Source organism: Nothobranchius furzeri, chromosome 19 (genome assembly GCF_043380555.1).
Source record: "Nothobranchius furzeri strain GRZ-AD chromosome 19, NfurGRZ-RIMD1, whole genome shotgun sequence".
NCBI classification, from domain to species: domain Eukaryota; kingdom Metazoa; phylum Chordata; class Actinopteri; order Cyprinodontiformes; family Nothobranchiidae; genus Nothobranchius; species Nothobranchius furzeri.
This window is the reverse complement of record NC_091759.1, coordinates 4045152-4106099: the sequence shown is the minus strand read 5'-3', so window position 1 is coordinate 4106099 and position 60948 is coordinate 4045152. Positions and strand designations below refer to the sequence as shown.

General features: G+C 41.8%; 5 protein-coding genes and 3 non-coding genes across 13 annotated transcripts; all 8 read right to left on the bottom strand.

Moving 5' to 3' along the window:
- Nucleotides 1-619: 619 nt before the first annotated feature.
- Nucleotides 620-6683, bottom strand: s100u (S100 calcium binding protein U). Of its 2 annotated transcripts, none has more exons than XM_015973697.3 (3): nt 6625-6683; nt 2528-2658; nt 620-1235 (listed from the first exon to the last, which is right to left on the bottom strand). In XM_015973697.3, the coding sequence occupies exons 2-3, from the start codon at nt 2645-2647 to the stop codon at nt 702-704; spliced, it is 654 nt and encodes a 217-aa protein (XP_015829183.3). In that variant the 5' UTR covers nt 2648-2658; nt 6625-6683; the 3' UTR covers nt 620-701. The 2 variants fall into 2 exon arrangements, with proteins under 2 accessions (XP_015829183.3, XP_015829182.3); XM_015973696.3 differs by lacking the exon at nt 6625-6683 and adding an exon at nt 6347-6414.
- Nucleotides 6684-8807: 2124 nt separating this feature from the next.
- s100a11 (S100 calcium binding protein A11) lies at nt 8808-10420 on the bottom strand. The gene is made up of 3 exons (XM_015973698.3): nt 10260-10420; nt 10049-10188; nt 8808-9071 (listed from the first exon to the last, which is right to left on the bottom strand). Exons 2-3 carry the CDS (start codon nt 10175-10177, stop codon nt 8937-8939), a joined length of 264 nt encoding a protein of 87 aa, XP_015829184.1. The 5' UTR covers nt 10178-10188; nt 10260-10420; the 3' UTR covers nt 8808-8936.
- Nucleotides 10421-13812: 3392 nt separating this feature from the next.
- On the bottom strand, nt 13813-24194 carry pbxip1a (pre-B-cell leukemia homeobox interacting protein 1a). 5 transcript variants are annotated; one of them, XM_015973701.3, is made up of 11 exons: nt 23979-24194; nt 23105-23224; nt 22142-22226; nt 21959-22026; nt 21609-21780; nt 21150-21533; nt 17548-17757; nt 15892-15926; nt 15653-15748; nt 15063-15243; nt 13813-14976 (listed from the first exon to the last, which is right to left on the bottom strand). In XM_015973701.3, exons 2-11 carry the CDS (start codon nt 23174-23176, stop codon nt 14045-14047), a joined length of 2235 nt encoding a protein of 744 aa, XP_015829187.3. In that variant the 5' UTR covers nt 23177-23224; nt 23979-24194; the 3' UTR covers nt 13813-14044. The 5 variants fall into 5 exon arrangements, with proteins under 5 accessions (XP_015829187.3, XP_015829188.3, XP_015829185.3 ...); XM_015973702.3 differs by having other exon boundaries at nt 21150-21515; XM_015973699.3 differs by having other exon boundaries at nt 21150-21780.
- A 5695-nt stretch (nt 24195-29889) lies between these two features.
- trnav-cac (transfer RNA valine (anticodon CAC)) lies at nt 29890-29962 on the bottom strand. Its single transcript has one exon. It is a non-coding gene; the product is annotated as a tRNA-Val (tRNA).
- A 5481-nt stretch (nt 29963-35443) lies between these two features.
- On the bottom strand, nt 35444-35516 carry trnav-cac (transfer RNA valine (anticodon CAC)). Its single transcript has one exon. It is a non-coding gene; the product is annotated as a tRNA-Val (tRNA).
- A 3179-nt stretch (nt 35517-38695) lies between these two features.
- Nucleotides 38696-42279, bottom strand: rplp1 (ribosomal protein lateral stalk subunit P1). The gene is made up of 4 exons (XM_015973704.3): nt 42065-42279; nt 41355-41429; nt 38909-39020; nt 38696-38823 (listed from the first exon to the last, which is right to left on the bottom strand). Exons 1-4 carry the CDS (start codon nt 42134-42136, stop codon nt 38738-38740), a joined length of 345 nt encoding a protein of 114 aa, XP_015829190.1. The 5' UTR covers nt 42137-42279; the 3' UTR covers nt 38696-38737.
- Nucleotides 42280-46394: 4115 nt separating this feature from the next.
- Nucleotides 46395-57388, bottom strand: clptm1l (CLPTM1 like). The gene is made up of 18 exons (XM_015973705.3): nt 57179-57388; nt 56458-56661; nt 56288-56382; nt 56020-56209; nt 54153-54352; nt 53989-54067; nt 53758-53875; nt 53590-53684; nt 53220-53304; nt 52224-52327; nt 51484-51549; nt 49388-49438; nt 49223-49305; nt 49102-49136; nt 48915-48970; nt 48775-48819; nt 47249-47364; nt 46395-47167 (listed from the first exon to the last, which is right to left on the bottom strand). The coding sequence occupies exons 2-18, from the start codon at nt 56620-56622 to the stop codon at nt 47083-47085; spliced, it is 1668 nt and encodes a 555-aa protein (XP_015829191.1). The 5' UTR covers nt 56623-56661; nt 57179-57388; the 3' UTR covers nt 46395-47082.
- A 209-nt stretch (nt 57389-57597) lies between these two features.
- On the bottom strand, nt 57598-57669 carry trnah-gug (transfer RNA histidin (anticodon GUG)). Its single transcript has one exon. It is a non-coding gene; the product is annotated as a tRNA-His (tRNA).
- Nucleotides 57670-60948: the final 3279 nt, after the last annotated feature.

Genomic DNA, 60948 nt, shown 5'->3' with positions numbered 1-60948 from the left:
TCATTAGGATGAAAACCTTTGCTTGAAGTGACTAGAAAAGGCCAATTAGATGAGCAAGATTCAACGGTAAACAAGTTTAATTTTGCCTAATAAACTTCCAAATTCCCGTAAGTAATCAAGGGCTGTGGGAAACACCCAAAAAAAAGGAGAGAGAGAAAGGGAAGTGGTGTGTTAAGATACTTCAGTCAAGTTTGGAGGGAGCTTTTCACGGCTGCGCGCTGTCATAGTGAATGCTCACGATGAGGTAAATGTGCTAAATAGTGAGATGCACATGCTGTACATATTAACATAGTGGTAAGTAGCGGCCCAACACTGCGGTCTTGTACATATTTATATAGGAGGAATAGTGCTTTTTTCCATAACTGACTGTAGTGTTAAAAATATTACATTTTAATATATATTTATATATATATAAAATAGTGGCTTTCCAACATATTTTGGCGTCATTCTTGTGTTGTATTTTTTAACCCTCCCACTGTCCTAATGGGTGTGACCCCACGAGGAAAGTTGACCATTGAGCAGGGTTGATGGTTTATCCCTTGAGGTCCACGTGGCAGGGGAGAGGCGGTGCTCACTCCTCACCCAGGCCGGCCACGTGGACCCAAGCGATAAACCATCAACCCTGCTCAATGGTCAACTTTCCTCGTGGGGTCACACCCATTAGGACAGTGGGAGGGTTAAATGAAGGATTGGATTGTCCCTTATGATGTTGCCTCCTCTGTTTTTTCCACTGCTTCTTCCTCGGGACTAGCAGGAGATTCCTCTGCAGCTTCGTCCACCTTTTCCGTTTTTTCCACCTTCTCTGGTTCTTTCTCTGCCACTTTTACCTCTGCTGCTGGTGCCACCACAGCCGGCGCTGCCACCGCCGCCACCTCAGCTTTTGCCACTGCTTCCACCTTAACTGCGTCTGGTTTCGTCTCCCCCTCCGCCTTGGCTTCAGCCTTTACTTCCACCTTTGCGTCTGCTTTCGCCTCTTGCTTAGGCTCCGGCTTGGTCTCCTCCTTGGCCTCTGCGTTTTCCTTGGGTTGCCCCCCTGTGTTATTGGGGGCACTCTGCGCAGCCTGTGCGGTGGCCGCTTTCTGTTCCGGCTCCTCATTTTCGAGATTGCGCTGTTCGCTCAGTGAGCACGCCAGGTAGCCGACGAGCTTCATGTACTCCTCGAAGCCAACCCTGCCGTCGTTGTTGGAGTCTAGTCCCTGGCTCATGTTCTTGACGGCCTCCTTGCTGTCTGCTCCCTGGGAAACAGATATTAACACAAAGATTATGAGTAACTTAATCTCACACATACACAGCACTACGCACAAGTTAAAAATACCTTCTCATTTTTTAGGGATTTTACTTCTACACTCTAAGACAGGGAATGTTGAATTTTTTTAACCAAGTTACATCAACTAGTTCCACTAAACCTAGTTGCTGAAACTTAAAGAGTAATATACATTTACCTTTAATGAAACGACATATAAAAATCATATATTACTGTTTTCATTTAAGCAACTAGGTTTAGTGTAACCAGTTGACACAACTTGAAATTCAACTTTTTATTTTTTACAGTGGACCAGGATACCATATTGTGCAGTTTGAGCTTAAAATGTAAGAAAAATGAAAAGAAGACCCCAAATATTTATATTTTTCTAAAATTTGTCAAAAGAAATGGGATTATATTTCGTCTTGTCAGAGTTTGCTGGTAACAAAGAGTCAAATTAAAACTGTCTGTCCATTTAAATTAGAGCAGATTCATACTAGAATAATATATAGGCAATATGTAGAAATAAAATATGTCAAATTAGGTCGATTTCAATTGATTTCATAGTCATTTTATAATTACGTAGCAAAAATTACTATCAGTTTTGCATTCCTTGATTATTTTGGCAGAAATGAGAAATTCCTGCAGGAAGTGCCCTCTGGCTGCACCGGAGGCACTGGAATTGGTCGCAAATAACCACAGAATTCCATGTAAATAATTATGAAATGGAAAACTGTCGAAATGTAAAGATTTAGGTTAAAAATATTGCAAAAAATGTTGCACCAATTGCAGATGCTACTGTTTGGGCTTGGCTGTGTGCAGTCTAGCCATTAGCTTATCAATCTTGAAGGTTGTTCGGGAAGCAAGCCACAGATACGATAACTCACTATTACTATAATACTTATGAGTAATACTTTTTAAAATACTATTGAAGAACAAACAAAAACATTTAAATAAAAAATGTTCCACAGAGATTGCAGATGTTATTGTTTGGGCTTGGCTGCATGCAGACTAGCTGTTAGCTTATCAATCCAAAGGTAAGAAAGTAATAACTCATTACTATTACTGCTTAAGGGTAATAATTACTACAATATTATCAAAAACAAACTAAAAATGATTTTTTTAAATCTATTAACTCCAAAGTAACAAATATGTGAAAAGTTGGATGAATTCTCCTGAACTCCATGAAAGACCTTCAGAATATCTGAGGAAATGTTGCACAAGCTGCTTGGAACCAAAGTATAAAGTAACGTGCAACTTCTGCACCATCGAGCTCGTTCTAACCGAGAGGATGTTTCCGAGCTGGGACTTGACGAGGTTCTGGAAGTCTTTTTGTCCAAGATTCTCTTTCCCTTTGGAGGACTTGATGAAGACCTTCACCACCGTCTGAATGGCAGCTTCCATGACTCCACTCTCTGGGGGAAAGGAGGGAGGGCAGGGTACAGAGATTAGATGGACAGACGAGTCTGATTTAACACATTTTGTGATAACAAACACGCGTGGAGGAAAACAAAACCATGGGTCTGCGTTTCAGCTGCTGACTCCGGAGCTGCCATGAGGGAGGGACGGTGACGTGAGACAGTCAGAAAGGCCGAGAGGGAGTCAGACTGAGAGACGAGCCGTGATGCACTATGGAAGCTCTGATCTTTGATAGGTCACCTGATCTGATGAAGTTACTGAGGGGTCTGGGATTCAGATTACCTCAGGGATTACCTAGTCCCTGTCTGCCCTTCTCTTCTCTTCTTGTCTCACTTTTGCTCTCCTGCCAGCTCCACTCCTCCTTCCCGTACCTGCCTCTGTCATTCTAGGTACCCTCTTATTTTTCTTTCTCCATCAAGCCTTCACGCTGGGGTACACACACACAACCAACAGCATGATAAACATGCTGCTCTGCTAAACCTTCACAAATATTTATTTACCTGATGTTGACAGCGAGACAAAGAGGAATTTAGGGGACGTGCCTGATGCTGAGATAAACTACAGTAAACTGTAACCAGGAGGTAAGTGACACGTTTGCAGGAATTCCGTTCATTGCTGCCAGTGGGGATCACTTAGACAGGAATTTACAGGCTTACTATGAGCTTTTGCCCCCCCCCCCCCCCCCCCCCACACACACACACACGTACGTTAAAGCCTCTCATCACCAGCTGGTCGGTTTCAGTATTCAAATTCAAACCGTCGAGTCTTGTCTAAACACGGATGCACGCTCACTCCAGAGAGCATCTAAACATCATGGCGTTAAACCGAATCCTTCACATACAATATATATGGCTAATGGTGCCTGTTAGGGTCATTATGCATATAGGATGACAGTGAGCTCAGGCAGCTCAGCTCCATTAAACTCTAACATTTCACTCAGGCCTTTTCAGACCATTCAGGCGACCCTAAAGCCTCATAAGAGGACGTCGGCTCAGACTTTGGATTCAAAGTTTATTTTAAAATTTGAGTAACATTTTTTATGTTCATGAGGCCCTGATAATAACAATAGCATTATTACTATTATTACTATTATGAGCTGCATGGTGGCGCAGTTGTTAGCACTGTTGCCTCCCAGCACGAAACTCGGCTGCGGCCTTTCTGCGTGGAGTTACGTGTTCTCCCCATGCATGCGTGGGTTTCCTCCGGGTACTCCGGTTTCCCCCACAGATCACAACATGCCCTATAGGCAGTGGCGGAGCTTGATATGTGCAATATGTGCGGCCGAACAGGGCGGCAGTCTGCAGGGGGCGGCATTTAATTTCCTTTTTTTTTTTTTCTTCTAAAAAAATGTTTTTTAAGCATCAACCAATACATAAACAAAACATAGAAATTGCATGTTCTTAATAATAGTGATGATAATAATACTATTTCTGTAATAAAAGCACAACAAAGTGTAACCCATATCAACTACTCCCTGTCACATGACCCACGTCAGCTGATGTGAGGTCCCTCTCCTGATTGGCTCCTTCCACGTCGCGGCAACAATGAAAGCTGGCTGTGGGGGAATACTTCCGGGCTAAAAACAAAGCGTTTTTCTCCCCTCAATTCATTTATACTTTCATTTTACCTCAGCGGTAAGTGTTCTTAACATCTACCAATAACACCCTTTTACTTGTCAGTGACCAGTCGATCGTTTTCGCTATAAAAAATGACCCTGTTCGGCGGAGTTCCCACCGCGAGCAGAACTCCGGTTCAAAAACGCTGTTTTTGAAACACTTTTATTTACTTAAGCACTTTAATGGGCTTAACTTAAAACCAAGAGCAATCGAATGATTATTGTTATGTGTTGCCTTGAATTCGGCTATGTTGTCTGTCAGACAGTTGCTTTCCTTTATTGTTGTTTTTGTATTTGTTTGTAGCAAACGCTACTGGAATGTATAGATTAAGCTACGTAGCCAAGATGATTAATAATTGACCTGTTGTACATTCGTGATATGTTTACCGGTAAACTGAATCGAACTTGATGTGCTAATGAACGTTTCTCTGGCCTACAGGTCAGGTTTTTTTTCCCCATGTTGAACTGATCTTCTTCATATTGAAGTGTCGAGCTGGTAGGACCATTCTTTCTTTTTGGAATCGGGAAATGAGCTATTATTTACCCCATGAAAAACGAAGCGGCAGCGGGCTGCTGGAGGTGCCCTGCTAGTAAGATCCTGTTTAAACTGAAAACTGCCATAAAATAAAAACTATAATAGCTAGAGCGTTCTTTTTTTAGCTGAAAGTTGAGACTTTCGCCTTTCAGCACATCTGTACTGTACAAGTCGATGATGCCATCATGTTGCGTTAAGTGTGTCTATTTCAGTAGAACTTTGACAAGTGGTGAGAAGGTGGCCAGGAGCTGGATGTTGTATTCAGTCAGCAAACGTTGTTATATATAATACACTCCACGCAATTTGAAACAAAGTTGTAGGTGTAATGTTTTTTCTTGTGTGTGTGTGTGTGTGTGTGTGTGTGGGGGGGGGGGGGTGTCACAGGGGGATCTCGCACAGGGCGCCATTTAGGCCAGCTCCGCCTCTGCCTATAGGTTATAAATATAAGTCACTTTGGAGAAAAGCGTCTGCAAACTAAATAAACATAAACATACTGTTATTATTGGAGCTAATCCGGATGAGCTTTAGTGGAAGTTTAGGGGACTTGTTCCTGCAGCCTGCATGTGACACACCCTTTACGGCCTGAGTACACAAGGACCTCAACGGACACACACACACACACACACACACACACACACACACAGAGCTATTACTGCACATTCATTCGTTGTTTTAACACACACGTGCCTCTAATTTAGACAATTATTTGTTATTTGGCCCAGAAGCTCTCTCATCTACAAAAACAAGACATCAAACTATTATGACCAAGCAAAGCCCCCCTCCCCACATGCACACGCACACGCGCACACACACACACACACACACACACACACACACACACACACACACACACACACACACACACACACACACACACACACACACACACACACACACACACACACACACGCACCTGAGCCCAAAAAAAGAGGATTGCGTTTCCAAACGGGTGAATGTGATACAGCATGAGTAACGACAATACTACTGCTAGTTGGCATTAAATATTAACAGAGGAACAAGCCAGGCTGTGGCTATAAAATTGAAGTGAGCAGCTCTTCTGTAATGGTTTAAAAATTTTTGAACAAACTTAGGCGCGCGCCACCCTTCTCTTTAACGCAACGGGACACTTTAAAAGCCTCAAAAATCTCATTAAAGATGTTATTAAAGCTTTGAATAAGCCTAAAGCAACATGAGCTGCGTTTTTTGCGGGGTTCCTTATAAAAATATATATTTAAAAAACAGAAGCAGAAATGTGCAGAAAAATGCGCTTTTACGCACAAACCAGAAGGGAATGAGTCCGTAATTATCCTTAAACAGAAACAAATCTGGAGTTTTTCTTTCTTTTTTTTTAAGTGCAACAGGATTCCAAAAACCTCAGAGGAAGCTGAACTCGTCCTGCTCTCAGCCAGCGGCCAAGTTCCATGGAGACGCCTCTTGCGAGAGTTTATCGAAACGTGGCAAAAACCACGAACAAATCAGCTTCTTTCACGGTGGAGAAACTTCATATAAACCCAGAAAACCCGAATGCACTCACCGTTCACCGTCTGCGGGACTAGAGATGTGTACCAGATGTGCGCAAATGAGACTTTCTGGCCCCTTTCTCCGCCTTTCTACACCGCTCTGCGCCCTGCGGACTTGCCAAACTCGTACTGCAGAATCTCTTCCGTGATTTAGGTTTTTTTTTCTGTCCTTAAAACTTTTCCCCCTTCACAAGTCAAAGGGCGTGTACCTGGAAGAGTGGGAGGAAGAGCTATGGAAGAGCGCGACTATCCCGCGCGTAAAAAGGGAACAAAAGTTTCTCCAAATACTTACAGTTGTGTGCTTTTTTAATGTGAGTTATGTTGTGGCTGATGTACCAGCTGGTTCACGTCAGGAGTGATTTGCGGAGTTTCACCCCGCTCGGGAGCAGAAAACAGGGCGTGGGATGAGTTCATCCGAACCAGACTCATGCCTTTTCAAAAGGATTTGATTTCACCTATTACAAAGAAATGTTTGGTAAAATGGGTGGATTGTGCAAAATGTAGTAAAAAAGATAAACAGATCCTAATTTGGAGGATTTAAAAGAAAATAAACATATATTGTCCAGAAGTCTTAAATATTTTGGGTTGTGCGTAAAAAAAGATTTGTTGGGGATGATTTGAGGTGTGTTTCTATGAAAGTTACGAATAATAATAATATTATTATAAGATACCTCATGAATGGCCTCAATTTGGAGAAATAGATTTTACACCCTTTGGGATTGATGAGCTAACGGCTAGATTGAGTGAAACTCATTAGGCCTTTCCACCAGACGCATAAGCTCTACATAACATTGTAGACGTGTCATCTCCACAAGCTCATCAGCCTGTTTGACTTCCTGCATGGCCCGAACTACCAAACTTGATGGGTTCTGAAAATGCAAAAAAGAGATCTGACAATTTAGTGGAGCAGTGCGACACTAAGCTTCTGCAATGCGCCCAAAACGCACCACTTTGCAGTTGGTGGAATCACACCCATCGACTATGATGATGGCTGATTGCTGTGTTGAATGTGCGTTGATTCCCTTAAAGGACAGCACGCAATTCATATGTTCAGTGGAAAGGCTTGGTAAAACCAAACACCATACACCAATGCATCATAAATGCTACATCACACAGTTAATCACGTTGAAATACTACCTGCAGAAAAAGCTCTACCGGAGCCTCCGGGAGTCAAGTTCGGCAAAAAAAATGTATCTGGAAAAAAAAAGTACATTTATCATCATGGCTGATGGACTGGATGGATCATTGTGGTTAGAATAAATAAATAAATAAATAAATAAATAAATTATATATATATATAAACAACATGAGCTGCTTTTACTGAAATTTGATATCAGTCTTGTCCTTTGGAGACATTTGTGCTATAGCTAGCCCTTGCTAGCGTTAATTATTCTATGAATGATAATGTAAAGTGAATTAGTGACTATTTAAGGGTTTATAAAACACGATTTTCATTAACTTCTATGAAATTTAGGCAATTACAGCTTTTTTAGACCTGCAGAAAAACGTAGGTCTTGGCTGTGTTCTAACTAGTCATTAGCATATCAATCCTGATAGGTATGAATTATATTTTTGACACTTCAAAATGTCCAGAATATCTGTTTGAGTGTGAGCTGAGCTCAAATCCCTCCTGCAGCCAGAGAGGTATTCTGGAACAGACAGATTTGAATTTCATTCTTTTTTTTTCTGATTAACAAACAAACAAAATTACAGTACACACCCTTGACACAAACACATGCACGCACACACAACAAAAAACCAAAATCACACACAGCTGTTGCATCAGTTTGATTGCAAACTGTAGAAGGGAGGAATTCATTTGAGCAAATATTTCCAGAGACTATCTAACTTTTTGGATTTTGCCAGATTCTTTTCCAATCTTGTAGTAAATTCCTTTGACACTCCGCCTCTCCCTGCTGACGTTTCTTTGTTTTCGGAGCACCAGCATCCCTGCGCTTATCTAGAACCTCTCTCTGCCGCAAACCCCCTTCTGACTCATTCTCCCATCCCAATCTGCCGCCACAACACCAGATAAAGTTGGATGCAAAGGTCACACTCACTTATCAGTTTGGAATACCTGTGTAGTCGGGTTAACGGCACCCTTGGCGTTCGGGTTTCGCAAATTGAAACGACTAATAAAAGCTCACTTAACTCTGTCTAGACGCTACAGTTAATATCACTGAAAACACGTGCTTAAGAGGCAAAACCAATAAGGCCTCACAGACACAATGGGGTGGATTAGCTCCATTACACAGTCTGCTGAGGCCTCATTGATGGACAGTAAAGACCAGGCTGCTTAATGCTTGGATAGACCGCCTTGTACGAGCATTATTAAGCCCTATGGAACAAGATACAGGCTGGATGGAGAGGCAGAAGCAGTCCATATAGAATTACACGCTCTTCACTGAAGGCTTTAACACACTTCTGCTGCAGGAAATCATATAATGCTGTAAATGAATGACAAGAGAGCAAGAGTTTAAAACAAAAGAGCTTTTAATCCAGAGTTCCTCTCATTCAACCAATGGTTAACGAAGCCAGAGCGATAAAACCATCAGTTTTACAGCCTAAATGAGCTGATCTGATTGCTGAGTCGACGGGAAATCTCTACTGACAGAAGCCTCCCTGTTTGCACGCCAGTTTTCCAATCAGCTGCCAGAACTCGGAGAAAGTTAGCTCGCCGTCGTTGTTTTCGTCCAAGGAGCTCATCAGCTGGTCAATGGCTCCGGGATCCTTGGCGTTCTGAGTGAGGGAAGGAGGGAGGGTTACAGATTGGTTTTCTTTTTATTCCACATCTATTCCTAAAGAAATCCTGACTGAGGGAGTCATGAATCATCCCTGAAAATTAATGCACATGTTTTTGTTGCGTAAACTTTACATACTACAAATCTACCAAAGAGAAAAACACATGAATTAGTTAAAAATGCCCCTAAAACCATGTTTCCAATGTGCAAAATAGTTTTTGTGTTCTTTTCATGCAGAAAGGTTCCAAGTATTTTATTAGTTTGATAACAAACTTGTTGATGTAATTCTTTGATATTCAGGTCAACCTTTACTGTACATTTCAGCCTATAAATGTTGATAATTATTCACTGAATGTAACAGAATTAAATAAAAATATGAAAATGCTTGAAGAAGGAGGTTGACTATTGAATTTTACATAATTATCACCCTGCATCTTTGTAAAAACACGTTGTTTTGCTTCATTAAAGAGTAAAAGCTCTCAGGTCTTGAGTCTCTTGCAAACAGGGATGGTTCTAGGCGACATTAAACGGGGGCAGCTGCTATGCTAAAGAGGCACCTTTGAAAGAAAACACTACCAACATCGACTTTAAGTATTAACATTTTTAGTGAGTAATTATAACAATACAATAACAGCAATTCAGTTACAGCTTTTCATTTATTTTCAAAATAAAACAATTTTGTAAAAAAGTGAGTAATTTCTTTCAGTGACAACATGAAAATATTTGTCTGATCATCTCATTTCAATTCACGTGCTTTGGTTCCACATCTTGCATTAGGCTAAATTATCACAAAAATCCATACTCATTAATAATTAGGCTCTTCCCTTAGCAAGGGGGGCCAAAGGGGGTCCAGCACTTGCTGTCAGGGTGGCGCTAGCCCACCCTGGACCCTTTCTAGAAGCACCCCTGCTTGCAAAAGAGACTTTAAAATTAAAAATGTGTTTTTTTTATGAATGAAATAAGAAGAAGACAAACCTTGACAAAGTTGGGGAGCTGGGAGGTCACCAGCTTGTGGAACTCATCTTTGCTCAGTGTGCTGGAGGATCCATCCTTCCCAGCAAACTCCTTAAACTGGCCGACGATGGTGTTGATGGCAGCTTCCATGGTGACTTGTGCTGTGAATGTGCAACAAAGCTCAGCAGTCCTGAACACACTCTCTAATCAGACGCAGCAACCCTTTATTTACCTGTGTGTGAGTGTGTGTGTTTGGGCTGACGCGAGATGGAGCCTTCGACGAGCCTCGTGTCCCCCTCCAGCTCTGACCATCACCTCTAATATAAGTGCCTCGCCCTCCATTGCTTGTGCACACATCAGCGGAAAACCCTCAACCTGCCCTCATCACTGTCGGCTTTCCATAAAAAAATAAAAATAAAAAAACTGCTCACGCATACACAAAGCAGAAAACTGTCACTGATGACCTACAATGAGCAAACGTGTACTGATGACTGCACAAAAACTAACATTTGAGTGTGTGAGCAGAGCCGGGGGGCTTATTGACAGCATCAGGCGGGTCTAATCAGGCCACTGAATCGTGCATTTCTATGCAGTAATTAGTTTATACAAAACATGACTCAAATAATGGTATTGGAAACTAACACACACTCTGTTGTGTGCATCCCTCTTGCTGCAAATGTGTGTGTGGAACTAAAGTATAATGCTGTAGATTTACTAGAATGATTTAGTTTCTGCAGAGATGCTTCTAATCTTCTGGAATTTAGAGAATGAGTCTCTCTCTTTGGTTTCGTAATCAGCAACGTGTCGTCACTCAGCAGCGTGTCGAGCCCGAGTTGTCGGATCGCTGTGAGGTGTGTTCACGACTGCGTGCATATACGTGTGTGTGTGCGCTCTAAGGAATTCTTCAGGGTTAGAATATTTTAGCTCTGCATCACAGCTGTGATAAGATGCCATTCGTGCCGTTGTGTCCACTTCCTGTCCGGAGTGTGAGTCAGTAATCCGGTCACACTGTCACAATCCTGTCTGTGTTTTTTTTATTCATTAGTTTTATGATCTTTTTAGTACGGATGTTCGATATTATTGGTCCACTGTTAATATTGGCGTTAAAATTTGACGTTAGAAAATATCGGTATTGCTTTTCAGTCTTTTCATGACCCAACTTTTACATACCGTACACATTATGTATGTCAAACTCTTCAGCTACTTCTCCTCTCTCTCAAAATGCAATATGACGGATCAGTGGTAAGGACTTTGAGATATTTTAGTTTTTTTGCCAAGTGAACGTTGTCCTCACAGTACGTAGCTGCGTTTAGCTAGCAAGCTAAAAAAGGACAAAAGCATCTCCAACCAAGGTTTGCTTCTCTGATCTAAAGATATTTAAAAATGTTTTATCACCGTAGCTACATGACTAACTAATACACACATCTTAGCGTCACGCTTAGGGAGACGGAGATTCAGATGCCGTTCGAAACAAAATAAATATGGTACTTTTCCTGTTACTAACATAAAGTGAAGTTGGCATTGATAATAGGATATATGTAGCCTAGTGAACTAGACCAAATTCTTGCTTTGCAAAGAATGAAGAGCAGAAATAATACATTTATTTAGTCTGGCTTGCCAGGCTAGGATATATGTGATGTTGGAAACCTAAAATGGTTTTTATTTTTTATGAAAGTAGGGAACATATCAGTATTGGTTTACATCTGTATCAAAAATGAAATGTCAGACAATAGCTAGCTAGCTGCTTTTTAAGTTTTAGTCGTCTTTATTCGTTGTTTTTACGTTTTAAATCTTTGTTTAATGATCTTTGATCTCTGCTCAGGCTGGCTTTTTGCATGGCCTTTGGTTGATTCATCACCACCTTCTCTTCATTCAGATTTTTCGTACCAATTCTGCCAATTTCTTTTCCTCTTTTCTCAAATTTTTAATCACAATTTTTACATTTCCCATCCATCCATCCATCTTCTGAGCCCGCTTTTTCCCCCGGGGGGGGGGGGGGGGGGGGGCTGGTGCCTATCTCCAGCGGTCAACGAGCAATCAGGCGGGGTACACCCTGGACAGAGAGCCAGTCCATTGCAGGACAACACAGAGACACACAGGACAAACAAACATGCACACACACACTCACACCTAGGGACAATTTAGACAGACCACTTAACCTATCAGTCGTGTTTTTGGACTGCGGGAGGAAGCCGGAGTACCGGAGAGAACCCACGCATGCACAGGGAGAACATGCAAACTCCATGCAGAACGATCCCAGGCCGGGAATCGAACTCAGGACCTTCTCGCTGCAAGGCAACAGCTCTAACCACTGCGCCACTGCGCAGCCTTTTTACTTTTCCCATAGTTTTTAATCATCAGTTTTATTTTTTTTTGTTCTTGTGAAGCATCTCGTGACTTTTATCTTGAGAGGCGCTATATGTAAATGATAATTTCTTCTTAATGATCTTTTATTTTTTATTGTTTTGATTATGACGTGATTTCCTTGGGGAAGCGCTTTTTGTGGGGTGTGTTTTCAATAAACTCCACTTACTCTCCTAATTATTTCGTTAAACAATCCGACTGCTTCAATGACAACAAAGATTTCAAATCTTAGTCTAATAAAGGCTTTCTGAGAGTTTTATTAGGGCCCCGCCACATTTGACTCCATAACAACAGGTACAATTCAAATGGTGAAACTTTATTGAACTCAACATTCACTTCATAAAAACAGGACACAGGCGAGGCTGAGAAAATTAAATATCTTCACTTCCATTCACATGTAAGCCAACTCCTTTACATCTTAGCCCTAATGCTGTCTGAGGAAGACAGGAACACTTTCAGATTTTAAACTTCTACTTCAATTTGTAGACGGTGGATGAAAAACACTTTCCTTCAAACCCCTTTGGTCAAAAACTTAACAACATTCATCCTCTGCTCTTTAACTAGCAGGAAAACTTAAAGTGGTGTAAACATCTCCAGACTTCCCGTCCAATCCAAGGGATTAATTTGTAATAAAGGCACATAAGCAGCAGCTGAAATTTATGAAAACCATTTTGACATTCAGCTTGAAACGGATCAGGACCAAATCTGGGGCTCCTCCCATTAAAACAAAACAAACAAACAAACAAAAAACCACACGTCTAGCAGCAGCAGCAGAGGAGTGACAGAATAAATACAAATTGTGAATTTAAATCCACGTGAAGATGGAAACACTGAAACTTTGTGCTGTTCTCGTTTCACTTTAGGCCGACTTATTTGAATGAACTCAAAAGTCTACATCTAAATCACTCGCATGCGCGTCAGTAGTGATGAAAAACAAGAAGGGAACGGTTTGGGGTTGCAATCGCCACTTTGGGGAATCATACTCTACTTTTTACCCAGAATGCTTTGGGAATACAGAGTCTGGCAACCGTAAAAACCACAAAGAAACAATTTAAACATTCTGTTTATGGTTCTGACTTTGTGTTTTGAGCAGAAATAGAGCCGTCAGAGGTGAGTCAGAGGGTGAGAAGTAGTTTAGCGCTCTTAAACCGTCCGTCGTTTGTTTATTCAAATTTCAAAAAAGGCTAACAGAGAAACCGGTCTGACCAGATCAGATTACGATCACTACTCCTCCTCCTCCTCGACTGGAAAATCTATCGAATTAAAATTAGATTTGTAGCAAAATCAAGCTCCAGGACGTCTCATTTTTTATGCAGTGTTGCATTAACTCTATAGATGAATCCATATATTGTAGATTTGCAGGAATATCTAAATAAATTCTTCGTTTTTTAGTTTATATGTACAGACAGGAACATGCAGCGTTTACAGCACTAAGCACACGGCACATTGCTTCAGGAGGCATGACCAGACAGAGGTAGGTAACAACAGCTAAGCCCAAAATGACAAATCTAGCTTATAATTAGAGACGTTAGGGGCACGTGTAAGACCGCTCTGGACCAAAAGCTTCTATGGTTACGGCTCTGAAGAGGAGAAGGTGGGTCAGAATGTCCCGAAACCCCAGCCTGCTCGCTGCGTCAATCGCTTTGTCCACTTCTAAGCTGCAAACTTCCACAAGGCCTCCCGCTCAAACTCCTCCATCTCCTCCTCCAGAGAGTCCTCCCCCCCTCCTCTCTCCAACACGTCCACCATGTCTTCCAGGACGTCCGCCACATCCTCGGCGAAGTCCCCGAAGCGAACCCTATCGTGGATGAAGATGCCGTCCTCGAAGAAGTCCGCCGTCAGCTTGCGGATCTTGTCTTTGCTCTCGTTGGAGGAGCCTTCCAGCTTGCCCAGGTAGCCCTCCAACAGCAGCTCGAACTCGGACAGCTCCACCGGGTAGAGCCCCTCTCTGGCGGCGCAGCCCTCCACTGAGGTGCAGCCCAGCTGGCGGCCAACATTCCGGTGGAGCTTCTGCTCCTGGTCTTTCCAGAAGTCGTTGTGGCGCTGATGATGCTGGCGTTGATGAGGAGGAAGGTTTTTACCTGGTCGGCTGTGCCAGGGTTTCTCCTTCCTCCTCTCCTCCCGGTCCGTCCTGCGCTCCCCTTTCTTCCTCTCCCACTCATCCTGGTGTTTCCTCCAGGCTTCTTTGTGAGAGTTTTCCTTCTGGGGCTTCCACTCCTTCACCTTTTTCTCCTCTTTGTGCTTCTTCTCCTTCTTCCACTGCTCCTTATGTTTACCGTTGTTTCCTCTCCACTTTGACCCCTGGGACTTGGTCTTCTCCCACCTCTCCACCTGCTCGGAAAGTCTCCTCTGGATGCCCTCCAAGCTTTCCCGAACTCGCTTTCCGTCGCCTCCATCTTTGTTCATTCCGCCCAGTCGCTTCTTGCTCTCCTCCAGGAGAACTTTTTGTCGTTTGAGCTCTTTTTTCAGGTTTCGTTCCACGTCTGTGTCCTTCTTCCTCTCCACCCCAGCAGGTTGGTGAAAACCCTGAACGTCTTCAGGAGCAGAAGATAAACTGGAAGCAGGCGGGAGAGTTTCTGCGCTAGCTGGGAAGAAGGCGTGAAGAGAAAATTGTTAAAAACAAATAAAGATGACTGGAAACAACAATCTGTGTGCCTTTGGGGCATTGCACCTGTGAGTTTGCTGAGTTCAGTCACTCGAACCCTCAGACTCTCCAGTTCCTTCTTCAGCTCCGGCAGGATCGACAGCTCCATCTTCAACCGGGAATTCTCCTTTTCCAAATCTGCTTTCCCGTTATAGTCTCCACTCGCTGCCACGGCCTCCATCTGAGAGTCAAGTTCTTTTTTTTTAGTCTGAAAGTTGAAAAAATTAGTAAAGCAGCGATTAGATGCTGCACAACTTTAAATCCATTGCTGTGAAAAAGTAATCGGATTACACTCGTGTTACTAGGAAAGCTGAGCTCAGGCGCACCTACCACCTGGTTACTGTCCATTCATAACAACAGAATCAGGCTAAAAGATCTCAAAAAGCAACATTTGCTTATTGATTCAGCTTCGGTCAGCTCTTTCGCTTAATAAAAGACATCTGAAAACTGTGTTTTGTTTTTATTTACTCAAGTTTTCTTTGTTTGCTGATCTGAAACAACCAAGAGTGAGGAAAAATAAGCAAAAGCAGAGGAAATCAGTAATGGGAAATTATTTTTTCACAGCTCCGTTTCCATCTTTATGATAATAATAACCTATAATAGTTCTGAGAACTGACCTGTAGCTGAGCCTCTAGCTCGGTGATCTGTTGGTTTTCCTGTGTCAGTTTATCCAGCATCTCTTTCATATCCTGTGGATCGCCGCTGAGCCCGTCCTGGATTTAAAACCGCCGGCGCGTGAACAGAATAAATATTTGTAAAAGATGTTGTTTTTTTTTAAATTACGGTCAATCTCTAAAACTTTTGAGACAAAAGTGATCTCAGATAATTCTACGACTGTGCAAGAAGACAGACAGACCTGGTTTTCAGTCAGTTCAGAGGGGTCCAAGTCACCTGTCAGACAAGGAAACGGGTTTAATAAACAAACATAAACCTGTCACAAGAGGATTTCTGAGCTCTGAGATCACCACATTGCTGGTATTTTTATTAGATTATTTATTTTCCTGTTTGATCTGAAGCTAAACCGTCTAACTTTAATAAATCCTCCTCATCCGTGACGAAGAATGTCATTCCTCAACCTCACAATTTGTGTTATTTGCTTTTTTCTTCCTGCTGTTGCTGCAGGAGCTGTCAGGCCGGATAAACGCTCTGATGATCCGCCCGGCGGCAGGCGGCGTGGTGGCGGTGGGGGTGCAGAAGCTCAGCCTGTGGTCTGCTCTGTGATACCAGACCTACTATTATCAGGTCAGAGAGGAAACCTGTCGACACGGTGCAGCTTAGTCAGCAAAAACAGTCACCTAACTACTGTTGACAGCTGCACAGAAATGTGCTTATGGTAAATACTGACAGATGGGTGAATGACTACAAAATACACAATAAAGCGGTTTCATCTTTGCACAACCTTCGACATATCCATTCTGTATGTTAAAAACTACAATTATTTACAACTTTTACAGGTTTATGGTCAAAGTTTCATAAATAAATTAAATTAAAATGTTCCCAAAATGATTAGATTTGAAGAAATGTCATCCTAGAGGATGGTCCACCTCTGAAAAAAAATCAAATAAAAAGTAGAAAATTAAGATTCCAAATCTTTGGAGATATTTCCACCGGACTAAAAATCACAAAATAACCCTAACCCTCAGGCGGCACGGCTTTAAAACCGGACGTGATTCTCCTGTGGAAGTCACAGCGGTGCCTAACAAATTAATCTTCTGCAAAGAGGGAAAAAAAAAGACCATACGTAAACAACATCAGACATGCTGCAGCTTTCCCGTGGCCTCAGCTAATTTAGGACAGATTGAGGGACGCCGGAAATCTGTGACCGGTTTAATCAAAACGTGCGATTCTTTTTATTAACTCATTCACTGCCGGCCGTTTCCTGATCACTAACGGCCTTCGCTGCCAGCGTTTCTCACCGTTTTTACTGTTTTTTAAGAGCCACAGAACGTTGCGCGCTAGCATGATGTTGATGCCAAAACAACCTAAACAAAGAGGAGACTCACCTCTTACATCAGGAAGAAGCCGCGTGTTTCGAGCGTTATCCGTTCTTTCATAATCCGTTGTCGAATTGTGATCGGCAGACGCTTTTCCGGTTCGAGCCTCACTTTTTTTACAGGAACGGCCCAAAACGATCTCCTAACACATGGATGCGTTGCTTCCTGATCATGTGATCTGTGACGTATGCGGATGAAGATCGGCTTCAGGGCTGAGATGTTTGTTCTCTCAGCGCGGGGGCTCGTTCCGATGCTCAAACAGTAAAAAAATGCAAATGACGACTTTAGTCGTCAATGGCAGTGAACGAGTTAAAGAGTGACCTTCTGATCTAAAGCTGTGATGTTCTAGAGCTGCAGACACGTCCACAGGCTGGTGTGTGAGGAAAAAGCTTCTTATTGAGAGGTTTTTAATAAAAATATCATCATAAATGAATCCTACTTATGTTGGTAAACTAAACACGGTGACTTCTTCTGCTTTTATGCGGTTTCCTAAAAGCAGAAGCACAAACGGACCTCACCTGAGAAAAAAAGGGAACCCAAGAAGAGCAGGACCAAAGCGCCCGCAATGCATTTGTTCGTGGAGAGCCACGACTTCTCCTCCTTCTTTTCCGGCAGCTTGAATTCCACCTCCTCTTCATCCTCCTCCTCATCTGAGGTTCTTGCTCTTGGAGCTTCAAAGGAGGACACGTTCCTCCTCCTCAGGCCGTCGTCGAAGCTGCTGGGTGGCTCTGAAACAGAGAAAAGAGAGAAAACGGTGAACACGAAGACGCCTTCGATAAATCACTTCACCCTCCTCAGAGACTAAAACTGTCACTTCCAAAATGATCCTAATCTCCTGGATGACACGCGAAACTAAAGAAACAGCATGTGGGAAGTGTCAGCGACAAAAGCGGAGCCGATTGTGGAAATGGGGCACGTTTTGCTCGATTACAATGGTAATTTCGTGCTCGAGGGTTTATTCCTTCTCTCTGTGGGGTGTGGGCCTCGCTGTCACTCGGATAAATCACTTTCCAGATGCTAGGATGACACAGATAAGAAACGTGTTAACAAATCATCCAGATTTCTATCGACATGTGTTCATGGTGGGAAAAAAAACCCATAAAGCTAAAGAATCCTGAAATACGAACAAAGAAAAGCCACCGACGGCCACATTACCTCAGAAAGTTCACACAGAATCATTCAAATGGGACGTTTGATTTTTTTCTTCCGTTATAATAGTTCTAGTGTTTATACAAAAGTTTTTTTGAACCAAGTCTCTTTCACATTTCAGCAGTTTTATTTTTGACATTTTCAATGCCTTCCAGAATGAGTAATTTCAGGGCTCTATCACTTTAAGAGAACAGGCTGTTGCTTCCCACAGCCACCTCCCGACCTCCACTCAGGCTGCTATAAGCTGAGGAGCTCTGATGAAAGGGAGGGGCTTGGAGTAGAGCCATTGCTCCTCCAGCAGCAGCTCTATCCTGCACGTGAGAGGTGGTTCCATTCTAATTTGTGACATCACAAAAGGAGACATTTTGAAACCCATTTTAGGCACATATTTTCTGAAACCAAACACAGACAGAAAATGAATGGACAGAGTTTTTTCATGTTTGGAGTGGTTATAGAGGCAGTAAAGACCCACATAGCGGCCCAAAATGATGCAAAAGATGAGTTTTGCATAATAGGTCATCTTTAAAGCATCATTTTAAAGTTTGAAGAGGTCCTTCAATCATATTTTTGATACATTTGCAGAGGTCTCTAATAGGAATGAAAGCCTTGTAAATTGTACTCTGGGGAAGGAAAGCTCCGGTGCGCCTGTTTCAACACAGAGGAAGGAGAAAGCAGCTTCAGACGACAGGATTTGTAGTTTTATTTCCTAATATTTGGACATCTCGCCTCTGATTGTATTGATTTTATCTCCACAAATAACTGAAGCCTGAAAGAGTTCTGCTGTGTGATGGAGTTGCTAATGCTAAAGGTTAGCTTCTGCTAGTCGACACATTCTCTGCTATTTCCTGGATGCTAGACCAACAACAGCCTTTCCCGCCATGAGCCACGATGGGTGACTTAATGAATGTTCAGTGACAGTGTGACGTCGATCTGTCAGGGTATTCAAATCCTAGAGATTCACTGTCTATTTTCTATCAGGAGCTGATGCAGGAGATAGGTGTAGGAGACTATTTTCATGTTCAGCCTGCATGTTGAACTCAGAGTGACTGATCAGTTTAAAAAATAACAAGTAAAATAATGTTCTTCAGTGAAGGACATATTTAATACTTTAACTTATTGCTTTCAAACTGGTTTCAGTGGTTCTTGAGCCTGAAATTTGAGCAACTTCACATAGGGAAGCTCTCTGTATCCCTCTGCTGGCCAGAAACGGCACTGAACAACTTTGTGGTTTGGCTAGGAACTAAAGTGAGAGGTGGAGCAACAGTCGAGGTGGTAATCATTGTGCTGGTGGCTAATATAAAGACTAGCAGTTAGCTTTTTCATGGCAGAGCCTGGAAGTAAAAGACAGAGAAAAATGTTTTTGGAGGTGAAGCAAAGAGGTAAAACCAGAGTGAATATGGACATGCCGTACATTTGTTTGAGTAGTGTTGTTTACAACGGTTGTGATTCTGCTTTCAACCACTAGGGGAAGAAGCAGGAAATTTGTTGAGTGTTACTCAAACCCCCACAAAGCAGCTCTAAAATTGAGGCAAACCCGGAAATGAAATAAATTGCAGTTCCACCCTCATCCACTAGGGGCTGGTGTCAGAAGCGAGCAAATCCTCATAGACTCCCATGTTAAAAATACCAATTTCACAGCAGAAATAAACATGTTTACAGCCTGGTACCAAAACATGTTTTTGGTTTAAATGATCTAGTTTACACTCATGACAACTCTGAGGGGGGTGAATTTTTTTCTCACTCTTCTGTTTAAGTGTATTAAAAGCCTAATATTCTGTATAATTAATGAGCATCCGACCCACGTGACCACAGAGCTAGCTCCGGGGAAAGGCCTCAGTAGAGCCTCGGTCTGGCTTGGAAACTGCTCCGGGATTTTGAGTCTCTGTGTTTATGTATTCTTTTTTGGATATTTTTTGTGCAATTGTTGGACAAAATGACTTGCTGTGGCATTAATTGCACTAATAGAGCGTCCAAGGAGTCTCCACTTCATTTTTTTCGGTAAGTAAAATTATATTTATGTATTTTAGGTCACTGCCGAGCTGAGCTTAGATTTTAACATGTACTGTCTAACCATGAAATTTAAATGTAATAGGGTAAAACCCAGTGCATTTAACATAATGCTGCACTTTAGAAAATGGGTTGAAATATAACATGTTGGTGGAGCTGGGTTCTGACTATCGGCTTGTGGAGCTCTCGGGAGACCGATGTTTTCCACCCAGTTCTCCCCTCCCCGCAGCTCGGCGTATCTCTGTCTGATCGCGGCTTCTGTTTCATGCGCCGGGCTGTCGGCTTGTGGAGCTCTGGGATGGAAACTTTTCCACCCGGTTCTCCCCAGCGGCAGCTCTGCGCATCTCAGATCGCAGCGGTGCTTGTCTGCTGTGCGGCTGCTAGCTTGTGGAGCTCTCGGAGACCTCTGTGTTCCACCCGGTTTTACCCAGCGGTCAGCCCGGCGTATCTCTGACTCAGAAGCTCTGGTGTTGTGCACAGTTAACTCCGGTTGTAGCTAGGTTGCTACCTCCTTTAGCTTAGCTCCCAACTCCGTGTTAGCTTTGGGTTAGCTTCAGGTTAGCTTGTAGCTAGTTTGACCGGGTGTCGTCAGTTGATCCCAGCCTTACAGCCCCACCCTCAGCTCCACCCCTCTTCCCTTTTTTGGAAATGTCTAGGCTTGACAGAACCTGTGACGCGGTCAAAATGGCGGAGGTGGCCACCTCCCATTTTTCTTCAAAAACGTGTTAGTGGAGCCTATGAAAAGGAGATGTCCAGTATATTTATGTCGATGGTGTTACTGAAAGAAACAGCAGTGCAGCGACTTATTGATAGCTTATTGAACTTAAATCTACAAGTCATGTCTGATTCATTAGAACAAACCTAAATTAACTAATTTCATTAAACAAAATATTTAAAAAGACTTGATTTCCTGTTTATGTGTTTTCTACACAAAATATTTCCTTTAAAGTAGATTATTCCTTGCCTTCTTCATCCTCTCCGTCATCGATGATGTCGCATAGCTTTTCAGCCTCATCTTTGACGCCGGCCTCGTCTTCCTCGGTCTCTGAGGGACCGACGGTCTCAGGAGTAAGTAGATGTTCTGTCACCAGGCTCTCTGGGGCTGTGTGTGGAGGGTCTGTGCTTTTAGGAACAAAGCTTATATCAGCTTCCACATGAGATGGAGCATTCTTGTCTGTAAGCGTCTCCGTAGGGACGTTAACCTCGGGATCTGCACTCAAGGTGTCACCCTCCCCAGATAGACGTGCAGGAATCAGTCCAGAATCGGCTGCCGTGTCAAGCCCAGTCTCAGCAGGGCCGGTGATCTCAGCACAGGACTCTTTGGGGTGAGCTGCGGAGATTTCAACAGCTGGAATATTGAGATGAGCAGCTGGAATATCTAAGCGAGCTTCCAAATCGATGGTGGTGACAAAAGTCATGGCACCTTGGGACTCGTTGTCGCTGGGGGAGGTAGTTACGATATCGTGGATTACTGGTGGCTGACTCTCTGGGTCCAAGTAGGAAGCGTCTTGGGAACTGGGTGGAAGAGGACTCAGCCGGGCTGGACTAGACGGGACTGGACCTTCACTGGAGTCTGGAGTGGTCTCCTGACAAATCTAGACACAGAACAAAGTTCTGATAAAATTCTATTCACTATCTGTTTGCCAGAAAATAATTTTTTTTTTCACATTTTGCAGCTTATAGCCAGTTTTTGACATCAGAACAATTCAGTCGTTTTCCTACAATGTTTAACTTTCCTTAACAGAAACGCTGGCTGGTCTTTGATGGACCCACCTGATGACCTTCTTCAGACAGGACCGTTTCTACTGGGATCTCAGCTGGTTTGAACTCTGCAGCAGCTCCTGGAACAAAATTCACACCGTGTCAAAACACCTGAAGCCTAACAACAGTCATCAAAGCAGCCTTTGATTCTTATTTACGTCACAGCCCCAGAGACAGATGTGGACTTGTTGATACCTGCCACCTCCTCGGAGAGACTGGGAGCATCGCCTAGGCTCTCTGTGCCGTCATCCACAGGACCCACATTCTCAATGGCAGCTTCCTGTGGGAAGAGGTGATCCAACATTTAAATTAGTTTACAGTATTCTCAATGTAGGCAGGAATTGTGCTTATTTTTACATTTATTGTGGTAAAAACAAACGGTGCCTTTATGTATTGTTGACTGAAATATCAAAAACTCTACTTTTTGACATGATTAAAGCAAATTTTTCCACTTTGTTTGGAATAGATGGATAAATATTCAGATTTCCAAAACAAATGGAACTTTGTGCAAAATGTCATTTCTCAGCAGATTTGTGGTACGATTAAAGAGCGCCTAAAGCAAATGTGAATCTCCTCTGAATTTTATCTTTCATCGACGGGCAAATAGAGCTGCTGGTTTCTGGCTCATGAACCACTGAAACCAGTTTGAAAGCAATAGATTAAAGTGTTAAAAACTCTTTCATGTGGTCATAATTCCATTTTTGTTTTTCAAAAAGCAATGGGTAATATCCATTCCTTCAAGGAATACTGTATATTTAATCAATTTAAGATCTGAATTGTTGACATATCGTAGCACTCCTTGTTTTATCACATTTATGTGCAGCATACAAAATCTTTTGGCCCAGAAATAACAAAATATCACAAATTCAATTTAGGAAAAATGCACAAGACACTGCCCAGGGAGCTAAATCAACTCCCTTGGAGTAAAAAGAGTAGAAGGTGGAGCTGCTTTCAATCACAGTGAACATAATATGTGGCTGATGACTCATAAATTGCTCGTCCACAAACATCCGTCTTGGTTTTTTGTGATTTTTGTAAAGCTTCGAACTGCAAGTTCAGACACAGGGGCGTATTGTACATGAACCTGCAATCGTGAGTCAGTGTAAAAAGCTGTACTTAATAATGATAAACAACTTTTGAGGTTCCCGTTCTTCATACCTCAGGAGAGAGGAGGGTCCAGCTGTTGGTGGAGGAGCCGCTGCTGCCTGTGCTGTGGCTGCTGTCAGACATCGCCCCCTGCAGGCTCACGTTGCACGAGACAAGATTCAGCTTCAGATCCTGCACATGACGACAGCAACGTGTCCTCAGCGTCAAACCCCTCAAGTCATCACAAATTAAACATCCAGATTTAATAATCTAACTGCAAATCTGTTTTAGATCTGCTGCAGTCTGCACAGTCCAGAGCATGAAATCAAACGTTAAACGACATCACTCCACGCAGTTCGCGAGGTCATTATGCAAAAAATTCTTGCAAAGGATTTAATCATGCAATGAAATGAGACTTAAGCAGCAAAGCATTGGGCACACAGGATAATGGGATAATTGTTGCTGATTCGAGTTATGTAACGGTGTGGTGGCACCCATAATACTCTGCTGCGCGGTCAAATCCAGGGAAAAATGCAGCAGTGAGCTTTCTTACTAATCGCGATTGCTGATTTAGCTAACCACTTATCCACATTCATTCATCCAGACTATCTACGCGGCAGTTAAAAGACCAAAAATGGTCAAAGCTGAGACACGAACAGCTCACAGATCCCGAAACGAGCCAGCGGAGCTTTGAGCTCCCTTGTCGGTCACCCTAAACGCACTAAGGTTCGGTTTCACACACAAACCAGGCAAATTTCCTGAGCTATGGATGTTGTAGCAACCAATTTTATGGATCACTCCTGATGGTAAACAAAGGACGGTAGCTGGAGCATTCCCACTCTTCCGCGTTCCCACTCAGGCCCTGCAGTTAGCAAGACGTCACAAAATGCTACATTTTATCCATTTAAACCCACGAGACGATGTTTGGTTGTCACCGCTTACTTACAGAAAAGTCGCTGGCTGTTTTTCCGTCAAAAAGTTTGAAATTTTAGAAAAAACAACGATCTTCTCGTCTTGTAAACTTGGGAACCATGGGAATTCCAAACTGCGTCACGTTAACCCTAGGAGTCTCTCCTCCAATAGAATTTCAGTATGTGCGAGGGAGCGCCCACCCCTAAATCAAGGATGGACCAATCAGATAGAAGTCTGGAGAGCGACGTCCATTCAACCAGATTGACGCAGGCAGCTGAAAGTGGCAGGTGATGGGCAGAGCTCTGTCTCGGGTTTATAATAATACAACTTCGAATGTGACACTGACCCTCAAGATGCATGTGTGCTTGCATATTTATACACAGGAGGGAGAGGTAGCGGAACCATCCACACACCGACACGTCTGCAGAGCTAAATTTGACTTCGGGACTTACCAGAGTGGACAACCCCTGAACTCCAGTTGCTCCTGTGTGGACACCATCGACATATAGGTGGACACTGAAGCTGGTGGACTCGCTTCTCATCGTCTCATTCCTTCTCTATAATTAGTCACAAATAATCAGATTCATACATCTGTCCTTGAAAAAAATAAAGGAAAGTCTATTCGTTTGCTTTGCAAAAGTAGTCATTTAAAAACTATAAAATAAACCCAAATGAAACTCCTTCAATTTTTTAAACAATTTTCAGTTTTACTTTCTATGGTCTAATAATTCAATGTTTTTTATATTAAAATGATCAAAATGCTATTTTTACATGTTAGATATTCAATCAAAATGTGAACTTCATAAAATTCAAATGGAAAAATCCTTTTTCAGTTACAGGCAGGAGCAATCGATTGAGTCGAAAAACAGCCAGGCCTTGGTCATGTGACATCAAAATGTCAAGTTTATTATGACCCTTGAACCCAGCCAAGCGCGATCAAGAGCGGAGCGTTACAGAATTTATATTTGCCTTTCGAGGTAAATGCATTTATTTATTTTTTCGAATATATTTCGAGAATGTTGCCTTTCTTCATCAAATGTAATATGTTTAAGTTATTATTTTATACTCCACTCTTTTCGGAGCTGTAGCTCCGTTAAATATAATTAGCTAATTAGCATACCAACTTTTCCTGATTCGCACCACGGGGCAAAAACATGAAAACGCAGTTATGTATAATATTTCATTTAAAAAGTCTAATGTTACAAGCTTTTACATGTTTCATAACATTTCATTCTTTATACCTTTTTTATTTATCATTAGCTGAATTGTTTGTATGCTAATTGGTTTGTTTAGCTATAAAAATTCATCACTTTGGGCAAAATTATGGTTTGAAGCCTAAGAAGATTTTTACATGCTAAACTGAATGTAAAGATAACGTTAGAGACGAGGCTGAAGTTTGCTTCCAATTCACACCGTTCCATTAAAATAAAACATGCACGCTATTTTCTTTGAACACATCATTTTATCTCTTAGCTTGGTGAACACATTAGCTCTGTAAGGTACGAGGCTGAAGTTAGCTTCCGATCCGGTAAACTGCTAAAGGGACATTACACCCCATTTTTCTTAACCCTGACCATCTTTAATCTGCTCTAGCTCAAAAACGACAACACCCACACCCTTCAAACCTGTTCTAGATTATTCTACAATAAAAGCAGATTGTATACAACCTTGTTTGGGATTTGTGAAACCTTTTCCTGATTTGTCAAACTCCAACACAGATTGTATTTTTTTGTTGACATGTAGCACAGTTACAGAACACCCACAACTATGCAAAATTTACTTTGTTTGCGTGTCTTAATTAAAAACAAGCAGAAATATTCAGCTTCAAACTTTTTTATTCTCCCACATTCCAGAGAAATTCAGAGAATTGAACATCTCTCCATTTCTGTCCTGAGTTACATGAGGTCAGGGGGGTTTAAGATTTTTGGCATCTGCCTGATCAATCCCGTTGGCTGCCTGGTGGGGTCTGGGTCCCTGGACTCTGCTGGGTCCCCGGCGGGGGTGGCAGCCCCTGGGTCCCGGGCTCGGCCGGCTAGGGGGTGGGAGGCTGCAGGCGGGCCTGAGGGCTTGCCGCCTGTATCTCCTGGGACTCTGCCGGCTGCTGGTTGTGGCCCCCTGGGCGATCCTCTGTGCCTCTCGAGGGAGGTGGGGGCCTTTCTGGTCGCGGTCTTTCTGGGGTTCCTGTGCTCTGGGGCAGCTCCTGGATCTCTGGGACTTGGAGCTCCCTCCGTCTCCTACACATCTTTAGGGGGCAGATCTGTGGCCCCTCACACTCTCTATTTGACGCTCCTAAAGAGAAACCTTACATAAACAAACACGTGTACGCACACAGGTGCTCACATGGTGCTCTCCTAAGTATGGACTTGGGCACGTTTAACACATGTCTTAAGGCTATGGTGGGCACTTAATGCACTATGATTTATTATCATGTGATTGTTCAGTTAAACAATGTTGATTATATGTTTCTTCATCAAGTTGACACAGTGATAGCTTGATCTTGTATTGTTGTTGTGTCCCATTTTGTTTGTGCATGGATTCTGGTTGAATCTTTGACCACTCCTCTTGACAGAATTGGTGAAGTTCAGTTAAATTTGATGGCTTTCTGACATGGACTTGTTTCTTCAGCACTGTCCACATGTTTTCAATGGGGTTTAAGTCAGGACTTTGGGAAGGTCATTCTAAAACCCTTATTCTAGCCTGATTTAGCCATTCCTTTACCACTTTTGATGTGTGTTTGGGGTCATTGTCCTGTTGGAACACCCAACTGCGCCCAAGACCCAACCTTCGTGCTGATGATTTGAGGTTATGTTGAAGAATGTGAAGGTAATCCTCCTTCTTCATTATCTCATTTACTCTCTGTAAAGCACCAGTTCCATTGGCAGCAAAACAGCCCCACAGCATAATATTCCCACCACCATGCTTAACTGTAGGCATGGTGTTCTTGGGGTTAAAGGCCTCACCTTTTCTCCTCCAAACATATTGCTGGGCATTGTGGCCAAAAGCTCGATTTTTGTTTCGTCTGACCACAGAACTTTCCTCCAGAAGGTCTTATCTTTGTCCATGTGATCAGCAGCAAACTTCAGTCAAGCCTTAAGGTGCCGCTTTTGGAGCAAGGGCTTCCTTCTTGCACGGCAGCCTCTCAGTCCATGGAGATGCAAAACACGTTTGACTGTGGACAATGACACCTGTGTTCCAGCAGCTTCTAATTCTTGGCAGATCTGCTTTTTGGTGATTCTTGGTTCACTCTTTACCCTCCTGACCAATTTTCTCTCAGCAGCAGGTGATAGCTTGCGTTTTCTTCCTGATCTTGGCAGTGATGAAACAGTGCCATGCACCTTATACTTACAAACAATTGTTTGCACTGTTGCTCTTGGGACCTGCAGCTGCTTTGAAATGGCCCCAAGTGACTTTCCTGACTTGTTCAAGTCAATAATTCACTTTTTCAGATCCATGCTGAGCTCCTTTGACCTTCCCATTGTAGCGTTTGTGGGCGTTTGTATCCAATGAGCCCTATTTACCTGGCCTAAGAGAAGTCACCCGCTGTAGTCACTCATAATCATTCACAAGAAGTTAAGAGGCCATGCTATGCAGCTCAGTTCACTGACACGTTTCTAAGTCACCAAAATTGCTAGTTCATGTTGCTGTATGTATATTTGTGACCCAGCAAATGTGATCACTTTTCTCTGTTAACCCATAATAGACATTAAAGAACCAAACTTCATGAATGTTTTTTGTGACAAAGAAGTATCTGTTCCAATCACTCTATCAGAGAAAAATCAGAGTTTTAGAAATAACGGGACACTCAGTAGAGCCATTATATTATATTTTTTACAAGTGTATGTAAACTTCTGACCACAACTGTATCAGGCGTGAAATTAAAAGCAGACGCTTTGATGCTCCACCTGAGAGGAAATCTGTAAGGCTTGTCACCAGCATTCAGACATCAATTCTGTTTGCTTCACAGCCAGACAGGACACAGAAAAAAGAAAAAAAGAAATCATCACATTTAGTACAACATAATCATACAAAAAATGGTTAAACTTTAAATGCCATAAAGTCAATAATCATGTTCTAGCAAGTTTTCTTAATTACATGAGTTATACATAATTTTTAAAAATTAAACAAAAAAAACATCACTTTGAGTTTTTTATGAAATACTTACATAATCTCAGTGGTGTTATACACCCTACTCACAACTGGACAAGAGGTGTTTGGGCATTGTCCTCTTCAGATCCAAATGCACCCCAAGACTGTCCATTAAATCTCCCAATTCTTTCAACCACAATATTTACCGTGTGCCCATTCCTTCTTGACAAAAAGTTTGTCCAACTCAAGCAAAGTTGACACCCACATGACAAGTTTGGAAGCTCCTTCAATGTCATTTATACTGCTATTATAGTAGAATAATCTAGAATAGGTTTGAATAGTGTAGGTGCTGTACTTCCTGAGCTAGAGCAGTTCCAGTGTCGGGCAGGTGCTCAAAAAATGTATAAATCTGTCTTTGTTGATGTTTCACAAGTCAGGGAAAGGTTTCGCTCCTTTGGCAGGCGTCTCCTGGTCATCCCTAAAGTCAGGACACACACTCCCGGCGAGGCGTCCTTCCAGTGTTATGGCCCTCGCCTCTGGAACGAGCTGCCAGAGGACCTCAGGGCCGCAGAGAACGTTGATGTTTTTAAGCCCAGGCTTCTTTTTAGGTTAGCTTTTACCTAAATATTTACTACAGTTTTATTTCTCGTTTTATATGATTATATTTTATTGCTTGCTTAGCATGTTTTATATGATTATATTTTAGCATTATTTTCATTATTTAATATTATTATTTTACTGTCCATATGATTTAATTTATTACTTATTTTCTAACTTTTGTCCCTTATATCAGCTCTTTTATTATATTTTTACTCATTTTAATCCAGTGTTTCCTCTGTAGGGGCCCTCTGCCCCGGGAGCGGTGGTCGACTGTAGCTTCCTGGGTGCTCTATAGTGTTTAAGTGGAGGTGGGGGTCTATGCTCCCCCTCCACTGAGCGCCCTGACTTAGTGTGGATGACCTGATGCTGCCGGGGCAGACTGCTCCTCTGATGGCGTTTCCTTGCCTTACCTTACTTGGCTCATCTGGACTCAGCTAAATATAAATATAATTTTTTACTTGTGTGTGTGTGTGTGTGTGCATGCATATGTGTGCTTGCATACGTCTGTTAATGTTTTTAACCTGTTATGGTAATCTGGGGTCATTTTGTAAAGCACTTTGAGTAGCACTTTGTTTGAAAAGCGCTTTATAAATAAATCTGATTGATTCACAAATGCCAAACACAATTTTATGCAATCTACTATTATAGTAGAATAACCTACAACAGGTTTAAACAGTGTGGGTTTGTAGTTTTTGAGCTACAGCTGTTCCAGTGTTGGACAGATGCTGAAAAAATGCATAAGTCAGGCATTGTTGAAGTTTCACAAATCAGGGAAAGGTTTCACAAATTCCACACTGTGTTTTCTTTGATCTGCTATTATAGTAGAATAATCTAGAACAGGTTTGAATAGTGTATGTGCTGTACTTCTTGAGCTAGAGCAGTTCCAGTGTCAGGCAGGTGCTGAAAAATGCATACATCTGGCTTTGTAGAAGTTTCACGAATCAGGGAAAGATTTCACAACTCCCAAACAAGGTTGTATGCAATCTGCTATTATTGTGGAATAATCTAGAACAGGTTTGAAGAGTGTGGGTATTGTCGTTTTTGATCTAGAGCAGATTAAAGATGGCCAGAGTAGAGAAAAATTGGGTGTAATGGCCCTTTAGCCGTTTCTCTAATCGGAATCTAACTTCAGCCTCGTACCTTGCAGAGCTAATGTGTTCACCAAACTAAGAGATAAAATGATGTGTTCAAATAAAATAGCGTGTATGTTTTATTTTAATGGAACGGTGTGTTGATTTCATACATAGTAAAACAAAAAGTGTTTCCGCCCGGTTTCGAACCGGGGACCTTTCGCGTGTGAGGCGAACGTGATAACCACTACACTACGGAAACTGTTGATGTTGGCACGCCAGACATTGGCAGAAAACGATGACTTCCGGTTTCTGAATATAAGTGACTGAAATTGTGACAAATGGGCATTTGGATATCAATTAGACGAAGCAAACAGGTTTTTAGTACCTTTAAATGAAACCCATTCAATGTAGGGTTCGAGGGCCATTTGTGGCCCATGTAGTGATTTTGTTTGGCCCCCAACTTGATCTCTAGAACAGTGAATTTTGAACTCAATGATCTGTTGATGCTGAGGTTTCACATCTTCCATGTGATCTTCAGTTAAATTGACATACTCAAAGCACGTAAACTCATGTTTGAATTACTATTGCTTGCTTTAATTCCCTCCCTTTTAAATAGCTTTTGTAATGAGTCACAATTGACCTATAACCAAAACGTTACTACAAAAGCAATGGATTTTTGTCCATTAGCAAAAATGAATCAATGTTTAATATACACCATTTCAGGTCTAGATTTTGCTAGACCAATTGCATCACCAACCCAACTGAATTTCAAACTGTTACAAGCTAGTCTACTGAACATGATTTATACATGTTTAATCTCTCCCATCAATAAAACTTACATCACATCCACTGTGACTTCATTAGAAAGATGCAGCATAATGATGTTAACTGCTTATTTATGTGGAGAAATAATGTGTGAAATCAGGGGCACAGATAGGATTTTCAAACTGGGGGGGGACAAAGTTCCAATGTACCCTCCCCCAAACATACACACACACACACACACACACACACACACACACACACACACACACACGTACACATACACAAACTATTGCAAGAGCCTTAACTAGAGCTCAGTCAGCTTGTTTAATTTCATCCAATGGTTTACGTAAAAACTAACACTATTATGTACATGTTTGAAGCCATTGTGCAATAGAACACTGGCAACAAAGCTCTGCCTGATCAACACTATCCAAGTCAGTCATTTGTTATTCTCCCAATCAATTACTAACCAAAACCTCATGCTTTATGCAAAACATTAAATGATTTTCAGCATACCAATCTTTACAGAAAACATAAAAGCCCTAAAAAAACTGCACATAAAATATATTTAAAAACAATATTCACTTATAGGGTTGGCCATCGTTTGATTTTGAACGATTCCAATTCCTTGTTTCGATTCCGGTTCCTATCGTTTCCCGATTCCGATTCTTTCAAGACACGACATGTTTTACATGAGCCAGCTAACCAGAGGTCCTACTTGATGAAGTAATCTTAACTTCAACATGAATTTTAATTCTATGAACAACAACATCACCTTCATTAAGACAAAAACATGTTTTGTAGAAAAAAAGAAAAAGACTTGCAGCACAACCAGTGTGTTTGTTTCTGACCACAACCAAAGTCTTGAAGAAGCCTCCGGGATGAGAGGCTAAATGTCTCCAACATATCCAGAAACGTCCAGCTGTTTTCAGCTAAAACTCTCAGGATGATCATGTCCAGGATGACTGAGAACTACACCTCCATGCTGCAGCAGCATTCAGTCAGAACAGAAAGTGAAACTTTAACGTAGCTGCTGTCAGTAACAATCTAACATATTTTAAATATTAAAACTCTCACCAGAAATAGTTCAGAAAGGAAATTAAAATGTTCACAACTTTGTGTGTGATTTATTATTATTATTATTATTATTTACTGTGGCAGAAGCTGGTGTGGTCCACCACAGAGAAGCTTCTCTAGCCTGATGACTAATTATTCTACAGGTTATTGTTCAGCCTTCTGATGCTCACGCTCACTCACACACACACAAGTGTTGGTGAGCGGCTGTATCTAACTGCTGATGCTCCGTGTGTGTTTTTATTTCTGCAGTGAGACAAACTCACCTCAACTTTGAACATTGTAATAAATCAGGTACATTTTTAGCTAGCCAATTAAAAATAAATAAAGAGAAAACTACCATATCTGCTGTTAAGTACTCAACTGGGAATATAGTTAATGACCCTGAAAGCATAAACAACACTTTCAGAGACTTTTACCAAACTTTGTACTCACCACAGATAAACCCATCAGTTAACAAGATCAATGAGTTCCTTGACAGGATAACAGTTCCTAAATTATCAGACAGCCTAGTTACAGTCCTGGACTCGCCACTAACATCAGCTGAGCTCCAGGGAGCCCTTAAATCCATGACTAATGGGAAAGCTCCAGGTCCTGACGGGTTTCCAGCAGAGTTCTACAAAGAATTCTGGATCATTCTGGCTCCAATATTTTTCAGAATGGTGAGGGAAATCAAAGAGAGTGGCAGATTACAGCCAAACATGAACTCAGCCAATATTAGTCTCTTGTTAAAACCAGGCAAAGTGTAAGAAAATAGAACATAAGATCAATCTTTATGCAGATGATGTTTTACTCTTTCTCCGGAATTCTCAATCCTCTCTCTCCCATTCAATAGAACTGATAAACTCTTTTTCAAAAGTTTCAGATTACTCTATAAACTGGTTAAAATCAAAAGTTCCACCAATTAATTTCTCTTTTGTCAATTTACTTAATACACAATTGGAGTCAGGGAATATCACACACCTGGGAATTAATGGCTCTCCCAAGTTAGCAGATCTAACCAAACTAAACTACATCCCACTTTTAAAGAAAGTGGAAGATGATCTTGCAAGATGGAAATCCTGACCGATATCACTCATGGGGAGGGTTGCTACAATTAAAATGATGGCCTTACCCAGAATAAGTTACTTATTTTCAATGATCCCAAACAAACCACCAGCTGACTGGTTTAGATCTCTGGACTCCTCAAGTACTAAATTCCTTTGGCATGATAAACCTCCACGAATTAGCTTAAAAACACTTCAGAAGACCAAAGACAAAGGAGGACTGGATCTACCCAACTTTTATTATTATTTCCTAGCCAACAGGCTGCAATATATACCAAGATGGTTGCAAGATAACCCACTAGATGAGTCCTGGTTAGATATAGAACAGACACTTTGCAATACGATAGAGCATTCAGACTTACCATTTATTAGCTCAGGCGTAAGAAAACATGAAGGCTTCAAAAGTTTTAGTATCAGCACCTCTCTGACAGCATGGTGGGAGTATCTTAAAATGACAGAGTCTTCACTAATACCATGCAGACGCACACCTATCTGGAATAATCCTGATATTTTGCAAAATAATAAAATGATGAACCTTCCGGACTGGAAAAATAAAGGAATCCTATACCTGGAACACATATATGAAGGATTGGACTTCATCCCATTTAATAGAATAGTCTCCCAATTTGGAATAGATAAGAATAGCTTTTTAGAATATCACCAAATTAATGGGCTCGACACGCGGGAGGCGACATCGCCTCTCCTCCATTAATTTTCAATGAGACATGCGCGACAAAGCGATAATCGCGGGTCTCTCTCCTACCAAGCGAAATGCGAAAAACGTGCGCGTGAAATTTTGCGCTCGTGCACGTGTCGTGCACAGGCGACCCAGCGACGCGATCCCACTAAGTTGAAACATTTTCAACTTTTCATCGCTGTCGCTCGGACGAGGACCAATGAACAGAGGTTTCATTCACTGACCAGTGAGCGGACAGGATGCTCCGTACACCTCCGAGCAAACATGGAGGAGAAGTTGATTATTATTATGTTTTATTTAGTAAAATCACAAGTAAGATTTCACATAACTCTTAACAGCACCTAGTGAAACATCATATCTACCACTTTATTAACTCAGAACCGCTTAAATAACCTTAATTCCCTCCAACCTGACACAGCCAAGCAAAACAACGGAAGTTTAGATTTCGCCATGGAACAGAACGCATAGACGGCTTTGCCGCTGCCGCGGATCGCCTCCCGTGTGTCAGGTAATAAAAGCGACAGCGACAAATTTCGCTGATCGTGGTCGTTTGTCGCCTCCCGTGTGTCGAGCCGATAAAAGCTCAGTAAAATTGAATTACAAACACCACCAAGGGTATTAGACTTCTATAATCTCAAACCCCCCAAACTACTGTCTAAAGTATATAAGACACTGTCCAAAATAGACAATAGAATAGTAATCCCTATTGAAAAATGGGAGGTGGATCTATCAGTCAGCAGTACCGGGACCAGAGTGAATGGGGTGTGTATGGGGAAAATGAGTGGGTGTCCGGCGTGCATTTTTGTAAGTCTTTGGTTGTATGTGTATGTGTGAGCATAAGGGAGGGAGTGTGTGACTGTGTTTGTGTATGACTGTATGTGTCATACATAAAGTTTTAAGTATCAGGCGTGAAATTAAAAGCAGACGCTTTGATGCTCCACCTGAGAGGAAATCTGTAAGGCTTGTCACCAGCATTCAGACATCAATTCTGTTTGCTTCACAGCCAGACAGGACACACACACACACAAAAAAAAGAAAAGACAGATGCAGCAAAATGATGTTAACTGCTTATTTATGTGGAGAAATAATGTGTGAAATCAGGGGCGCAGATAGGATTTTCAAACTGGGGGGAAACAAAGTTCCAATGTACCCTCCCCCAAACACACACACACACACACACACACACACACACACACACACACACACACACACACACACACACACACACACACACACACACACACACTAGTTAAGGCTCTTACTCACACATGCACATACACAAACTATTGCAAGAGCCTTAACTAGTGTGTGTGCATGTGTGAGTAAGAGCCTTAACTAGTGTGTGTGTGTGTGTGTGTGTGTGTGTGTGTGTGTGTGTGTGTGTGTGTGTGCTTGCATATGTCTGTTAATGTTTTTAACCTGTTATGGTAATCTGGGGTCATTTTGTAAAGCACTTTGAGTAGCACTTTGTTTAAAAAGCGCTTTATAAATAAATCTGATTGATTCACAAATGCCAAACAAAATTTTATGCAATCTACTATTATAGTAGAATAATCTACAACAGGTTTAAACAGTGTGGGTTTGTAGTTTTTGAGCTACAGCTGTTCCAGTGTTGGACAGATGATGAAAAAAATGCATAAATCAGGCTTTGTTTAAGTTTCACAAATCAGGGAAAGGTTTCACAAATTCCACACTGTGTTTTCTTTGATCTGCTATTATAGTAGAATAATCTAGAACAGGTTTGAATAGTGTATGTGCTGTACTTCTTGAGCTAGAGCAGTTCCAGTGTCGGGCAGGTGCTGAAAAATGCATACATCTGGCTTTGTAGAAGTTTCACGAATCAGGGAAAGATTTCACAACTCCCAAACAAGGTTGTATGCAATCTGCTATTATTGTGGAATAATCTAGAACAGGTTTGAAGAGTGTGGGTATTGTCGTTTTTGAGCTAGAGCAGAGTAAAGATGGCCAGAGTAGAGAAAAATTGGGTGTAATGTCCCTTTAACCATTTCCCTAATCGGAATCTAACTTCAGCCTCGTACCTTGCAGAGCTAATGTGTTCACCAAACTAAGAGATAAAATGGTGTGTTCAAAGAAAATAGCAGGTATGTTTTATTTTAATGGAACGGTGTGTTAATTTCATACGTAGTAAAACAAAAAGTGTTTCCGCCCGGTTTCGAACCGGGGACCTTTCGCGTGTGAGGCGAACGTGATAACCACTACACTACGGAAACTGTTAATGTCGGCTCTCCATACATTGGCAGAAAACGATGACTTCCGGTTTCTGACTAAGTGACTGAAATTGATACAAATGGGCATTTGGATATCAATTAGATGAAACGAACAGGTTTTTAGTACCTTTAAATGAAACCCATTCAATGTAGGGTTCGAGGGCCATTTGTGGCCCATGTAGTGATTTTGTTTGGCCCCCAACTTGATCTCTAGAACAGTGAATTTTGAACTCAATGATCTGTTGATGCTGAGGTTTCACATCTTTCGTGTGATCTTCAGTTAAATTGACATACTCAAAGCACGTAAACTCATGTTTGAATTACTATTGCTTGCTTTAATTCCCTCCCTTTTAAATAGCTTTTGTAATGAGTCACAATTGACCTATAACCAAAACGTTACTACAAAAGCAATGGATTTTTGTTCATTAGCAAAAATGAATCAATGTTTTATATACACCATTTCAGGTCTAGATTTTGCTAGACCAATTGCATCACCAACCCAACTGAATTTCAAACTGTTACAAGCTAGTCTACTGAACATGATTTATACATGTTTAATCTCTCCCATCAATAAAACTTACATCACATCCACTGTGACTTCATTAGAAAGATGCAGCATAATGATGTTAACTGCTTATTTATGTGGAGAAATAATGTGTGAAATCAGGGGCACAGATAGGATTTTCAAACTGGGGGGGACAAAGTTCCAATGTACCCTCCCCCAAACATACACACACACACACACGTACACATACACAAACTATTGCAAGAGCCTTAACTAGAGCTCAGTCAGCTTGTTTAATTTCATCCAATGGTTTACGTAAAAACTGACCCCAGGTTTCCTACTGCAGCAGCACGTCTTGCTCGCGTAAGCTGCTGCTTGGCCCTTCCCACGAGACGCGAAGCAGCAGGGGAGCAGCTGTCACCGACAGAGCACAAAGTTACACGAGTGACTTCGTCAGTAAACACAACAACAAGCAGGAGAAAACTACAACATGGTTTGTGTTTTATGTTCTGTCCGTTTTATAATCGCCAATACGGACCTGAAAAACAAAGGAGACCGCTAGCTAGGTGATAACTTCTCACAGGGCCGCACAGTTAGTAACTTTTTTTAAAGTAAAGCAACCGGAAGGCAGTACGTTCTTTATTCTGAAAATCTCGGGAGCTTCTCTCCATTTCCGCGTCCGATTTCCTGTCTTTCCTTCCCCCAAAATGTCGAACTTGACCCGTTTCAGAGGCGTCGCGCGTAAAGGCCGCAACATGCTGCTCCTGAGACGCGGCCGACTCGCGCTGCTGACGGCTGCCGACGGCTCCAGTGGAAAAGGTTCTGTTGACCACAGCGGTTCCTATCAGCAGCTATGACGTGCTGCTGCAGTAACGTGCTGCTGACGGCTGCTGTGGAAAGCCGGGGTAACACTATTATGTACGTGTTTGAAGCCATTGTGCAATAGAACACTGGCAACAAAGCTCTGCCTGATCAACACTATCCAAGTCAGTCATTTGTTATTCTCCCAATCAATTACTAACCAAAACCTCATGCTTTATGCAAAACATTAAATGATTTTCAGCATACCAATCTTTACAGAAAACATAAAAGCCCTAAAAAAACTGCACATAAAATATATTTAAAAACAATATTCACTTATAGGGTTGGCCATCGTTTGATTTTGAACGATTCCAATTCCTCGTTTCGATTCCAGTTCCTATCAATTCCCGATTCCGATTCTTTCAAGACACGAAATGTTTTGCATGAGTCAGCTAACCAGAGGTCCTACTTGACGAAATCTTAACTTCAACATGAATTTTAATTCTATGAACAACAACATCACCTTCATTTAGACAAAAACATGTTTTGGAGAAAAAAGAAAAAGACTTGCAGCACAACCAGTGTGTTTGTTTCTGACCACAACCAAAGTCTGGAAGAAGCCTCTGGGATGAGAGGCTAAATGTCTCCAACATATCCAGAAACGTCCAGCTGTTTCCAGCTAAAACTCTCAGGATGATCATGTCCAGGATGACTGAGAACTACACCTCCATGCTGCAGCAGCATTCAGTCAGAACAGAAAGTGAAACTTAAACGTAGCTGCTGTCAGTAACAATCTAACAGATTTTAAATAATAAAACTCAACAGAAATAGTTCAGAAAGGAAATTAAAATGTTCACAACTTTGTGTGTGATTTATTATTATTATTATAATTATTTACTGTGGCAGAAGCTGGTGTGGTCCACCACAGAGAAGCTTCTCTAGCCTGATGACTTCAATTATTCTACAGGTTATTGTTCAGCCTTCTGATGCTCACGCTCTCTCTCTCACACACACACACACACACACACACACACACACACACACACACACACACACACACACACACAGAGTTGGTGAGCGGCTGCATCTAACTGCTGATGCTCCGTGTGTTTTTATTTCTGCAGTGAGACAAACTCACCTCACACCGTCCCGTTTGTTCTTCAGAGCTTCTATTAAATCCACCGTGTTGACGTCTTAACAAGTTTCCTCTACGCTGCAGGAGTTAAAGTTTACGTCACAGTAAAAGTTCGGCAGACCTGTGGGGGGACTCGTGCAGGCAGCACACAGACAGCTGGTGTCATCAGCTCTGAAAAGTGTTAATCGTAATTTGCAGATCACGTTCATTTTTCACGGAGATCGGCCGCGGATTCCTCTTCCGGTTGGCATTCTAGGAATCGAAACTAGGAATCACTTAAGAGCAGTGGTTCCCAAACTTTTCAGCCTGACCAACAGATGTTCCTTCATATTTTTACATTATTTAGAAATTTTCATTATAATTGGAAAGTTTTAATTTATACATAAATATATAAAGCTCTTTTAAAATTTTATATTTTACCTTTTTTTATGATTATCAGAATCAGAATAGGTTTATTGCCTTTGTCAGTGAGCAAACAATTCACAAACTAGGAACTTGCTTCGGTACTAATGTGCTACATATAACATGAAAGATTAAAAATAGAATAAAATATACCAAGTAACATGGCCGATATCGTTGTTTGCCTTTGTCGCTTCATCCTGCATCCTAGCAGCAACCACGTTGGCGCCTCTCGAGTTGGGGACAGATAGGGGTCGATCTAAATGTAGGGGGGACAGATTCCGTCCCCCACCCTAACTGTGCGCCTGTGTGAAATGTTCATGCATATAGTACAAGAACCGGTCAATTTTTGTATTTTTATTTTGTTTTCTTAGAAAAACAGTTTTAATCAAAGAGACCAAAGCCCATGTCATCGTCGGACTCCTCAGACTCTTCCTTCTTTTCCTCTTTCTTCTTCTCTTCTTCTTTAGCTGCAGAAGTAAAAAGTATTAACATTTAAAAAGCTCTTTCACCACAACAGAAAGAGGTAATGTTTTACAGTCCTTGTCCAGTTACCTGGTGCATCTCCACCAGTTGCAGGAGCACCGGCAGCAGGGGCACCAGCTGGAGCTCCACCTCCGGCACCAACGTTGCAGATCAGACTGCCGACATCGATGCTGGAAAGGGCCTTCAGAAAAACAGCATAGTGGTTAATAAAATGCTTATTCTGGTAGAAAGATGCACAAATCCAAACAAACAGAACTATACTACTGTATGTGTCACTGAGCAAGCCTGCAATCGACTTTAGGATGATAAATGACCCCTCTGTTCATTTAAATGTTAAACTGACCCACAATCTAGAGTGCTGGTGACGAGGTTTTTGCCACACAGGAACAGTGAAAATTTCGGCTACAGACTAAAAGCAAGATTTCACCCATGACCCACTTCTAGTTAAGGGTTTTCCTGGCTCAAACTGAGGCAGAGGTGGTACCATCCTGACCATGCGCCAGCACATGCATACTCGGTGCATTCAACTGCCTCACCTTTTTAAAGGCAAAATAGTTTTTCATTAGGTGTTCTAATTTAAGCTTCTGTTGATAATTGAATATTCCATTTGACAACGTTTCAAGTGAAACAAAACTGGTTTGCTGCTAAAAATATGAAATAAAACAAAATTATCAGGCTGAACTAACAGAATCTTATTATAAAAGGCTCAATAACAAGCATTAGATTGGTGTTTAGTTCTTTTTTCTATCTGATATTTATAGTAAATAAGATTTAGAAATATTTGACCTACATTAAGATAATATTTTAGGTTTGTATGAATAACACTCATCTTAGTCAAAATAACACAAATATATTCAGTAAACTATAATGCATTTCATTAACATGCATTTGTATTGGAAATGGTAATAACATTTAATTTCTGCTGCTAACAATGTAATGGTGGCATTTCTTATGTACGGGTTTGCAATAATCCAGTTTAAATTATGTTGAAAGATAGAAGCGTTTGTGAACAATACACCACAACGGCTTGCCGTACTTCCTGCTCCAGTGTGTGGAGCAGACTTGTAGCAGTAATGTGACTCGTTTCTGCAGCGGTTCTGATCCGTAGCGCTGCAGGATGCAGAATGAACAGGATGGTGGGGACTTTTCATCCGCTTGTAGAGTTTAGCCTTTCTTAGTTTTACGATCATCATATATTTTTCTTCCCTGCTCTGATATGGAAGAGCCTGGGGGAAAATCAGGATGTCAATAGCACCAAACATAGATATGGGGCGACGAGGCACAGGAGTTAAGTGCTCGCCCCGCAATCGGAAGGTTGCAGGTTCAAGCCCCGCTCAGTCTGTCGCTGTCGTTGTGTTCTTGGGCAAGACACTTAACCCACGTTGCCTGCTGGTGGTGGTCGGAGGGACCGGTGGCGCCAGTGCTCGGCAGCCTCGCCTCTGTCAGTGCGCCCCAGGGCAGCTGTGGCTACATTGGGGCAGCAGTAGCTCAGGTGGTAGAGCGGGTTGCCTCATGATCGGAGGGTCATGGGTTTGATTCCAGCTCCCGCCAGGGGTATCCTGCTGTTGTGTCCTTGGGCAAGACACTTCACCCACCCAACTTGCCTGTGTTAGTGGTGGTCAGAGGGGCCGACGGCGCCAAACGGCAGCCTCGCCTCTGTCAGACCTCCCCAGGACGGCTGTGGCTACAAGTAGCTTACCATCACTAGCAGTGTGTGAATGTGAGTGTGTGAGAAAGCGTCTTTGGGTGTCTAGAAAAGCGCTATATAAGTTCAATGCATTATTATTATTATTATTGTAGATCATCCCCACCAGTGTGTGAATGTGTGTGTGAATGACTGATTGTGTTGTAAAGCGCCTTGGGGGGTTCCAGGACTCTAGAAGGCGCTATATCAAATACAGGCCATTTACCAAATAGCAAGAGAAGCAATTTTTGATCCTTTTCTGCAGTGGTTTTAGTGCTTTTCGGTGCACCGCTGCTGATACAGCGCCCCTGTAGTGGCGCAACGCTGCAACTGCAGTTAAAATGGGGGCAGCAGTAGCTCAGGTGGTACAGCAAGTTGCCTCAAGATCGGAGGGTCATGGGTTCGATTCCAGCTCCTGCCAGGGGTATTCTGCTGTTGTGTCCTTGGGCAAGACACTTCACCCAACTTGCCTGTGTTGGTGGTCGTCAGAGGCCGACGGAGCCAAATGGCAGCCTTGCCTCTGTCAGACCGCCCCAGGGCGGCTGTGGCTATAAAGTAGCTTACAATCACTAGCAGTGTGTGAATGTGTGTGTGTGAAAGCGTCTTTGAGTGTCCTGAAAAGCGCTATATAAGTTCAATGCATTACTATTATTATTAATAAAACATCCATATAGCAAGGGGGCAAAGTGAAATCAGGCTGGGGCGGCACAAAATTAGTTTGAAGCGGCCACTAATTTGAACGCAGGAAAAACCCTGTTAATGCACACGTCTTTTGAGGGTCACATTTCCATCATATGGTCAAGAAGTTGCATGTGTCAAGCACATTCTCACCTTGGCAAACAGACTTGGCCAGAAAGGCTCCACAGTGACTCCAGCAGCCTTGATCAGGGCATTCAGCTTGTCCTCCTGTGAGCACAGAGTCACACAATTTGAAAATGTGTTTTTCCTTTTCAGCACACGTACTGCTAAAGGGAAAATAACTGTCAAAACAAAACTGACAGCCTTAATTTATTAATACACCAGAGCGCTTTTAGTTACTTGTTCAAGGAGTTGAAAGTTGCTTCTAATGTGCATTATGGCTCACATGTTAGTTTTACAACCTATCAGATTTATCAGGGCTTAAGTGCTACCAAAAGGTGATAGGAGCAACGTAACATCCAGAAAACATGTCAAGCCACTATATCAGTAGTTTTAAAAGTGATACTCACTAAAGCAATGTAATGATGTGGGACATCAACTGTTAATTGTAAAAAACTAGTGAGGTCGTATATAAAACAGTAAGTAGTTGAACCTCACTGCCAAATTAATACATGAAATTCGCTTTTGATCATCGCTTAACTGTACAGCAGCTTGACAGGGCCTAGTTAGCCATTCCGCCATTTTTAACCGGTAAACACCGGCTGATAAATAGTATAACAGAAATTTACAGCTCGCCTTAATATGCTAACACGAACTATCTAATGAGTATTTTATTGCGTCAACACCCTCTTGTGTTATTTCCAATTTGCGCAACGGCAGTCGTGAGTAACCGGGACACTCACGGTGACGGTGACTTCATCATCGTGGAGGATCAGAGCGGAGTAAATGCAGGCGAGCTCAGATACGGAGGCCATTGTAGATATCAAAGGTGGTGGTAGTAGCGTCGGATGCCTAAATTTGACTGTGCTAGTCGCCGGATTGAGGACCTTAGCTTCAGATGAAGAACCAAGCACTTCAGGCACGTTTACGTTCCCACAGCGGAAAAGGAAGATGAAGGGGCGGGACTTTGGGATATATACGTGCGTAAGAAGCGTGGCTGTGACGTTTATACGTACAAACCGTCAGGTCCATTTTCCCATAGATATCATACGTTAACTAGATCCCTCGCCGCGCTGGTCGTTCTGGACCCTGACGTCCGTACGCGACGGCCATCTTACTTCGGACAGCTTTTTTTTATTTTTTATTTTTATTATTATCATCATTAAATGCTTATTACAATTTCTCGTGAGACAACAACACATAATGGAAACATACAAGGCATCCTTAGTAACAATAAAAGAAAAACAAATAAGAAACTTAAAAAAGAGGCACTTATATCATAAAGTAAAAACATTGTTTCAAGATTAAACATTTTTCTGCAGCATGACAAATGGCTTTTGCAGTTGCATTTGAATTTTTTTTACGAGTCAAAGGGGATAAGAACATACGGAATTCATTTGTGAAACAGTTCATGTTTGGCATTTGTTTTTTCCATTTGCTTTTGTGGATGTGGTATTTACCCATAATAATAATAATGTTAATTAACAATGAATTATTCCCATTTAATTTAGAATTGTAAATTAGAATATCTTCATTTGTAAAATGATCAAGTTCTCTTATTTTATTTCTTAACCAACAATGGACTTTTTCCCAAAACCTCTTACTGACAGGACAGCTGAAAAATAAGTGTTCTGTTCCTTCAGGGCTTTCTTGACAGAATTCACAAGGGTCAACTTCAAAACCAAATCCCTTCCTCAGTGTCTCTGCTGATGGATAGTAGTTGTTAAGAATTTTAAATTGCATTTCTTTTACTTTGGGCATTATAGGCCATTTTAGAACCCTGAGCAATCTCTTCACAAGACTTTTCCGACAACGGAAGAGTGTCTTCAGTCAGAGGCTTCTTCAGTTTCGCTGCAACACTGACCGCTACTGGAGATCCTTCCTGCCAACAGCCATTGTAATATACAATAACTCTTTGACGACTTGATTATTATTATTATTCTGAGCTACTACAGCAATCAATTTCCCTCTGGGATTAATAAAGTATTTTTGAATTGAATAGAATTATATATCTGTTTTTTATTGTTTTACTATTTTTACAATTGTACTGACCGCCATTTATATATTTTCATATTACCTCTTGTTATTTTATTCTCTTACTTATTCGAATACTTTACAGTGTTTACTCTGTGGGAGCCCTCTTCCTCAGGGCCGGTGGTCGGTGGCAGCGGCCTCGATGCTCTCCAGGTAGTGCTTGGGTGTAGGTGGGGCCCTCGCCCTCCCTCCTCTGGACGCCCTGTATCGGTGCCCTGCCTGCTGCCATGGTTGTGCTACTATTGGGGCGGATGGCTCCCCTGATGCCGTTTCCTTACATACCTGACTCATTTGAGCTCAGCCCAGCGTTTACTTATGTTCTCAACCATGTTGTGTGTGTATGTGTGTGTCACTGGGTTGGGGGAGGTTTTGTTTTTAATGTCAATGACATTTGTGGGATATGAGTTTTTTTTAAATCTGTAAAGCACTTTGAGTTACATTTTCTTTATGAAAAGCGCTTTATAAATAAAGTTTGATTTGATTTGATTCAAGAACCAATAGTACCTTTACCTGGGGTATGTACTCAGAATGGCATGCTAAAGTTGCTGAGCGGGATGCTGATTGATTGTAGCTCAGTAGCAAATAATGTCGCCAAAATAACCAGCATTTGTTAAATCAGAGGAGTTGCTTGTGAAGCGGAATGGAAGGAAAAGAAAAAAAGCAGTGTTGATCCAGGTTTAAAATCGCTGTTTCTAAACTCCCGACGGTGATAAAATGTGGCAGAAATTCTTCACAATGCTCGGTGATTTGTGGTCTCACAGCGCACCATTAAAAATGGTGCATCATCGGGTCCTTGAACGCCACTTTTGACATCAGACAACTTCTCTTTCTATCCTCTTAATGGATGAAATTATGGTGTATTTTGACTAAATAAAACTCAATGTTATTAGCATATGTAAATGCCTTTTGGTGCTCATCAGCGACAACACTCACTGCCGAAGCAGCTGCGACATGCTATTGTCTTAGCAAAGTCGTGAAAGGGATGGTTTTGTATGGAGACACAGCTGCTGAGAGAACCAAGCCAGAGTATCTACTGGTCACTTTTCTCCAACCAGAAATTTCCTGGAACTCCTATAGTAGAAATACTGCTTAGATGGAAAATAAATATCAGTTGTTAATTATGGGCCCAGTTTTACTTATCGGATCAATACAGGAAGGTAATAAAATGACAAACGTACCGATTTAGATGCTGTTACCGATAAATTGTAGTTTAGGAATCTAGAAAGATATTGGTAGGAGCAAAACAAATGTATTCGGCAGGACGGTCTAGCCACACCCCATAGGAGCCTCAGCAGTTTTATGTTATTCCAATCACAGCACTATTAGTTTGGTGGGTGGGATGATACAACCGAGTTGAACTAAGATGGCGGTGGCTTGTTTAAAACAGCTTTGGTATAAACTTTGAACTATTTAGGCCCAATCCCAATACTCGCACTGCACTTTGGAGAAAGTGCACAGTAAGGCTTCGAGTGTGTGGTACACAAGTGTGCAAATTATTGCCAAATTGAGACGGGGAGCATTGCGTCATCGATTGCAATGCATGCTGGGATGCTGGTCACTGTGATACTTAAAAAAAACTTAGTTAACAACTTTCATACAATTATTTGAAAAAAATTTACATTCGTTGCTGCTTTGCCTAAAAGTTTTAGAGCATCAACTAATTGTCCTAAAATGAACTGCTTTCATTAGAAAATACATATGTTCAAAAAAGGCACTTGAGCCTATTCTCCCGCAGCAGTGGATTGTGGGTAATACACTGTAGTGCGAATCAAGGGCACAAAAGGGGGTGATCAACTTCTGCACTTGAGAATCGGGACACCCTGCGCAATCATACCCATGGTCAGGATCGCACAATCGAAGGGCTTAAGGATGGAAGTGCTAGTATTGGGATTGGGCCTTAGACTTGCGCTTTTCTTTAAGTCAAGAGCAGATAGGGGTACTCAAGTCCTTTATTTAGAAAAAGGATGTACATGCACATGTATTTGCGTCTTCTTTGACGAGGATTTGACTGACGTCCCCATTGACTTAACATCTGTAGCAGTGAGCATGTCATGTTGCTCATTGTCCAATAGTATCCAGAGACAGTTTGAAAGAGAACCATAAATCCCGCCCACCACCAAGATGCCCATGGGTCGTTACCAGACTATATATTCACACATCGTATGGCATGCCAGGCTAGATGTATTGTGCATCTCTAATAAAATGTGTGCCAAAGTCACTAAAAACACATGTGCAAATGGACTATAATATAAGAATCACCTAGATATTTTACTATTAGTGATATTAGGGGAAGAAATGCCAGTTATAAATGCATGTTTAACTCATTTTTTATTCAAATCAAAAATTTAAACAATAATTTCAAGCAATTCAAGACAAAGCCTGGCAAATCTGTTCCATAGCTCAGAACCTATTTTTAACTGGTTCTCTCAGCATAAATTCCTGAAAGTTGATAAACCATTTTCCATTACAATGATCACCCAGAAAAAACAAAATAAAATGAAAGATAAAGAAATCAAAACGTGATGTTTAAAGGTTTTAATACTTTCCTTGAATCTTACCATCACAGTTTCTTTCAAAAAGTTGGTATCTACCTAAAACATTCCAATGCTCACAAACAGTTCAAAGAATCATTTGTATGTTTGGCACTAACATTATATTCTTGGCCCAGATGTGGAAAAAAAAATACTTAAATGCGTTAAATTACAAACATAACAGCTGTCAGTGTGCCTTCGTGTTTTACAGTGAAGCAAAAAAAAGTATTATTATACAAGGTAGGAAAAACACAAATTCAACTTCGCCCTTTGCTGAAACTTTCTACGTTATTCTGAAACAGTCAATCAATTTTAATATTCTCCATGGTAAAAAAAAAAAGATTAATTTATTTTTTAGCTTATACAGACATTACTGGATCTTTGACTGCCATCTGCAGGACATTGTTCCTAATATACCGTACACAAATTATTTATGTTTATAAATTTCACTTTTATGAGTCATTTTAATATGTTCCCAAGGTAAAGTGTTGTCATTTTAGATGTATGACTTCAACATCAGTTAACTGGAATCTATGATAGTAAACATTGTTTAAATTAAGAAAAACCCTTTTTAGGAATTATAATTAGACAGCATTCGCGGAAGTTACAGCATGTTGAGTTATTCATATTCCTATGGCGTGAAGGGATTAGAGAAGCTATAATGTTCTCAAATTTTTGTTTTCTTGGTTGTTTGTCAGATTATTGAGTCCCATTATGTATGGAAAACAACAATGTTCATCGCTGCACAAAGGCTAAATAAGCAGAAGTCGACCTCTGGAAATGTTGCACTTCAGGAATGGTGAAAACAGGAATGTCATTTCCGACTCTGGACCATTAGATTCAGCTCTGTTGGTGTCAGTTAAAGTGTCATCGGGACATGTTTGATCAAAGTTGCAAAATATTATTCATACCTGTATTAGAACAGAAAAGCATAAAAACACAACAAAATAGTTTTTTGTGTCTTAAACAACCATCTACAGACCACATACTTCTTCATCCATAAAGTCCATCATGTTTCTACAGAAGCCCTGAATGGACACACCAAAACACTGGCTGTGTGGAAGGGCTTTCCATCATTTTCCAGTTTTTAGCAGCCATGGTAAAGAGGAGGGTGATATGAGGATATTCGGTCGCTTCCATAATTCGCCGCTAGAGGTCAGCAAAGTCTCAGTACCAGATAACAGACGTCAGATCTTTTACTCTTTGTGAGGCTTCCCTTTGGGTTTCTCGTCGTATGAAATTCCATATTCGTTTACTCGAGTTCTGTCCACCGGGTAGAGCCTGAAGAGAGGAAGGAAAAATAACCTTTCAGATTGGAACACTTTGTGATTTAGGGTGGTGTGTGTATGTGTGTGTTTGTACCATCTCTGGTAAAGGTAAATAAGGAAAACCACATCATCTCTGAAACAGGCCAGTCTGTGAGAGGTTGGCATGGTGATGATGAAGGCAAACACATCATCAATGAAGGTGTTGAAAGCCTGAAACGATAAAGGTCAATTATTGTTTTCCAAACCAAAAACAAAGACTTTGTAGCAAATAGGTTTTTAAAAAATGCATAAAAATAAACCACACATTAAATGTATACGTTTAAGGGCTGGGGGTAAACGATTATTCTGACGATTATTTTATCCAATATTCGACTATTCTAATGACTATTTAGACAGTTAATCTAATGATTATTTTTCTATTGCACAGTTAATAACCAAAAAATCTAATAAATTCATTCAAAAAAATTGATAAATTGTTAATGTAAGAGAATAAACACTACAGGCCTTCCATTTTGTATAACACTGCTTTTATTGTGTTGGAGTCGGTTATGTTCTGGTGACGTGTAGATCTTGGGAGTGCAGGCTGCGGCCTGAGAGGTGGTTGGAGACGGAGTGTCTCCATGCTGCTTTGTTTTGGTCACTTATGTGCGTGAGGCGAGTGGTGTTACGACTCCTCCTGGGGAGTTTGGCTCGTGTGCAGAAAGGAAGGGACAATAACGGGATTTAAAAGTTAAAATGATGATCAGGTTTATTTACAATAACTAAATACATAAATCTTTCCATCCACAGGTTGGGAATAATAAAACTAATTCTGCCTGTGGGGAATTAAAACAAAAGTACAAATAAGTAGGGATGTCCCACTGGGCAAAGATTACAGGGTTCTGGACCAAAATAAGGATCTCCAAAGGTCCAAACTCTAAACTGGGTGGTTAAACCAAACTCAAGGTGATATTTTAAACTAAACCGAAAACCCACAACCCTCTAAATGTAATAAAAGGGAGATCTACACCACAAAAAAGATCAACTCCAAACCAAAACGTAACAGCTTATCCAAACGCAAGAAGCTGTTAGCGAAAATGCTAACAGTAGCTTTACCAATGTTAAGTTCAAGTTACCACGTTTAAATAAACCAATGATACCCAGCAGCAAACAGACCAGCACCGGGGAGAGGCTGCTACCACAAAAACGGCTCTCCTAATGTCTGAAAGAAGCTCCTTTATGAAGGGAGAAACGCTCCCGGTGATTTTTTACATCTGCGATAGAGACGGAGCAGCGCATCTGACCCCGGAAGTTGTTGTCCGTTGCCGGGAGACGAAGGCGGGCAAAACAGGAAAGGAATCTAGTAGCCGACGGACATTGTTCCGGTTCTTCGGTATTTGGCAGAGACGTTAGTGAAGGCGGAGAAGAGGGCGAACTAGAGGAAAAACAGGCAGATTCCTCCTCTATTTACAAACTCCTGGGGATGCAACAAGTGGGCGTGGTGCGTCGACTACCGGATCTGACGTTGACGAATTTTTAGAATGAGCCGTCGACGTCATCGAGGCTTCGTTACAGCCCTAATATGTTAACTGCAAAATATTCTATAATCACACAATAAAATCAAACCAAATTGGTTCCTACCTTGTACATAAAAGCCTTCCAGGGCAGGTGGGCCACAGACTTCAGCTTTGGAATAAATAGAACAGTTAAGGAGGACGTTTGTGTAAATTGGAGAAAAAAACACTGCTGAGAAAACTCTTAAAGGCTGAAGGAAAACTGACCTTATAGTTGACAAATAATTGAGGAAGCATGAAGAGGAAACCAAACGCGTATACACCTGCAATTTCACAATAAAAGATGATTTAGTGTAGACAAATTATATAAATTATGATTGATTAACACAAAAAAATTGGACAAAAACCAGTTTCTTAACCAATTTAAACTTTGTTCAGAGAAAAAGTAGCTTACCATTCACCAGACTGTTAATCAACCATGAGTACCAACTAAAAACAGGAAAAACAAGCACTTAAGATCCCTTACGACTGAGACAAAGTTTGTATTCATTTTATTTGTCCCCTTCCACTCCTACCTCTTGTATCGTAGGAAAACCAGAGCATAAACTGCCCCTCCAATGCACAAAGGGTACAAGAGGTATGAGAGATACTTCATTGCCTGATGAAAGGACATGAAAAATATTATAATTTACCTAAAAACTCATATTGGATCATGCATGTGTGTGTCTGCTATTTCTTACCAGAGTGTCGTATTCTTCTGTTCTCCTCTCTGACTCATCCAATTTACCAAACTGGATCAAAGAAGTATTTTATTCCTTCTTACAGCGACAAAACCATATCAAAACTGAATGTTTTACTAACCCGTGATTTAGGTAAATTAATCTGATAGTGACTTAATGCAACAGTTAATCTCAGAAACGGAACCTGCCAATTCATTTAACGTCTACTGTCCAATGCTTCATACTTCATAGGAATTTTTTCTGCTTACATGGCAGAAAATTACATGAAGGTAAAATAGCTTTGACATATATTGCTGTCCTAAAAAAACTCTAAAAATCGAGAAAAGCCTAAAACATTCACAACTACAGGGAGTGCAGAATTATTAGGCAAATGAGTATTTTGTCCACATCATCCTCTTCATGCATGTTGTCTTACTCCAAGCTGTACAGGCTCGAAAGCCTACTACCAATTAAGCATATTAGGTGATGTGCATCTCTAATGAGAAGGGGTGTGGTCTAATGACATCAACACCCTATATCAGGTGTGCATAATTATTGGGCAACTTCCTTTCCTTTGGCAAAATGGGTCAAAAGAAGGACTCGACAGGCTCAGAAAGGTCAAAAATAGTGAGATATCTTGCAGAGGGATGCAGCAGTCTTAAAACTGCAAAGCTTCAGAAGCATGATCATCGAACAATCAAGCGTTTCATTCAAAATAGTCAACAGGGTCGCAAGAAGCGTGTGGACAAACCAAGGCGCAAAATAACTGCCCATGAACTGAGAAAAGTCAAGCGTGCAGCTGCCAAGATGCCACTTGCCACCAGTTTGGCCATATTTCAGAGCTGCAACATCACTGGAGTGCCCAAAAGCACAAGGTGTGCAATATTCAGAGACATGGCCAAGGTAAGAAAGGCTGAAAGACGACCACCACTGAACAAGACACACAAGCTGAAATGTCAAGACTGGGCCAAGAAATATCTCAAGACTGATTTTCTAAGGTTTTATGGACTGATGAAATGAGAGTGAGTCTTGATGGGCCAGATGGATGGGCCCGTGGCTGGATCGGTAAAGGGCAGAGAGCTCCAGTCCGACTCAGACGCCAGCAAGGTGGAGGTGGAGTACTGGTTTGGGCTGGTATCATCAAAGATGAGCTTGTGGGGCCTTTTCGGGTTGAGGATGGAGTCAAGCTCAACTCCCAGTCCTACTGCCAGTTTCTGGAAGACACCTTCTTCATGCAGTGGTACAGGAAGAAGTCTGCATCCTTCAAGAAAAACATGATTTTCATGCAGGACAATGCTCCATCACACGCGTCCAAGTACTCCACAGCGTGGCTGGCAAGAAAGGGTATAAAAGAAGAAAAACTAATGAAATGGCCTCCTCGTTCACCTGATCTGAACCCCATTGAGAACCTGTGGTCCATCATCAAATGTGAGATTTACAAACAGGGAAAACGGTACACCTCTCTGAACCGTGTCTGGGAGGCTGTGGTTGCTGCTGCACGCAATGTTGATGGTGAACAGATCAAAACACTGACAGAATCCATGGATGGCAGGCTTTTGAGTGTCCTTGCAAAGAAAGGTGGCTATATTGGTCGCTGATTTGTTTTTGTATTGCTTTTGAATGTCAGAAATGTATATTTGGGTATGTGGAGATGTTATATTGGTTTCACTGGTAAAAATAAATAATTGAAATGGGTATATATTTGTTTTTTGTTAAGTTGCCTAATAATTATACACAGTAATAGTCACCTGCACACACAGATATCCCCTAAAATAGCTCAAACTAAAAACCACTTCCAAAAATATTCAGCTTTGATATTAATGAGTTGTTTGGGGTCATTGAGAACATGGTTGTTCAATAATAAAATTATTCCTCAAAAATACAACTTGCCTAATAATTCTGCACTCCCTGTAGAATTTCCTAACAAGTCCTTGCCAAATTCACCATTTCCATTTCATTATTTCAAAGGATCTGAGCCATTTTTATTGTTTACTTTTAAATCCAACCTTGCGTCAAGGTACAAGTCACAACATCTTTGAACAGTATCTGAAGAAAACATCTGGACTACATTTTTGGTGCACTTTTCTGAACATCAACTGAGGCAGCTTCCCACCTACCAGGAATGTTGGTCTGCCTCCTTTCCAGAAAACATGGATTTTAAAGGCCTTTTTAACTTTCCATACCTGCATGAATTACATCAGCACATTAAAACAGACTTCATAAACATGATCTCTTTATGCAGAAGATTATTTGTAGATTTAAAACTTAAGGATTCAAACAGTTTTTTGAGCATTTATATAACAAAAGAAACTTTAGGGCTCACAACGCCCCAGGAGCCCGTAATAAAGCCCAGTTGAAAGACTTGTTTGCCCCGCCCACTCAGCTAAGATATGAATATTAAATGAGCTGTGTGTTTATTGGCAAGTTTACACCCGATGGCACAGCCGAGGTATCTTGATTCCTCAATAGGCGAGCTGTGGAAATATCTAGCAATCATTCATAGTCTGGATATTCCCAGTACATCCTGGAACGTTACATGTAGGCTCCAATATCCTTCTTTGTTGTTTTACTCTCATCCAACATTAGCAGTAGCTTGGGTTAGCATTGTTGTGCAGTTAATGGTACCGCGACAAACACTACAGATGCAGATTTGAGGGTGTGTGTCCATGTTTATGACATGTTGATCACAACAAACCCTTTCTCCGTGGCCATTACAACATTACTAACTTCCATAGGAAAGCAGGTCGGTGACGGCACAGACTTTTGGTACGTTTGACATCGCAAGCTGCTTATAGAAACGTGGTGAATCTGCTTTTGAGTTCTAGGAGCCCTGTACGCTCATTTTCGTGCAACTTACTTCAATGATTGATCCAATCCCGGCAGGCACGAGCACGAGGAGGCTCGTCTGCTCGTCGAACAAATAGAGGAAAATCACAATGGTGCTGAAACATCTCCACAGCACTGACGGAAAAAACAAAACCAATAATATAGGCTGTTAAAGAATCAGAAGGAAAAAGGACAGTAACAAGTGTTACTATCTCTCAGATATTAACCCCTTGTTTCCACTGGATGTGAAATGTCGCAAAACGGCTACGAAACGTACCACGTGGCAGTTAGCTGCCGTTAGAGTAGACGAGTTTCGTTCCACCGGTCGCAAAGTCTAACGTTTTGGACGAAGTAAGGAGTAGCCATCATTACGTTTCGAGTCTTTTATTTTTTTACACACTAGGCTTCCAAAACACGTCAAACTCTGCAGTTTAGTTCAGGTCAGACAGGAAGTCAAACAAAAAAGTTGTGTAAAACATTCAGAAACTTTCAAAATAAAAGTCACGTGCAGATAAACCAATGTCACACAGACCTATTTGGACACATGCAGGCATCTTTCTTCATGCTTTCAACTTCTGAAATCACGCATGGTGTTGCAGTTCTCCCGTGATTTCTTGACTTCACGGGAACAACAGTGCGGAACACTTTTGCCCCTGGTTGAAAGGAAGCTTGCAGGTAAAACGCCTCCATTTCGTTACACGCCACTTTTGCATCCAGTGTAAAGAAGGGGTTATACTTTCTTATTGTTGGTAGGTAAAACATTAAACTGCAAAACCACAAAACCCTCTTTTACTCTGAAATCATTCAGGTGAGCAGAAGGATACGAAATGCACCCAGCAGTCCGTCTTTACCGAGTCACTTTATGCCCAAATGCACAGATGAAGCCTCGTTCTGTCAAGTTACTCATTTTACACATTTTTCAGTTTTCTTACAGGTTAACAGCAAGGAAACTATGAAATTAGCATCCGCGCATCTCCTTTGTTCTACTTTTAATCACAAAAGTAAAAACAAAAAATAAATCACTTACCTGCTTTGCTGGACATTCCCACCATGCTTTTCTTCTGCTTCCAGAAGCTGATGTCATTCTTGAAAGCAAGGAAGTCGAATAGAAGCTAAAAAAAAAGTGACAAAGAAAATTATCAGTACAAATGAAAGTTTGCATCACTACAGTCCCTATTTAACAAAAGATAGAATTTGTAACCATTCCAGATTAAAAGTTTTCCCATTTTTCTGTTTGCTGTTGCTACACATCTGGCCCATGGGCCGTTTGACGCAGGTCCATTAAGGTCTTTTTAGTGATATTCTTTCAGTGTGTGGAAAAAAACAAATCCTTGTTATATAAAAGGGTTTGCAACCAACAAACAAAAACTAAACCAGCTTTGTGCTCTCAAACTTACATGAAAGGCAGCGACAAAGAAGGTCAGAGCCAGAAAGTATAGGTTGGTATCCACAAAGATGCCTTTAATCTCGTCTGCATCCTTTTCTGTGAAACCTGCGATCCAAAAAACAAACACGTTAAAGGGATTTGTGTGCATGTGTGCAGGGTTACAGAGAGATCAACCTACCAAACTGCTGCAGGGAGTACACGGCGTCCTGCATGTGGATCCAGAATCGAAGCCTGCCCAGAGAGATGGAGTCGTAGCAGATGGTCAGGGGCAGCTCCGTGGAGGTACCGTTGATTTCCTACCATCAGACATAAACAACTGGTGATGTGCTTCTTTATTCTTTCTTCTAACGAGGTTCAGGAAGAAAATAAAGTGAATAATGAAGAGCATAGTTAAAGGTTTAAAACTCACCACCAGGTCCTTGACCCTGTTACTGAGCTCATCAACAAACAGCAGAGGTAGATACACCATCTTTTTCCCATTCTGGAATCTAAAAACACAACTAATTGTTTTTTTCGTCTAACCTATCAGTGGTTTGCCCGGTGCAGCTACAGAATATTGGGATCGAGTCTTACACTCGGAGGTATCTGTGAACGTCACTTGGGAGGTACTCTCTGTCGAACAGGAAGTGGTCACTGACGATGTTTAGCGTGAGACGGGAGCGCCAGTGGGAAACCGGGTGATCTGGCGACGACGCAGCGCCAGCTTTAGCTCCGGCTCCTGTTGCTAGGTTACCGTCACGTTGTTTCTTCTTCTGTTCTTCCCGTTTCTGACCCTGCGTCACACAAATGATGAGGGTTTAGCGGTAAAACCAAAACAGACAAATCAGAAAAACAAAAAGGTAGATATGTAGTCATCATGTTTTTTCTTTGTTCTCTTATCTGGACTTTTGTGAGTTACGTTAAGAAAATCCACCAAATTTTATGAACTTTGGCGTTTGCTTTGGCACAGAACCAACAAACCAAGTTTCATTCAGCATTCGTTTCATTTGTTAATGATTAGTTCATATTGGATTTACTGCATGTTTGCACATTGGTTCTTTTTTTTTTTAACGCCCAAAAGCCTTTTGGCTCACAGGGACTGTTTTTCCATTTTGAGATGTTTTCTTATAAAAAAGTTACGAGAGTTATGATCTAATCCCGTTTTAGTCCAAAACACTTTTCTGCATGACTGACGTTTGTTGGAAGGTACAAAAAACACCGGTCACTAGTCTGAAGTTGTGTAAAGCATAAATAAGGAAATATTGAAAACAAAGTTGTGGCAGGGTATCTGCAGGTTTAAGGGAGCCAAATTTAAGACTTTTTAAGACCTTTTTAAGGCCACTTTGACCAAATTTAAGCTCGTTGTCGTCTTCCTCCGCTTATCTGGGTCTGGGTCGCGGGGGCAGCATCCCAACTAGGGAGCACCAGACCGTCCTGTCCCCGGCCACCTCCACCAGTTCCTCCGGCAGGACCCCAAGTCGTTCCCGGACCAGATTAGAGATTTAACCTCTCCAACGTGTCCTGGGTCGACCCGGGGGCCTCCTGCCGGCAGGACATGCCCGAAACACCTCCCCAGGGAGGCGTCCAGGAGGCATCCTGACCAGATGCCCAAACCACCTCAACTGACTCCTTCCGATCCAGATCCAAATTTAAGCTATTTTTTAAATTAAATTTAAGCTATTATTTCCAGCTATTGCCTGGAACTGGTGCTAACCACGTCGCGAACGTGGGATTATCCATCCATTTACCATTAAACTTGCACTTCTCCATGGCGCAAGCTCCCACTAGCTTAACCAGCTAATGTGCTCATCTAAAAATAGTCCCCTTTCACAACCAACTGAATGTGTACGGTTCCGCTTACGTCAACATCGTACACAAAAAATGCTGAAGACTAACTAGAAATTCACGAAAATGTCATAGAAATAAAATAATCTAGTTTATTGGGTCTTTGGTAATTTAAGACCTTTGGAAACAGTATTTAAGGAAGATTTGTCATTTTTAAGGATTTTCAAGGCCTTAAATTTGGAAAAGTAAATTTAAGACTTTTTAAGGACCCGCTGATAGCCTGTGTGGTTTCTTGTATTTTTTTTAGATTCAAAACAGCAATCTGGACTTTTCCTCCTTTCATGAATTATGCACAATTTGTTTTGAAAACAAAAAAAGTGATAGTCTGAGGTGGCGGCATTTCTTATGGCATTATCTTATATATATATATATATATATATATATATATATATATATATATATATATATAAATTGCATAAACTGAGGATAATAATAGCAAAACAATGTGTTTAAGCTCTGCTAGCCAGCATCAGGCGCACGCCCACAAAGTAGTGGTGTTGAATCCAGGCCTTGTAATGGAAGTAGGGCAAGGGGCTGATGGTGCAATGCTCTTTTCCACTTTTGATGGTGCCCTCTGAGATAAAAAAAATTCAGATTTCTGTTTAAGCTCAGGTACCTGCTTTTGATCTTCTCCAGAAATCAGGGAGATTTCCGGGGGCTTTGGGAGCATGTAGGTGGTGAGCTGAACCACTGAATGGACCTGTCGTGGATCCTGCCACGGATTCAGACCAGCCTGATGGACGAATATTAAAGCGTACAAAGTTCCATTGTTGCGCGTTTTCTTAGGAAGAGAGACGTTGACTATCCTGCAGGGAAACAAACGATAAAGGATGTCAATTAATAAGCTTAGAAGACATCTGAGTATAATAGGCTGTTGTACAAACCTCTCAAACTTGCTGCTGACATCAAAGTTCTCCTCTTTATGAATCAGTGTGTGACCTCCTTCTGCGTTTGACTGCAGCGATGTGTAGATACTCAACTGGGGAGGACAAAATAATAGAACTAAACCTCCAACACAGGACAGCAGAAATGAAAACAATCAGCTAATGCTGACCTGTAGTTTTGGGTTCCCCGCCAGGAAAGGTGTGATGCAGTTGTCTCCTCTGGGTCTGTCGCAGGGTTTGGTGTAGATGATCCCATACATCACCCAGCAGGTGTGGAGCACATACACCACAAACACCCCCACGATGAGCGTGGTGAAGGATGTTTTCAGAAACATGATCTTCGTTTGAGCTAGCTGATCAGCAGGGCCATGCGTCTGGAGGAACATACAGTTAAAATGTAATTATTTTCACCTTACAGAGACGGTTTAACTAAACAAAACTTGTCAAAGACATTAGACATTCTTTGAAGACAGATTAAATACTGGTCAAAATCATTTACCACAACCTGCTTCTCAAGTTTTGTTACCAAACCAGCTTACTGACACGTTTTGTTGAATAAGTGATAGAGCACAAAGCTGACTTCTTATAGGGGTAAAACATTGTTAGATAATTATTCATAAAATTTTAAAAACAACCAGTAAAGCTTTTTAAGCCAATCAATAACAGTATCTAAATTCATAAATGTGTAATGAACCAGTTTTATATGGTTCTCGCATTCAAAAACACCTGTTCCGAAGTTGTCAATATGGTGGCATACCGTTTTCTAAATCATCTAAACTCTTCAATCAGGTATTCAGTTGCATCTATTACACATATTCTTATTTTTCACATATGACTTTAGCCTCAGTGTTTAATCCTCAAATGAGAGTAAAAGGATGCCAGGAACGTTACCGGTGGAGTTAGAGAGCAGGAACCTCAGTTACTCGTCCGTCCATTCACTCCACCAATCCCGCTGGGCAGCTCAAATCGACCACATCGTCCCTTCGAAGCTTTCCAGGTGGTTGTTACTGAAGACATCTACGCCCTTGCGGCAGTTCAAACTTACATAAACAAATAAATGTCCAAAAACTGGAAGCTAAAAGCGTGAGGCGGCTCTATTATAGTTCCGCCATTTACTTCCGGGGTTGTTTCGATGAACGAGATTTAAGAGGGGAAAACACGCGAGACCTCAAGTCTTAACCGAGAAAAACAGTTCTGGCAAAAATGCGTTATACGTCGAAAATCAGCAGCTCCATTAGATAAATTGTGTTTTTAAGCTACAGTTTTTTTTCTTAACCACAAGAAGCACTCGTTGAAGTCGTCGGTAAAATTGCCGTGACCCGGATTCGAACCGGGGTTGCTGCGGCCACAACGCAGAGTACTAACCACTATACGATCACGGCTGTTTATATAACTCGGTTTAATTCTTATATCACTATGACATTTAGTGACAGAGTTACTTGTGTTCAGCTGCTTCCCGTGGCTCGAAAACCTGTCTTTCTACGTTTTTCCGGGTTTTATTATTAAAACTGAGGGAAAAAAACATAAAATGAACTATTATTAACTTTGTTAACAGTATTTAAGTCAGACATGTCAAAGGTCTGGCCCAGGGGCAGTTTGTGGCCCCTCAGTGATTTGCTGTGTCCAAATATCCAGGGGCTGCTCCTTCTGACTGATTATGTCCCAGCTAAGTGACAAATTGTCCAAATTTGAAGCATGATCAAAATGTGTCTCAAATGGGCTGCCAGGCTATCTTCACAAGAAGGCAAAAAAGTAACATGTTGGCAGGGATCTCGTTAAATGAACATTTTCCGTATTTGACTAAATTTTTTTGAAAAACCTCGAGGCTGTTGGTCATTTTGACAGACAGGGATTACCTCGACGCATGCAGGTGTGCAGACATTTTAATTGTAACGCACAGAGAACAGCGGAGGTGACAAAATCAATCAAGAAAAGATTCCCATCGGAACATCTGAGCATTACCTCGGACCTGGACACCACGCTCAGTGCAGCTCGTTATCAGCGCGCTGACGAGCTGTGGAGAACAGCTGGAGTGCGTCTGTGGGTCACAGGCCAGCAGCAGGACCAGAACCACCTCCAAATTCACAGCTGTTCACTTCTGGTCTTAGGGGTGTAGGAAGGATCTGAATTTTTAGAATGGTAGACTTGTTTTCTGACTCCAGTAGATTGTTTATGTAACTTATTTTAAAATCATCTTAAAAATATCAGCATTTTTTTTCGTCGTCGTCGTCTTCCTCCGCTTATCCGGGTCTGGGTCGTGGGGGCAGCATCCCACCTAGGGAGCTCCAGACCGTCCTCTCCCCACCCACCTCCACCAGCTCCTCCGGCAGGACCCCAAGGCGTTCCCGGACCAGATTGGAGATGTAACCTCTCCAACGTGTCCTGGGTCGACTCGGGGGCCTCCTGCTGGCAGGACATGCCTGAAACACCTCCCCAGGGAGGCGTCCAGGAGGCATCCTGACCAGATGCCCAAACCACCTCAACTGACTCCTTTCGATCCGGAGGAGCAGCGGTTCTACTCCGAGTCCCTCCCGAATGTCCGAGCTCCTCACCCTATCTCTAACGCTGAGCCCGGCCACCCTACGGAGGAAACTCATTTCGGCCGCTTGTATCCGCGATCTCGTTCTTTCGGTCATTACCCAAAACTCATGACGATAGGTGAGGATTGGGACGTAGATCGACCTGTAAATCGAGAGCCTGGCTTTCTGGCTCAGCTCCCTCTTCACCACGACAGATCGGCTCAGCGTCCGCTTCACTGCAGACGCTGAACCAATCCGCCTGTCGATCTCCCGATCCCTCCTACCCTCACTCGTGAACAAGACCCCGAGATACTTAAACTCCTCCACTTGAGGTAGGACCTCTCTCCCGACCCGGGATCTGATCTGATAGATCCAAACCTCCATCTTGATGAAGTCCTTGAACCTCCCCCCCATTTCTCGCTATCACATATATCACAGCCTCCCTTGTCGATGCCCTGCAGTTTGCCTACAAACTGAAAAGTCTTCTGTGTCAACATGGGCCCATAATTTCTGTGAGAGCCCCAAATAACCTCAGTGACTCAGCCATCAGGATATTGTATGTGGGGTTTACAGAAGATCTGAGCACCATCATCCTGGAAGTGCTCTGTGGGCAAATTTCCCAGCTGAACATCACTTCATAAATCTGCACAAGCAAATCATTAGATTTCTTTTACCCAATGTAACCCCACCTCTCTGTGGTGTGATTCAGCTCCTTGTCTCATCTGCAAAAACAGCTGCAATATGTTACTCTTAACACACACACACACATGCACGCACGCACGCACGCACGCACACACACATACACACACACACACACACACACACACACACACACACACACACACACACACACACACACACACACACACACAACACCAGCTGAAATTGCTGCATGCCAAGACGCTCCTTTAAAGCTACTAAATGTCTAAAATTCTAATAGGATTTGAGAGATAACGTGCTTATTTTGTTGTTTAACCTGATACGTACACTGCCTGTCCATCAAAAAAGTCGCCACCTGGATTTAACCAAGTAAATAGTTGCAAGCCTCCTATTGGATAATAACTGCATGGGCAATCATATTTAAGATGGGAACAAGTTATTTAATCCCAACTGTTGCAATTAGTTGCTTCTCATTTCCTAAACAGCCATGTGTAAAGACACATCTGGTGGTTGTGGAAAAGATGTTAGTCTTTTTTGGGAATGGTCAGATCGTTGGCATGCATCAAGCAGAGAAAACATCTATGGAGACACAGAAATGACCAAAACTGGGTTAAGAACTGTCCAACGCATTATTAAAAGCTGGTCTGATGAGTCCAGATGGACCCTGTTTAGAGTGATGGTGCATCAGGGTAAGAAGAGAGGCAGATGAAGTGATGCACCCCTCGTGCTGTCACGGTCTGCGTCTCCCTCATGTGTCTCCTGGTGTTCTCCATCCCTCTCTAGGATGCCCTTATGCGTCTCCTTGTGTTCCTCATGTGTCCCCTTGTCTACAGCCCCCTTCAGGTTTCTCTCTCCAGGTCTCCCCTTATGCTTCCTGTTCCTCTTCTTGCCTCCAGCTCCCACCAGGTTTCCCAGGTTCACCTATTCTTGTTTTCTTGTAATATCTAACTAGTTTTTTTCCTATAGTTCTCATAGGTTCAGGTTTTCTTCTCCTAGGTTCCTTGGTCCTTCCCCACCAGTTTATTAGTTCTCCTTTTCTCCTTAGATCTTTATTTTGTTCTCCCAGTCTTTAGGTTTTGGTTATTAGGTCATGTTTATTTTACCTTCTCAGCTTAGTTTCCTCTCCCTGGTTAGTTAATTGATTTCACTAGGTTCTCTCTCCTCACGCACCTGCAGCTCATCTCCCATTCATCCCGCCCCTGTGTCTATAACCTTGTCTGTGTCTCTCTGTGTTGTTGGTCCATTGTTTGTGTCAGCCTCATCTCGTCCCCCTCTCTAGGTGTTAGTAGCTCTCTAGGTCTCACGTGTTCTTGGATTTCTCTAGGTTTTGATATTAGGATTTTTGGACTTTGGTTTATGGCTCCCTGCCTCCTTTGGATTTCCTCCTTAACAAAGGATTTTACATTTTTTCCACCTCCTGCCTCGTGTCTCAACACGTTCTCACTCCCAGCGCGTCAAAAAAAAAAAAAAAAACGCTTGGTC

Bases quoted from the DNA above. Each gene is read 5' to 3' on its own strand.
- s100u (XM_015973697.3), bottom strand. From the start codon at position 2,647: ATGGAAGCTGCCATTCAGACGGTGGTGAAGGTCTTCATCAAGTCCTCC. The intron at 1,236-2,527 runs GTTAGAACGAGC...TCTGTTTCCCAG, and splicing joins AGCTCGGAAACATCCTCTCG to GGAGCAGACAGCAAGGAGGC.
- rplp1 (XM_015973704.3), bottom strand. From the start codon at position 42,136: ATGGCCTCCGTATCTGAGCTCGCCTGCATTTACTCCGCTCTGATCCTC. The intron at 41,430-42,064 runs GTGAGTGTCCCG...CTGTGCTCACAG, and splicing joins ATGATGAAGTCACCGTCACC to GAGGACAAGCTGAATGCCCT. The intron at 39,021-41,354 runs GTGAGAATGTGC...GTTTTTCTGAAG, and splicing joins GGCCAAGTCTGTTTGCCAAG to GCCCTTTCCAGCATCGATGT.
- clptm1l (XM_015973705.3), bottom strand. From the start codon at position 56,622: ATGTTTCTGAAAACATCCTTCACCACGCTCATCGTGGGGGTGTTTGTG. The intron at 54,068-54,152 runs GTAAGACTCGAT...TTGTGTTTTTAG, and splicing joins GTTCACAGATACCTCCGAGT to ATTCCAGAATGGGAAAAAGA. The intron at 49,439-51,483 runs GTAGGTGGGAAG...TCTTTGATCCAG, and splicing joins GAGGCAGACCAACATTCCTG to TTTGGTAAATTGGATGAGTC.
- pbxip1a (XM_015973699.3), bottom strand. From the start codon at position 23,176: ATGTCTGACAGCAGCCACAGCACAGGCAGCAGCGGCTCCTCCACCAAC. The intron at 22,027-22,141 runs GTATCAACAAGT...ATTTTGTTCCAG, and splicing joins TCTCTCCGAGGAGGTGGCAG to GAGCTGCTGCAGAGTTCAAA. The intron at 14,977-15,062 runs GTGCAATGCCCC...CCTTCTTCCCAG, and splicing joins TGAACTCAGCAAACTCACAG to CTAGCGCAGAAACTCTCCCG.
- s100a11 (XM_015973698.3), bottom strand. From the start codon at position 10,177: ATGGAAGCTGCCATCAACACCATCGTCGGCCAGTTTAAGGAGTTTGCT. The intron at 9,072-10,048 runs GTTTGTCTTCTT...TCCCTCACTCAG, and splicing joins AGCTCCCCAACTTTGTCAAG to AACGCCAAGGATCCCGGAGC.